At 35.9% G+C, this 72089-nt stretch overlaps 4 protein-coding genes across 6 annotated transcripts in view; 3 read left to right on the top strand and 1 right to left on the bottom strand.

Annotated features, from left to right (window-relative positions):
• LOC110450512 overlaps positions 1–7118 on the top strand; it is a 7446-nt gene extending 328 nt beyond the window's left edge. The window contains exons 1-5 of one of the 3 annotated variants that reach the window (XM_021498067.1): positions 3250–3361; positions 4571–5062; positions 5515–5621; positions 6191–6233; positions 6614–7118. In XM_021498067.1, the coding sequence (XP_021353742.1) occupies positions 4579–5062; positions 5515–5621; positions 6191–6233; positions 6614–6840 (861 nt within the window). In that variant the 5' untranslated portion in view covers positions 3250–3361; positions 4571–4578 and the 3' untranslated portion in view covers positions 6841–7118. Of the gene's footprint in view, positions 1–3249; positions 3380–4570; positions 5063–5514; positions 5622–6190; positions 6234–6613 lie in introns of those variants that run through there. The other 2 variants (XM_021498066.1, XM_021498065.1) reach the window with 2 other exon arrangements.
• Positions 7119–33560: 26442 nt separating this feature from the next.
• LOC110450492 (mediator of RNA polymerase II transcription subunit 29-like) lies at positions 33561–37175 on the top strand. Its single transcript, XM_021498045.1, has 4 exons — positions 33561–33699; positions 34189–34247; positions 34801–34885; positions 35963–37175. Exons 1-4 carry the CDS (start codon positions 33580–33582, stop codon positions 36170–36172), a joined length of 474 nt encoding a protein of 157 aa, XP_021353720.1. The 5' UTR covers positions 33561–33579; the 3' UTR covers positions 36173–37175.
• Positions 37176–41136: 3961 nt separating this feature from the next.
• Positions 41137–44789, bottom strand: LOC110450510. Its single transcript, XM_021498062.1, has 5 exons — positions 44677–44789; positions 42934–43425; positions 42402–42508; positions 41988–42030; positions 41137–41602 (listed from the first exon to the last, which is right to left on the bottom strand). The coding sequence occupies exons 2-5, from the start codon at positions 43415–43417 to the stop codon at positions 41469–41471; spliced, it is 768 nt and encodes a 255-aa protein (XP_021353737.1). The 5' UTR covers positions 43418–43425; positions 44677–44789; the 3' UTR covers positions 41137–41468.
• Positions 44790–49341: 4552 nt separating this feature from the next.
• On the top strand, positions 49342–63368 carry LOC110450464 (protein MEMO1-like). The gene is made up of 9 exons (XM_021498008.1): positions 49342–49449; positions 51417–51498; positions 52119–52187; positions 53762–53874; positions 54992–55103; positions 56873–57015; positions 57570–57646; positions 58678–58782; positions 59266–63368. The coding sequence occupies exons 1-9, from the start codon at positions 49398–49400 to the stop codon at positions 59416–59418; spliced, it is 906 nt and encodes a 301-aa protein (XP_021353683.1). The 5' UTR covers positions 49342–49397; the 3' UTR covers positions 59419–63368.
• Positions 63369–72089: the final 8721 nt, after the last annotated feature.

Raw genomic sequence — 72089 nt, 5'->3', positions numbered from 1 at the left:
CTACTGATTAACTTGTCAATTGTACCTGTCTAAAGCGAAGTTAATGCTATACTCATTAATCATACCTGTCTAAAGAGGATTTAATGTTTTACTTCTCACTGTTTAACTCATTAATCATACCTGTCTAAAGAAGAGTTACTGTTTATGCCATTACTCATACCTGTCTAAAGAAGAGTTACTGTTTATGCCATTACTCATACCTGTCTAAAGAAGAGTTACTGTTTATGCCATTACTCATACCTGTCTAAAGAAGAGTTACTGTTTATGCCATTACTCATACCTGTCTAAAGAAGAGTTACTGTTTATGCCATTACTCATACCTGTCTAAAGAAGAGTTACTGTTTATGCCATTACTCATACCTGTCTAAAGAAGAGTTACTGTTTAAGCCATTAATCATACCTGTCTAAAGAAGAGTTACTGTTTAACTCATTAATCATACCTGTCTAAAGAAGAGTTACTGTTTAACTCATTAATCATACCTGTCTAAAGTGGAGTTTATGGAACTACACGTTCCACTGTTGTTTTTTTTTTTTCAAAACTTGAATCTCAGAAATGATTAAAATCGTTCATAACATAATCTGACTGAATGGCCCCTGCCATATTTCTACATTATAATACACGAGCGAGATGAACTCCTTGAATCACACCATCCAGGTGACGGATTGACAAAAAAGACCTGTTTGCCTCCGGGTCATTTTAGCATATTTTGATAATATTGTAATTTGATTTGTCAGTGTGAAATGAAGGTTTGAACTTAACTAAATACACCATCGGGATTGTTTCAGGTTTAGTTTGCAATCTGTTGTAGCTTTGACAACTCGTCTGTCCGTCCGTTTATCTTATGTCCTTCTTTCCGTCTTTCAACATTTTTGCAGTGTTCTTCCTAAATTGATAGGTCATAATGTTCACTGATTTATTTGGCGTCCCACATGGGGTTATCGTTAAATAAAAATATCAATACAAATTTTACCTCATTGTCTTATATGCAATTAGCTTGTCGGCCTTTAGGAACGACTGAGTCGGCGTTTAATTCAAACCGTTGTTTTATGCATATGTATATAGATATATATATATATATATATATCATACACTGTAAANTCGACAATCTCTCCCTGTCAGACCATGTTTATCTAAATAAACCAAGCCTGCCANCGTGTAATCCACACTCGACAGTCTCTCCCTGTCAGACCATGTTTATCTAAATAAACCAAGCCTGCCACCCAACCAAAAAACCCATTTTAGGGAGATAGGAGGTGTACCAGCCCAATGCTTCAAATTTGCCTTGAACACGATCTTCATACATTCAGGAGTTTTACCCCTATACAAGCTATTATTTCCCTTATATTACATGAATTATTTTGAATTTAAACAGTCCATTCCTGAGCTGACCAAAAGCTAGAATGCCTAACAAACTAGCCCCATCACGTCTAACGCTTCCGAAACAACCTCATTGGATTGGTTGGCTATAAACCGCACGTGCTTCTCAGCCTATACGATTGACACGTACCTACAGGACAAATATTTCCCGCTATTCTACGAACCGCGGGAAATTTAAATTATAATCACCCTCTCAGACAGGTAATGAAGCCAAGTTTCCAAACAATCGGAACGCCTCTAATGTTCCAATATATCTTCGAGTTTCCCGTTATCCATCGAAATAACGAGGTTACATTGTATATCTATTGTAGGTCAGGACAACTTAACACTTAAAAGCATATCTAGCGTTCTGACCTCAAACCACGGTTACGTCCCTTTAATACTTGCCGTAGATAAGCGTGGCTAACGGGATTGCTTCGTCAAACCTTGACCGCGCATAGGTAAAAATCTATTGAGTCGCCTTATTACTAGTACCCTTTGCTCAATGATGCTCTTCACAAAACTTGGTTTGAATCCTTCCAATTGTACTGAAGGAAAAGTCTTTTAAACATTTATTGCTGCGTTTCCCCTATTTGGTTATGATCCCTCCGATGGTATAGAAGATGTATCTCAATCTCCCCTATCGTACTCCGCCCCTCTGCCCTTCGTTTATACAGAATTAAGTCCCTTGGCTTTTGCTCAGGGATGCTCCGAAATCCAATGAGTCGTTCATAACTAGTAGCGTTTTAAAGGAAAACTGACGGACGGACGATGGAGGCCACGTTACGACATAAGCTAACTTGAATACCTTTCTGGCAGGTGAGCTAAAAACCAGAACAAAGAAAAAAACATATATTTACATTCATTCGCATCAGCAAAATCAAATTACTACAGTCTCTTCACATCCGGTAAGCACAACACCCAAGCTTCCAAATGATGATGTCTTTCTCTGTATCTGTCCAAACATACGCGTGCGCGAACCTGAGAATTTATCAAATCCTCTGTGACTTTGCTTCTGAGCAAAGTAAATATTTACGAGTAAATAATTTGTACAAAAGTAAAAATTCCCTCCGATAACGAGGCTACCAATTACAATCACTTCCCCTACACATGCCTGACTGACTCTTCATGCTTGCCTGTGTTTACAATGACATCCTTCCAATAGTTGACCTTGACCCCGATGACCTAAATACGACGCTTAGTCGGTCCTGATGCTGCATTGCTGAAGACCTTGTGTGTCACATTTTTGCTGGATTTAAGAAGGGGTCTCAGTTGAAAATATAGAAAGGAACGTTCAAAATTATTGATTTAAGATGCGTGTTAAATTCTTTATAATTAAATACTGAGTTTACATATACAACTACCACGCGCCATACGCCGTTTCCGGGCCTCCGTAGATATTCCTTCTACGCGCACTCACACTAGCACTTCCATACATATTCTATCCGAACAAATTTACGGTTACTACGTGAATTCGACATGCTTCCAGCCATTAAATTGCTTCTAATCCTCTGACAACAGTTATGCAATTAATATACAGTTGTAGTAGCGTGAATTTATCACTTATCTATCAATTGTATACTCCTACATTGGTGGAGGAACTCGACTGGTAACAAGATGGCTCAGTTACTTAGATCGTCCCTTTTGATTTCGGAGGTCCCGGGTTCAAATCGCGTTCCTGCCGTTGCATTTTTTATAACCTGCTAAACTTCGCACCTAAATCATAGAAAAATTACCACGGCAGGTCATATACAACGAAGGTTCTCTCTGCCCTTTTCCCCGCCCCAAAATCCAGCAAAATTAAAAAACTATCATTTTCTGCGAAGTAAAATGTTGTTCGTGGGCTATTAATACTTCTTTCTATGACGTCACCATAGACAGTCGTCACGCGAGATTTCCTGTCGTCATTGTCACTGTTGCTAGCGACGAAGGAAGCTACAGCTTAACGAAGACGTGCGGATTCGAAGGAGATAAACAACTCTGTTTTGATAACTTTCAAATTAGGTACAGGACTTTTTATAGGTATGAACGTGATCCGTGTATTCTCCTTGAATATGAACATATAAAATTGTACCAATTGTTTGGAATACGTACTTGTTCCATCTCTATGTAATGTATTTTTCTACTTATCGATCATACAATACGTGCCTGTCTAAAGTGAAGTTACCGTTTGAAACATTGATCATACATGTTTTAAGTGGAATTACCATTTCTCTCATTAATAAGTCCTGTCTAAAGCGGAGCTTCTATTTTACTCAGCAATCAAACCTGAACAAAACGGACATACCGTTAAACTCGTCAATTATACCTGTCTAAAGCAGAGTTATAAATACATGTATAAAGCGGACTTACTGCTTAATTCATCAACCATACCTGTCTTAAGCGGGCTAACTGCTTACCCCATAAACCATACCTGTCTAAAGCGGGCTAACTGCTTACCCCATCAATCATACCTGTCTAAAGCGGGCTAACTGCTAACCCCATCAAACATACATGTCTAAAGCGGGCTAACTGCTTACCCCATCAACCATACATGTCTAAAGCGGGCTAACTGCTTACCCCATCAACCATACCCGTCTGAAGCGGGCTAACTGCGTACCCCATCAACCATAACTGTCTAAAGCGGGCTAACTGCTAATCCCATCAAACATACATGCCTACGCGGGCTAACTGCGTACCCCATCAACCATACCTGTCTAAAGCAGGCTAACTGCTTAACTCATCAATAATACCTGTCTTAAGAAGAGTTATAAATGTAGGTTGTTTAACACATCAATCATACTTGTCTAAAGCGGACTTACTGCTTAACTCATCAACCTTACCTTTTTAAAGCGGAATTTGTGTTTAAATCACTCACCTTACTTTCTAAAACTGAGGAACTTCTGAGCTCGATTGGTATAATGTAGCGTTTAATTTCATTTTGCGTTCCATTTTACAGGTTTTGGTTAATAATAAAACGTTCAAATAGGCCCAGCCAGGTACGAAAAATATCTCGAGTCCCCGTCACAACGAAATACGTGTCATGGGCTGAAAACTGTGATTGTAAACGTTGCACATACATGGTCTGTTAGAAAAAAAATCCTGCACGCAAAAGGTTTATCGTCCAATAGTACAAGATTATAAACCAACCAAAAGTGTTGTTGAATCACAGAAGTGGTAGAATGTTCCATGAACGTATAAATACAATTTTACAGACATGATTTTTTTTTTCAGAATCTACAATGGAAGATGAACAACTGCGACAGATTGCACAGCGTTTGGTTAATAACGTCATAGAGAAAGCCGTTGATAAAATAAAATCCGAGAAAAAGGAAATAGACGAAGGTTTTGACCAGGGGGTACATGATATTGTAGGGCTGGCCATTGGACGGTCAATCACTGCCATACGCGAAGGTCAAAGTTCGCCAACTGATGATAAGATGAAGGGATTTACTGGACAATTGGATAAGGAGGTAGACAGCATTGTAGGGCTGACAATTGGACGGTCAATTATGGCCATACGTGAAAGTCACAGTTCACCAACTGACAATAAGATGGAGGGAATGCTTGGCCTAAACAAGATCTTGGTTAACGCAACACCGGAAGTAACAATTGGCGCAACAGGAAGCAAGCCCGTGGAGGAAAGAGACACACAAATTAAGTCATATGTGAAAGGTAAAGAAAAGGATAATCAGCTTCAGATTGTCACCTCCGACCCCGTCAAAGGTAACTTTAAAAAGGAAATAACAATTTCCATGATACCGTATGTGCTATTTCTATCAAATTAGAACTACATAAGTTTTGTAAGAGCAAATGTCATCATCTTAAATTAATATGATAACAAAGTATCTTTATTTATGTTTCGAAATGAATCATTCAATACTGTTTTTGAATTCTCTAATGAACAAATAGGATCGTTTAAACTCAATTATGCTTTTTATGGATAAAAGCATCTCTTCAATCGTAATGGACCATCTAAACACATGTCGGTACATTTTCGTTCGAAACACATTTCTGTAAATTTTCGTTCTAAACACATGTCAGTTAATTTTCGTTCTAAATACATATCTGTAAATTTTCGTTCTAATTACATATCTGTACATTTTCGTTCTAAACACATGTCTGAAAATTTTCGTTCTAAACGCATGTCTGTACATTTTCGTTCTTTGTTGCTTAAGACGACAAACTGGCAGGACTCGAGACAGAGCAGGCGACTGAACATCAGATGAGCAAGACTTCCAGCACGAAGAATGTACTGAAACGATTGATAGACAGGACCCTCAAGGTAAGGTTGCTGTCTTGTTTCTGCAGACAAACAGTTTTATTAGAGTGTTGATCAGTGTCTCGTCATTCTAACAAAAGCTCAAATCTCTTAAGAATTACATTTATCATTTCTGAATAAACATCAAACTCTATCGCCACTACATGCAGTNCTCCAGCACAAAGAATGTACTGAAACGATTGATAGACAGGACCCTCAAGGTAAGTTTACTGTCTTGTTTCTGTAGACAAACAGTTTTATTAGATTGTTGATCAGTGTCTCGTCATTCTAACAAAAGCTCAAATCTCTTGAGAAATACATATATCATTTCTGAATAAACATCAAACTATATCGCCACTACATGCAGTAATTTCACATAAAATCGTCGTTCGATTACATGTGAAACGAAGTTAGAAAGGAGAGTTGAACTTGCTAGCTTCATGATACAAAATAAGTACTCGTAATCAATTCAAATCTTAATTTTCTTATTTTGTTTATGAAAAAGTACAGAGTAACAAAAACTTCCTCGAAAGGTCTACTTACTTTGTAACTTGACAGCATTTAGATTATTTTATTTTAACGTTTTGTTTTAGAGAGACAAGAAAGAGGCGAAGGGCATCAATGCCGCCACAGCTGGTGAGAATATTATTTACTCGACACTCATTTGAAAAAGACATCTTCATTAAAATTAATTGGAAAGATATTCGAGTCTTTCCGACTGATTAAATTCAATCGACAAACCACTCGACGTTTTCCGGCAAAAAAAATAAACTCCTCTGGAAAGGTTCGAATGATCTTCCTACTGACTTATATACAATTGGAAAATCAAAAAGTCCACTCTTGCCTTTTGGAATACAGATTTTTCTTAGCACTTCCTTCTTCTTGCATTGAAAGGTCCGAGTTCAATTTTGATTTAAGACATTTTTTTATCAGACCAACTAGCCGTTTTTGTACTGCCTTTCTTGATAAAACACTTATATTTTTGACGTAAATGTGTCATTTTCAATGTGCAATAGGTGGCAGCACCAGCACCTCAGTCGGGGGAAAGAAGCAGAGTGCATCCAAGGCCCATAACAAGAGAGACTGGATACGTAGAAATCTCCTGTGCTGCTTCGTCAGACAGACTGCCACAGTCGAGCCTCTATTTGAAGAAATACAGCCAGAGAAACAAGTCATAAACATAAATAAGAATAAAGTCTGTTTTGAACACTGTGCCGCAAAATCGGAACACGATGTGATTTGATTTATAATTATAGAAACAATAAGAAAAATAATAGTGAACGATATTGACATCTGCGACGTGACCTTTACCTCAGCTAGAAAGGTCAAGGTTGGGTCAACTACAGCATTTGGCTCAATGTTAAAAATAGCTTTCCTATTTTTGATGATGTCTTGTTTTCACTTTTTCATATTATTTCTTCTTCAAAACGTGTTGATTTTATGAAACGAGAACAACACAGAGTCACTAAGGAGATAACAACTATTTTATATCATTTGTTGGGATGTAAAAATAAATGTTATTCAATCCGTCCATCTGTTTATCTTTTCATTGCCATCAACACCATTGACAGCAAAAACAACAGCACTGGTTTACCAGACCGATGCAGACATCACTGGTTTACCAGACCGAGGCAGACATCACTGGTTAACCAGACCGAGGCAGACATCACTGGTTTACCAGACCGAGGCAGACATCACTCATTTCCGAACATAATGATGATCTGACTTTAATTCATTAAGACTCACCTTACTGAGAACCATTCTAGAGTCGTCATCATCAATGATTAGATATTTTGCAGACATGTTCCGGCTGTGACCATTTCCCCAAATCAAAGAAAAAAATAAAAAATAAATAAAAAAAAACCCCAAAAAACCCACCATATAAATAAATAAATAATAAAAAAAAACATTTCATGAAAAAAACAACTAAAATGATTTTTTATAATCATCAATGTAGATTGCGATTGGTGCAATTCATCTCAATGACTCTAAATAATATGTTTAAATAAAAATAAAAAATGGCATTAGATGATTTGTGATTTCCCGACTGTAACATACATAGACCTATTCATATGACTGATTACGTTATGTCATTGGTTCAAACTGTGATGGTGTCGTTGGTTCTCATCCCCAATACTGCAGGGAACACGCCTCCCTACGTTCTCTACACCGCCTGGAATCTGGTATAGCAAAATTGAAGGCACGCAGCTAGTTATTTGATTGGTTACGAGTAAAAAAACTGATCATTCGCTAGGCTGATTACTTTCCTTTGAAGGTTTCAGAAAAGCTACATCCGACTTAAAAGCCTGATAACGTTATCGCTACGCTGGCGCGCGATTCTTTCGATGTACAACTAGTATATATCATCCGCAAGGTGGCGCATATAGAGCCTCCGATTTTGTCATGTTATATTCAAGGGGTGCAGGGAACGTAAGTTAGCGCAACCAATGAAATTTTGAAGATGTGTTCCAAGAATATCGATGTTAAACAAACAAGTTATTGTCCATGGACCACAGTCCATCTGACTGTGTTACATATCCTATCTTCTTTTCACAGGGGCACATTGTTGTAATTGTACTGTGAAATCATATATGTTCGTGGGGCCCAAATTTCGTAGTTTCCCAAAAAATTACGACTCCTATCTTCTGCACTGCACATACTTGATCCATTATACACGTATTCACATATTTTCTCGTCCATTGAAAGGCCGAAAGGCCATAATAGCGGACGTAAAATCGTCGAAATTCAAACTACATTTTTGTCAGCTTAACGCCGAGTTTATACAACGTTTTGGTCACTCCCTGATGACGATCCCTCGTCTGTTTTATCCACATTGGGTTTGATATCTACCCGACCCAGATCTGCCAGATCACGTGTCCCAACCCATCGGGATGACCGTCATATACGGCTACGTCATCTACAAGACAGGTATCTGAAAGATCACAAGAACGATGTTTCTTGGTTGCCATGTAAGTGGCCAAACCATACGCATTTCGTTTAATATCAAGACATTTTCACGTGCGCGACAGTCTATATGGATTCCTTTCGTTTTAACACGACGTCATCGAGCCGATCAGATAGCTGTTAGAGATATACGTCTCAGTTTTGTTTGTTCCGTGGTGATGGGAGACAGAGTATGTTGCGACTTCGTGGAGAACGCTTCAGTTTGGTTGCGGTAGTAGGGTCATGATTTTTGATGGTATTTGTGTGGAAATCACACCAGTCCTGCAAAGTTGATTATAAACTGCAGCTTATCTTTGCCGGTATATAAAAAGGTCATGTTTAAGCTCTTTGTTTATTATATTTATTGGATGTTCATTTACATTATATGAAGTATATACAAATGAAACTAAATTTGAAGAAGTAAAAAAATATCATTATAAAGACGTGTTCTTACATATACATCTCCCAAATAATCAATGACATTACATTTCAATGATTATCAAATTCATTTTTTCCTTCTCATTTATTAACGAATATTCATTTTTGTGCTGATTTCCTCGTCGGATTTTAAACAATTTTTAAAATGGCAGCGATATTTGATGTAGTCAAGGGATGTATGTGTTTGAGCATGAACACATTTCTTGATCTTAGTAATTGGTTAAAATATCCGGACAGAGATAGTAATGTGATCTATATTGTTTTGAATGTCGATGACACATTCGAACACAATATTTTTGGTACATGTATATGTTTTTCCTTCCACTTTTTTCACATGATGCATACTTTATGCAGTTCAATTTATTTACCTGTGTAATATATTGATTAACCCGTTTACCAAGAAACTCAACAGAAGATAACTTATGACATCTTAAAAAGAAAACGAGTGAAATATTTATGACACTTAAAGTATACCTTTATTGATGTCACATGTATCAAGCGTGTTCACTCAGCTCAAAATATCAATATCACGTTTCGCTTAGGTGATTATATACTAGCGGAAAAAAGAAACTGTGCATGCGGAGAATTGTTATAGAACATGTATTACCAACTATATATACATAAAAAAAATCACACACATGACCGAGTATGACACATACACACTATCCGTGTCTCATTGACAGTTTTTCCCGTGCAGTTTGCTCTCTATAGGCGTTGACCAGTTTGCACGTTTTTCTCGTCCAGCCATCCAATTCGACAATGAAAGTTTATTTTTCAACTGTTGGTTCACTCTGTTGAGACCAGTGAACAGTAAAAACAGAATTATAACGTTTTAATTTGTGATTAATGCTATGCCGAGGCACAATGAAAATGACCCCCTCCGGATTGTTGGTATGCTTGAAGCTGGTATGGGCCAAGCCGTTGTCTCTACACGTTTTCATGTCCATCAAAACACAATCTGGGATTTGTAAAAACGACATCAACAGTTTGGCCACGTCGGCGATCGACCTCGTGCAGGACGTCCACGTGTGACGTCACGTCAACAGGACAACCATATTCGGCTTGTCCATTTGAGAAAACGCTTCCAAACGGCAAGTTTGACTGCACGGACAATCCCTGGGCTGCTACCAATAAGCCCGAGAACTGTACGGAACCGATTGCGTGAACGAGCTATACGTCCGCGACGTCCTGCAATCCGCCCAGTTCTTCTGCCACGTCATCGTGTAGCACGTCTGGACTAGTACAGAAGGCATCTGCGATTTACTCGACGGGATTGGGCAGGCATTTTGTTTACGGACGAATCGCGAGTCCACCTGGATAGTAGTGACGGCCGTTCCAGAGTGTATCGTCGCGTTGGAGAACGTTTCCGTGACGCGTGTGTGGTACAACGACGTTCTTTCGGCGGAGGCAGCGTTATGATTTGGGGCGGCATCACAGCCAACTGGAGAACGCCTCTGGTGGTTGTTAACGGGAATTTGAACGCGCTACCTTACCGTGACGAGATCCTCCGGACCCACGTCGTTCCATTCGTGCAAGGGCAGCAACGTCACATTACGCTACAGCAGGACAACGCCAGGCCACACACAGCTCGTGTCGCTATGGACTTTCTGGCCCAGCAGAACGTTGACGTGTTGCCCTGGCCTGCTGTATCCCCCGATCTGTCGCCCATTGAACACGTCTGGGATGAAATGAAGGGCAGATTACGGGCATTACCCAATCAACCATTGACGTTGGCTGATTTGGCTGCAGCGTTGGTACAGATCTGGAATGCCATCCCACAAGCATTTTTGAACCGTCTGATAGGCTCCATGCGTCGACGTTGCCAGGCTTGCATTCAGGCAAACGGTGGACATACGAGGTATTAACTTTGTGAACTCAGTATTGACCCCTGCTTTGTTTACGTCACTACCGAGCGGAACTTACTGATTCCATAACGTGGAAAATGGCATGCAACTGTTAATAAATAACAAATAAATTGTCCCTGAAAACTTTGTTGTTCTACGTCATACACATTTATTTTTATAACACCTTTAGACATGCACAGTTTCCTTTTTCCGCTAGTATATTATAGCGCAAAGAAATAATTAGGTTGTGATTATTAAGCTCAAGGCAATTATGAGTTGGTGAATATAAAACTCAAGGCAGTTAAGGGGTACGGAAGTCTAGTGGTAGAACGCCGGGTTCGTGACCGAATGGTTGCGGGTTCGAGTCACGGCACGGCACTGTATTGTATATTTGGGTAAGATACTGTGCTCCGCTTGTTCCAGTCTACTCGGCTGTAAATAAGTACGTGGTTGGGCGGTTGAGAAAGATATTGGCTGGTTGCAAAGGCCCTATAACCACGGATAATAAGTTGTGATCCGCTTTGAAACGTCCTTTGGTTTGGTTTAATTTTGTTAAACGTCATATTAACAGCTAAGGTCATTTAAGGACGTGCCTCCATGTGTGTAGTGTATGCGTGCTTGTGTGTGTGTATGAAGGAGACAGGATATGTTGGTGTGATTGAGACGACCCACAAACAAGGTTGTGATAAAGCGGTATATAAGAACCTCGAATTAGTATTATTATTACTCAAAAGAGATAATTGTTTGCTATGAAGATTAAAGCAAATACCGGAAATGATCTTGTGTATTTTGAATAAGACCGGTTTCCTTTATATATGGAAAGAAAAATTAACATTTTGAAGTTTTGGTTGAAGATAAAAAAATACAATAAATTGTGTCTTAAAAGCCTGCTTAGAACAAAGAATTCAGTCGATTGATGAATGGATAATTGATATCAAAACTTAATTAGAAAAATTAGGGTTAGCGTATTTATGGTATGATAGTGAGGGTGAAAATTGTACATTAAAAATAATAGAATATAGATTTAATGATGTGTACAAGCACGAATTGTTATTTAAAATTAGTCAAGTTACACGTGGTAACTTATATCAACATTTATTTGTTAACTTTTATTTACAGTATTATTTATGTAAACCAATTGATTCAGAGTACGAAAAAGTTTATCTAGTATTAGACTATCATCTCATGATCTTAACTTAGAGAAAGGTATACATAGTAGTATTGCGACACACAACAAAATGTGTACATATTGCAATTTAGCTGAAATTGAAGATGAGTTCCATTTTTTACTTAAATGTCCATTTTATTCAGATTTACGTAAACAAAAACTAGTGTATTCAAGCTAGTTCAGATATTAAGCGTAAACAATGTTAAAGAATAAAATAAAACGGGAATATTTCTACATTTGGCATTAAAAAAAAATAAAAAAAAAAGGGTTAATTAATGATATTGTTTAATTTAAGCATGTAAACACTATGTTATGACTCGCTCTTCGTTTGTTTGTATATATTGTACATATTTATTTGCAACTTATTGACCGCAAGGCCTAAGGAATAAAGAACATTGAGCATTAAACATTGACTAAAATCCACCAGCAGATACTAACACGTGTATCTTAAAAGATTGACGTAGCACGAACACAGGCGCTAGTACCTTTAACATTTGGTGAAAGTTTGGGTGTATAATATTTTCAGGAACCCAATATTAATGCTGCAATGCAATCATGAATATTCCATTCCCAAGCCGACGTGGCATATCATACTCGTGCTTAGTATGACGTAGCTTCATTGGGTTATGGTGTTACGTTGATAGGTGTCAGCGGTCCTATGCTAGTCTTAAACCACCAAGTAAAGATCAATATATCAGAGTCGATGTGACTGTGTTATACCATATGTTCACATTTTTTATGTAAATAATCGATGATTATCTAGATAATTTAAACAAACAAAGCTACCTCGTCAGGTAATATTTGAGAATTTCGTGTAGTTATTCAATTATTAAAATGTGCTGGTGTATGGTGTACATTGTGAAAGAGTTGACAGGCTTAATCTTTATGAACAACTCTTAGAGACAAGTCGTTTACTATTACGCGTATGTCTAATAACTTATCTAATAATAGCGAAATGAAAAACTCCGAAAAAACTGTTCATCTCGTACTTATGATCAATGTTTCTAGATAATTCAAATACCTTACCTGGTGTTGTTTGCCTCTGATTATTTTTATGAACTGATATGCTGGAAAAGGCAATTAATTGCAAGTCACGCTTTGTGTTCCGTTTTGTGACAATATAAACTGCCGTGGCACTTCCTTTTATTTACGTTGCTATGTATTTCTGAGTCTTTTGTCACTGATGCATGTTAGCGTTTCCAAACCTATCCATGAATGTTGATTACAGCGCTTTGCGAGGTCGACAAGAATAGACATGCTTATCACAGGGAAAATATACATCATCTTGGGTAAGTCATTCATTTCCTTTTCAGTAATCAGACCCCCCTCCCCCCAATGTTTTAAAAAAGTATCTCTGTTGACCAAGAACCTGTAAGAACATAAACATAAACTGGAAGGAATATTCAAAAGAGAAATATGTTAATTAAATGACATTTTATTCCTTAATTATTCCGTAGATAGTTTAATGCCGATTTTTAGCCAGTCTTCCTTCTAAATTGAATGCCATCAAAGCTGATTTAAGTTTAGGTTTTAACTAGTTTAAGTTTAAACCATATTTTATTCTTGTCAATTTACATGTACAATTACAAAGGCCCTTCAAGCCTCAAGCTGATTTTAAATCTATGTAGGTGCCTTAAAACGTTTATATTTTCTTTTTGAAAGTAACTGTTTTCGATATACCATGCTATGTACATTTATCGAAAATTTGCATTTGAATACCAAATTACGTCTAAAATGCCAGAAATACTCTTCGACTACTTTCACCCGTAATGTAACTGACTATGCATGGACCCCGACGTCCAGGCCATTCAATATTTTGAACACGGCGTTACAGTGAATCACTAACTGAACTTTATCCGAAAAGATTATATTGAATATTAGATACATACCAAAGAATCAAAATATCACTAAAAAAAAAACAAATAATAATTAACAAACACAATTTTTACATTTCTAAGCACTTAATGCTATATAAATATACTACTTGGGCAGCATCAAATAGTTTTATGACTTACCACCGAGTATTTATGTTACCTATATACGAATATTTATATGACTTATTACCGAATATTTATGTGACTTATATACGATGACTTAACACCGAATATTTGTAATATTAATAATAATATACAACATGTGTATAGCGCCCTATATGATTTGTAAAATTACTCTAAAGCGCTTTACAACATATGGATAATAGTAATGGTTATAATTGTGAAAACAAAAAACAAAGGCTTACAATCACTTTTATACATTTAAGCAAGCAATGTGCACATAATTGAACAAACCAAAAGGGTGGTATTTACATGACGTCTTTGCAAGGATTCTAAAATGCAGACGTGAAGAGGTGAGTTTTGATGTCCCTCTTGAACTTGGCCAAGGTATTTCATTTCTAATAGCAGATGGTAAGCAATTCCACAACGTAGCCGAAACCCTTCCAAAGCATCTGTTTCCGTAGGTCACAGTACGAGATTTTGGGACACGCAACAAAGATTCTGACTCCGACCGCAGTGATTGTGATGGCTGATACAGGGTAATAAGCGTATGTGGGTACTGAGGAGCTGTTCCATTCTTTTCCTGATTAAGCTTAAGCATGTTGGCGTTCATCCAGATACTGATATCTGTCAGACAAGCTTCCAGACCTTCTGAGACTATCGGTTTGGAGTACATACAGTATTTTCGTGGTCCTAACACCGACCCCTGAGGAACCCCTAGTACTTTGTCATGTGAGGTGGAAGATCCGATGGCAACACACTGTCGCCGTTCACTCAGATAAGACTGTATCCAGCATAGTGTGCTATCAGTCACCCCATAAGAGTTTCCAGACGTTTATAAAGTATGCTATGTTCGATGACGTCAAGTGCAGCTGACAAGTCCAGCATGACAAGCACCGCTCTGCCCTTGTTATCCAACGCAGAAGCTATATCATTATGTACACGTGGGAGGGCCGTCTCACTAGAGTGTCCCATGCGGTAGGCCGATTGCATGTTGTCATGGCGATTGTTTGCATGGAGATGAACCTCTAAACGCCGGGACACAACCTTCTCCAAGATCTTAGACAGAAAAGGCAGATTTGAAACTGGGAGGTAGTTTTTTTAACTCCTCCGTGTCCATTCCAGGCTTCTTTAACAATGGTCTGATATGTGCCTTCTTGAAACATAATGGAACCTTTGACTCAGCCAATGACTTGTACGTGATTCATATACGAATATTTATATGACTTACCACCGAATATTGGTATGACTTGGTAAGGAATATTAACATATTAATAAAGGATAGTCTTTGGATTGTACCATGTGGTACATAAATAACTAAACCTTTAAAATTAAGAAAAAAAAAAACTAAAAAAAAACGTTATATAAAAGACTTCATGGACTCCCTAAATGTTCTGTGGCAGATCCGGAAACTTTGCATGCCATTGTGTGTGGATCTTTTTATTGTTGTCTTTGAATTTAAAGGTTAGAGGAAATCCTGCTAATAAGAATAAACAAAAACTAAAAGAACCACACACATTGCGCAAACATTCATCGATATTTTAGGTCGATGTTCCACGCGATGACGATTATAAAGTAAACATACCAGTCAGAAAGCATAAGGCCATGTGATAATAAAATTAAAAACTATCGAACTTTTCTGCACTGTAATTGTCTTGCAAAATTGATTTGCTGTATACAGTTTGATCTCTATTTTATTTTGGCTCGGCAGTTTCAGTTTGATGAGGACTATATATTGTTCTTCTGTTGTGCCTGTAAAGCTTTTGTATTTCGTCTCATCTGGCTGCACATGTGCACTCTTATGCTTAACTGTTATCGATCGATGGCAATGACAGTGACTCACCTTAACACCGTTGAACACAACAGTGAAAAAAAAATGAAAACGTGAAACTTAACGTCTCCTTCAGATAAAATGTGAAAATGTATGACACCCTTAAATGAATATCTAGTGACACATTCACATGAAAACGTGAAAAAAACCGAGTGCGATTCAGATGAAAACGTGAAAATCTACTGGCACATTCAGAGGAAAAAGGTAAAAAACTAGTGACACATTCAGATGAAAACGTGCAAAAACTAGTGACACATTCAGATTAAAACCTGAAAAACATGTGACACATTCAGATGAAAACGTGAAAACCTAGTGACACATTCAGATGAAAACGTGAAAAACTGATTACACATTCAGATGAAAACGTGAAAACTAGTGACACATTCAGATGAAAACGTGAAAACTAGTGACACATTCAGGTGAAAACGTGTAAAAGCAATGTCACCTTAAGAAGAAAACACGAAACAATTATGTCACGTTCAGATGAAAACGTGAAATATTTATGACACATTCAGATGAAAACGTGAAAAACTAATTACACATTCAGATGAAAACGTGAAAAACTAGTTACAAATTCAGATGAATACGTGAAAAACTAGTGACACATTCAGATGAAAACGTGAAAAATTAGTTACACATTGAGATGAAAACGTGTAAAAGCAATGTCACCTTAAGAAGAAAACACGAAACATTTATGTCACGTTCAGATGAAAACGTGAAATATTTATGACAGTCATATGTGAAAACGGGAAAAAATAAGTATACTTTTAGATGAAAACATACATTCATCGACATATTATTATCAAGATGTTTACCATACTTAAAAAAAATATCTTACGTTTTGCTCAGTTGTTGGTTTTATAGTATACGTAATATTTGACTGAATTTCATTTTCGCTCATTGACGCCAAACGCCAAATAAACAAACAAAAAACCCCTACAAAAGATGCTATAATAATTGTAGATTAAAACTTTCATGTCTTTTTTTCTTGACTGAATGTAAAACCACTATTGATAAAGACACTTTACAGCAAATAATTCTACGAATTGAAAAGTTCAAATGTTGAAAATAGGCGAAGCAGGTGACTACAATTCAAAAGGTATAAAATAATAAGGAAATTTATCCAATATTCAGTGGAACCGATATCTAATTTGATGGAGTGAATACTAAGGTCGTCAGTAGCCATTCTTAGGAAGCTAATGTTTAACATTGTTTTCACCTATAAATAGTTTTACTGAGATTTTATAGAGCAGGGACAAACTGTTTGATCATCAGTTGACTTACTTGGGTCAATTAGTAAACAAGGAGAATACTTTACAGACCATAAGCAACTGTTCAGAAGGGAGCAAGGTGTCAACTAAATTTCTTTTGGCTAACTATCTAAACACATGTTCTGTGCTAAGGAGAAAGTATTAAGAGGACTTTAAGGCACAAAAAAACACCTTAACAATATATGGAAACTAGAAATTCAAACTTTTTGTGCTGTAAAACTTATTTCTTTGTTTGGCTCTTTTTTTTTCATCGAGCGACTCATCCTATTGTGCACCTTTACTCCGCTTATCTAATTATTGCCAAGCTCGTGAATAGAGTGACTTGATATAGAATATTGTTTTAAAACAGATATTAATAACTTGTTCACAATATTTTCTTAGTGCAGTGAGTTATACCATAGCTGCAACTCCGGATACAGCAGAAGAAGCTATGTCAGGTATGTCTGCATTGTCTAGTCACTTTTCTTGTATGGCTCAGCGGACACTTATATACATACCTACAATATATATATATACCGAATATTTCGTTTTAATGGATGCGTTCTCGCATAAACATTTTTTGTGGCTGTCATTTTAATTCCGTTGATACAGACCAAATTATTAAATGTTATTTTACATTGATAACGGTTATGGACAATTGTTATGCTAGCGACAGCTGAGGTAACAAATGGTTTATAAGTTCCAGAGTAATATCTATCCAATGACGACTAGGGTAGCATGCAGTCAGTGACAGCCAAGGTAACCTCTAGCAAATGACGGTATAGTTTACCTTACATTCATCCAAAATCGTCCATGATAACACTTACCCAATGATGGATGGGATAGCATCCAGTCAACGGAAGCCAAGGTAACATTCAAATCCATGACGATCTATGTGACATTCGACCAATAGCAACCAAGATAACAGCTGTCCAATGATGGCTGAGAAAACATCCAGTCAATGAAAGCCAAGGTAACATCCAAATCCATGACGATCTATCTGACCAATCGCAACCAAGATAACAGCTACCCAATGATATATGGGATAACATCCAGTCAATGAAAACCAAGATAGCATCCAAATCCATGACGATTTATGTGACATTCGACCAATAGCAACCAAGATAACAGCTACCCAATGATAGCTGAGAAAACATCCAGTCAATGAAAGCCAAGGTAACATCCAAATCTATGACGATCTATGTAACCAATAGCAACCAAGATAACAGCTACCCAATGATGGCAGAGAAAACATCCAGTCAGAGAAGGCCAAGGCACATGTAATACCAAATCCATGACGATCTAGGTGACATTCGACCAATAACAACCAAGATAACATCTATCCAATGACGACTGAGATAACATCCAGTCAGTAACGGTCATCTTATGTTCTTCTTTGTTACTCATCCGTGCATAAAACATTTCGTATCTATTAAGCATTTATAACATAAAACCAAATTTTCGACAATTCAATTTGATAGCATACTAGATACGTGTACAATAGTAATGTTTCAAAAAGTCTAATACATATTCTTGAACGCCACAAATGAAAAACATTCTGTCACTTGAATACAAATACCATCTCAACCATGTGTTTTACGAATGTATATGCAATTATTAGAAGAATACAAATTATATGAAAATACACGCTGAAACCCACTCTATAATATCTATTATACATTTAAGCAAAACTCATTGTTATGAATACCAAAAAAGAAAAAAAGTCCGTACTGCTGTGTAGGATCTCGTCGAATGCACGTGCGACTTACTGCACTACACAGGTACAATTTAGGAACTACGCTACAAACGAAACGAAATTCATTTATTACGGCCTCTGTAGTATCCGCCCAATAACGACCATTTCATTAAAACTTTGTTTTCATAGTTGTATATAAAAATGAATGACAGAAGCTTTAGAACTTATCATTTATGTTTTGTAAACGTAATTGTGTTTTTCGCTTTTAGCTTGCAGTCGCGCCGTAGCTTCTACATGAACTATCAGTTTGCTGTATGTATTCATGATGATGGCTGGTTCGCTGTATGTGAAAAATCGCAAACGGAAATATGTGATTGGGAGAGGAGGACGTCTTGGCCATTTTTCCTGTACAGCAGTGCATCTGGACGTGAAAGATCAATAAGTGGGTACATTGTTTCTAACGAGCATTTTTTAAAGTTAGTAGGTACGATTACAATTTCATACTTCCGTTTTTTAGCCATTTTATTCTTTGCATCCACATAGAAACGTCGAAATAAATACGTTTTTGAAAAGAAAATTTTGATTCATTTACGTGAAATTGTATATCTTCCATGACAGAAATAAGGAGTTTTAAAGATTCTATTTGACATTTCCCAATGTGGTGATTTGAGTCATAAAACGACGAAGCCCGATTAATTATGGTCTTAATCAAAATATGTTCCATGCTATTACAGATCAGAAGTTAGCAGACGTTTTTGCAATCTGGATTTGTAAGTATATATCTCGGTTACCCTCTGACCCCTGGGGTGATTCTAACGTCACAATGAGCCCTTTTTAATGCATTTAAAGGTATTAATATAATTAGGTTTTTTTACATTGTTTAGAAATAAAACTTATTTTAAACTATGTCAAATATTAATTGTATTAATACCTTTAATTGCATTAAAAAGGGCTCCATTGTGACGTTAGAATTACCTCTCCATTTGATAAAAACACATCTTCAATGCAGTGAAGATAAACGAAACGTTATATCTTCACAAGTAAAGAAGTCACTCTTAGTATTGTCCAATCAGAACGGTACATTATATTCTCTGCGTAGGTTTATCAGTTTCAAGTTTAGATGAAGTGACGGCAGAATAAGCGGTTGTGTCTGGAAATCTTACCAGATTATAGCAGCAGACGGCAAAATTGCAGTGAGAACCCATTCCAAAAGATGCTTTGTTTTGTTGTCAAGCGTGACGTCATTAGAAATTGGCGTAAAAACTGCGCTACACATTTCCGGGCTTTTCTGATCGTTGCGTGACGTGAAAAAAATGTAAGAAATAGATAATTCCATAGTTTTTCCTGTTGAATACGATGTATTTATTTCACTTGTATAACACGAATATATGTGATAACAAAAAACCCGGCGTTGTGGCAAAATGTATCTTCGTAGCAGTCTAGAGAAGTAATAACTATTATTCAAAGGGGCGGGGGGTCTACGATTGACGCTTTAACCTAGAAGACGGTTGATATTTTATCCTAAAATATTTAAATAGGTACATTATTAAAAGAAATATTTGCAAAAGTCGCTGAGGTTTTGGCAAAAGGTATAAATGATATTTTATGTAAATCATGTTATGTCCCTTCTCTCTTTTAGAAGATGACGTAATTATCAAATCGTTGAAAGTTAGGCCTAAACGTGCGATTCAAAATGTACATTTGCGTGCTGTGGGACAATTATTGCGTATAAATAGTGCAAAATAAAAAGATATTGAGCGTGAGCAGAATATTCTGAACAACAAAAATAATGCATTTATATAATTATAATGAAATAAATTCGAGTATACATGATTCGTTCCCTCATGGTTTTTGGACTGTCAGTAAGTCATTTGAATAAAAGATTTGGTGTCCAGCCGCTTTGCTGCATTTTCTTGTTTTAATTACAGTTCACTACGTATGTCAGTTAATGGCGGACTCTCCAGCTGGAGTCCATTTGGTACCTGCTCGACGACATGCGGAAGTGGAAATATGACCAGAACGAGGACCTGCCCCTTCCTTCCTGCTGTGAACAGACCTGAATGTCCTGGAATTACGTCAGAAACTGTTTCTTGTAACGACCAACATTGTCCAAGTATGTTTCTTATAAAAGTAAACAGACTTTGCATCGCTTGCTCTAAAATTATAGTTTCGCTTTTGTGCCCTCAATCTACTTTAGGAAAAAGACAATTTTTTAAGGAAAATATTAACGTTATCAGCAGTAATTTGTCTTTGTATTCATGCCAGTGCCATACAGTTGATTTATGCTCTAGTCGATGGTGGTTGTTTTTATGTTATAGTCGACGGTGGTTGTTTTTTGCTCTAGTCGATGGTGGTTGTTTTTATGCTATAGTCGACGGTGGTTGTTTTTATGCTCTAGTCGACGGTGGTTGTTTTATCCTATAGTCGATGGTGGTTGTTTTTTTGCTCTAGTCGATAGTAGTTGATTTATGCTCTAGTCGACGTTGGTTGTTTTTTGCTCTAGTCGACGGTGGTTGTTTTATGCTATAGTCGACGGTGGTTGTTTTATGCTATAGTCGACGATGGTTGTTTTATGCTATAGTCGACGGTGGTTGATTTTTGCTCTAGTCGACGGTGGTTGTTTTATGCTCTAGTCGACGGTGGTTGTTTTTATGCTATAGTCAATTATGGTTGTTTTTATGCTATAGTCAATGGTGGTTGATTTTTGCTCTAGTCGACGGTGGTTGTTTTATGCTCTAGTCAATGGTGGTTATTTTTATGCTTCAATCGATGGTGGTTATTCTTATGCTCTAGTCGATGGTGGTTGGTCCTCGTGGAGTGGCTGGGGATCTTGTACGACTACGTGCGGAGCTCTAGTCGACGGTGGTTGTTTTTATGCTGTAGTCAATTATGGTTGTTTTTATGCTATAGTCAATGGTGGTTAATTTTTGCTCTAGTCGACGGTGGTTTTTTTATGCTCTAGTCGACGGTGGGTGTTTTTATGCTATAGTCAATGGTGGTTATTTTTATGCTATAGTCAATGGTGGTTGTTTTTATGCTATAGTCGATGGTGGTTATTTTATGCTCTAGTCGATGGTGGTTGTTTTATGCTCTAGTCGACGGCGGTTGATTTCATGCTCTAGTCGATGGTGGTTGTTTTTTCGCTCTAGTCGATGGTGGTTATTTTTATGCTCTAGTCGATGGTGGTTGTTTGATCGCTCTAGTCGATGGTGGTTGTTTTATGCTCTAGTCGACGGTGGTTGATTTTATGCTCTAGTCGATGGTGGTTGTTTTTTCGCTCTAGTCGATGGTGGTTGTTTGATGCTCTAGTCGATGGTGGTGGTTTTATTCTCTAGTCGATGGTGGTGGTTTTTATGTTCTAGTCGATGGTGGTTGTTTTATGCTCTAGTCAATGGTGGTTATTTTTATGCTTCAATCGATGGTGGTTATTCTTATGCTCTAGTCGATGGTGGTTATTTTTATGCTCTAGTCAATGGTGGTTATTTTTATGCTCTAGTCGATGGTGGTGGTTTTATGCGCTAGTCGATGGTGGTTATTTTTTCGCTCTAGTCAATGGTGGTTATTTTTATGCTATAGTCAATGGTGGTTGTTTTTATGCTATAGTCGATGGTGGTTGTTTTTATGCTATAGTCAATGGTGGTTGTTTTATGCTCTTGTCAATGTTGGTTGTTTTATGCTCTAGTCGATGGTGGTTGTTTATTTGCTCTTGTCGACGGTGGTGGTTTTATGCTTTAGTCGATGGTGGTGGTTTCATGCTCTAGTCGATGTTGGTTGTTTTTATGCTATAGTCGATGGTGGTTGATTTATGCTCTAGTCGATGGTGGTTGTTTTTTTTGCTCTAGTCAATGGTGGTTATTTTATGCTCTAGTCGATGGTGGTGGTTTTATGCTTTAGTCGATGGTGGTTGTTTTTTTGCTCTAGTCAATGGTGGTTATTTTTATGCTCTAGTCAATGGTGGTTATTTTTATGCTCTAGTCGATGGTGGTGGTTTTATGCTCTAGTCGATGGTGTTTGTTTTTTCGCTCTAGTCAATGGTGGTTGTTTTATGCTATAGTCGATGGTGGTTGTTTTTTCGCTCTAGTCAATGGTGGTTGATTTTATGCTCCAGTCGATGGTGGTTGTTTTATGCTACAGTCTATGGTGGTTGTTTTTATGCTCTAGTCGATGGTGGTTGTTTTTATGCTCTAGTCAATGGTGGTTATTTTTATGCTATAGTCGATGGGGGTTGTTTTTTTGCTCTAGTCAATGGTGGTTGTTTTATGCTATAGTCGACGGTGTTTGTTTTATGCTATAGTCGATGGTGGTTGATTTTATGCTCCAGTCAATGGTGGTTGTTTTTTTGCTCTAGTCGACAGTGGTTGTTTTTTGCTCTAGTCGACGGTGGTTGTTTTATGCTATAGTCGACGGTGTTTGTTTTATGCTATAGTCGATGGTGGTTGATTTTATGCTATAGTCGATGGTGGTTATTTTATGCTATAGTCGATGGTGGTTGTTTTATGGTCTAGTCGATGGTGGTTGTTTTTATGCTCTAGTCAATGGTAGTTGGTTTTATGCTCTAGTCGATGGTGGTTGTTTTTTCGCTCTAGTCAATGGTGGTTGATTTTATGCTCCAGTCGATGGTGGTTGTTTTATGCTATAGTCGATGGTGGTTGTTTTTTCGCTCTAGTCAATGGTGGTTGTTTTTATGCTCTAGTCAATGGTGGTTAATTTTATGCTATAGTCGATGGTGGTTGTTTATGCTCTAGTCGATGGTGGTTGGTCCTCGTGGAGTGGCTGGGGATCTTGTACGACTACGTGCGGAGGCGGAACGCAACAGAAAACCAGAACTTGTAACAATCCTTCAAGACAACATGGCGGCGCTGACTGTCCCAACAACCCGTCTTCTGCAACAGCCACTCAGGCCTGTAACACGGCAAGTTGTCCATGTGAGTACTATATGTGGATTCATAACATTGTAAGGTTAACCCCAAAGAGGATTAAAAAGAAACTGATGTCTTAGTAAGCCGATGTCAGTAAATTTAGCTGTATGGAATCTGCGGTTTTGAGGCATTGTTTACCTTTATTGTTCTTATACACTTTGTAAGAACAAACGTAAATATTGTACTGGTATCTTTGATATCTACAAAATCCAAACCGTTGCCTTCAAAGTTCATCCCAACAACTTTAACTTTGATAAAGTATAAGTGTTAGAATGAAACTAACTTCTACGAACACCGGTCTTCCTATTTGATTACATTGTCATTAACAGGGATACAGCTTTAAGTCTACCTACGGTACTTGTGTTTTAATAAAGTAGGACACAGCCTTAAGTCTACCTACGACACTTGTGTTTTAGTAAAGTAGGATACAGCCTTAAGTTTACATACGGTACTTGTGTTTTAATGAAGTAGGATACAGCCTTAAGTCTACCTACGGTACGTGTGTTTTAGTAAAGTAGGATACAGCCTTAAGTTTACCTACGGTACTTGTGTTCTAGTAAAGTAGGATACAGTCTTAAGTCTGCCTACGGTACTTGTGTTTTAATAAAGTAGGATACAGCCTCAAGTCTACCTACGGTACTTGTGTTTTAGTAAAGTAGGATACAGCCTTAAGTCTACCTACGATACTTGTGTTTTAGTAAAGTAGGACACAGCCTTAAGTTTACCTACGGTACTTGTGTTTTAGTAAAGTAGGATACAGCCTTAAGTCTACCTGCGATACTTGTGTTTTAGTAAAGTAGGATACAGCCTTAAGTCTACCTACGGTACTTGTGTTTTAGTACCTTAAATTGAGTTTTTGTATAGAGATAGTCCATTTGCAAATTTCAACATCTTTTAATTGTATATATATATGTATGTATTCGTATATATTAGGTTAAGTGTCTATGCTATACTTGAATAAACTCAATGTGATAGATGCGTGTTTATGTAAATATAAACGTCTCTGGTATATCATAATAATAATGTAAGCAAGGAGAAGTGTTTAATTCACGTGATAGTTTCTATTAAAGAGAACCAACACCAGCTGAAAATATCAAATCATTTCAATAATGGGTTCATGAAATATGTTATATTTATCAAGTATCCGGATCCCATTAGTTCGCTTTATTTTCACGCCAGCTGATAAGCTCAACACGTCTGTATCCTGTTGGAATTGTGACTGCAAAAGTCACGTGAGTAACATGACGTCAGATGAACTTCAGGAAGTCATAGCTACGCTGGAGGAGGAACTAAGAGTCGATAAAACAAAAACAAGCAGTAAGTACACGATTTGATTTTCAATATTTATCAATTTCATTCGTAGCTTGATTTATTTATAAAAAAAAAACATTTAACATAATCTGCGCCTTTTCGTAGGTAAGGGTTTGTGGATCCATTTACTGTGAAATCACTGATTTTCGTGGTGTTCTAATTTCGTTGATCTCGTGAGTAATCTACAAATGTACAACCAAAATTTCGTAGGTCCACAAAGTAATTGCAAGTTTGATATGAGACAATTTTCTACTTGAGTTGGTACTCGTAATCCACGAATTAATGTACACATGAAATGGTGTTTTGTAGGGAAACCACGAAATTTATGACCAACGAAAATACCTGATATCACAGTATTTCATGAAATAGTGATCTATAATAGCACAACCTGGAACATGAATTGAAACCTGCAGTGGATAGTCGACTTTGGATAAAGGCATTTGATATATTTGAGTTATACGTTCACATAACCATCTGACTAAAATGACAAATGACGATATTTTTTCATATGTTTTGTTTTGGCTCGTATATTTTTATTTCAATTTTTTTATGATATTACCACTTGTTATGATAAATATACAAATATCATTGTAGTTATGTAGTTCTTTTAATGGAAACATATATAATTATTTTTTAATCATTAATTAAGAATAATCCCTTTGTCATAAATTTAGATGTAAATAACTTGAACCGAATCACGTTTTCTCGCAAAAAATAAATAAATCATCAAACTGAAATAAAGTCGAACAGCTGTACATATGATAACATATATCGTTTGCATGTCTTTTGTCACCGTATATGTAATGCTTTGATAGTGTTCTTGGAATAAGATTCACCAGATTGGTATGCACAATAAAGGCTAAGTTTGTTTTGAATACAAACAGACATTGAAAACTTCTTTTGCGAGCTTTCGAAAAGGTTGTAAGAGTAAAATGACCGATGACTCGACTCTAAACCGCTGAAAACAACTCACTTAGCCACAATATTCCGAATCAGTAATGTCAGTTGTCAAAAACCATCGAGACATTTCGCACAATTGCATTCTAATACTGCAGGCATTTAGGGGGACGGGTAACAAGGTTACCCATTCCGCAAAATACATTCTTTCAATTCCTGATTGTGTCCAAAACAAACTTAGCCTTTATTCTTTAGTAAAATGAATATCATAACACGTTGATACCATATGGTTGACTCATTTATCTTGTAACAGGATAGCTGCTATGGTCATAACCTCATTCAGAAGACAAAAATTAAAAAACATATATTGTGTTATTCACAAAAACAGATCGCCATTTAAGAATTCGGGGAAAAAAGGAAGGAAAAAAGAAAAGAAAAAAGAAAATTAAAAATGATGAAAAAAAAGTCACGTTACATACTGGCCTTAAATTACATATTAACAATGTATCATTTTGTGAATCATACATGTACATGAATGTAGAAATTAATTTATTAAACAAAACAAAAACATGGCAGCTAAAATGAACCGTATACGCGCATCTTTTTTTTGCGGTTACCATTTCGCACTGTCACATACATTGTCAGTATACGTTGTCAGTACACAGTATACGTACCATTCCATTCCTTCGATGTTGAAGCGAATGTGAAAGTGTGTGTCGACCAATCAGATAACAGGATTTTCACTAGAGGTACGATACTGCCAGTTTTATACAGATGTGTTTATGTCTTGCTTTACCAGTGAACATACGCAGAAAGACAAGTGCCAAAGACTCGAGGACTTCGGCGAAGATGATTGGGGCAGTTGGGGCCGTTCTGTTGGCTATTCCTTTCGTTATCATTATCCTGTCAGATCTTACTAGCTTATATCAGAAACAGGAGAGACGACGTACATCGCCCCAAGTGTAGATCGATGTTGACCTCGTTTTACATGACAGTATATTTGCCTCTGAAGAGGTGATATCTGTTCTCTTTTTACGCGAGAAATATGTAGTTGAGGGGATCACTCAACTTATAAGGATCCCTGTCCCACTGCGATGCGTTTTTTTATTTTTGTATATACAGTAATCTTCCTTTAAATTCCACTTGGATATATGGGCCAGGATACTTCCGGTGAGCAGGTAGCGCAGTCGGTTAGAACGATAGTACATGTCCGAAGTCTAGGGTTCGAATCCCTGTCTAGCCCCACTGAAATTTCACACTCCAAACCATACTGTTGATTTTATTTTGTTCATTTCATTTTTATTATGTCTCATAAAAGTCCTGCAATGTATGGTTATCTTTTCAGAAATTATTAAAACAGTTTTTAATAGGCCTACTAAGTTACCGGTATGGGCAGTGATACGGGTTCCTTAAGCCTGATATGTATGGTTATCTTATCAGAAATTATTACAACAGTTTCCAATAGGCCTACTAAGTAACCGGTATGGGCAGTGATACGGGTTCCTTAAGCCTGCTATGTATGGTTATCTTATCAGAAATTATTACAACAGTTTCCAATAGGCCTACTTAGTTACCGGTATGGGCAGTGATACGGGTTCCTTAAGCCTGCTATGTGTTGAGTTGATGAGCTGAAAGAGTTTAGCACGTGCTTCTTTGCCGTGTGTTCAATTTCACAGCTATCATCTACACCACATCCAGCGTTAGTTGACTATTCTCAAATGCTGACTTTGTCCGTTCACCAAGATATGTACAGGCACATGATTCATGCCCACGCTGGATCCTATATAGTCATACCCTCGGTCTAGATCTGAATGCAGTGTTTTTCGTCGAATGAAAAGGGGTTATTTTCTAAAACAACGTCGAACAATTTGAGCATTTTATCCTCGGTAAATAATATCCAATAAATATCCAACAGTAGATAAGTTTTATCCAAACATTCTTTACAACGATTGTTAATACATCGTTTCTGTATACAGAAGTTGATTTTATTACCATTTCAATACATTTTATACTCCCGCGGTTTCCTCGTTTAAATTAACTATATTTGTAAAACCTATTTAATCTATACAAGCTCACCAATCAGTCCTGATATCATTGTTTATCATTGTGCCTGTTGTGTTAGACATTGCACTATACCTGAATAATGTAGTGAACATACAAGCATGTCACTAGTTCTTTAAAACTCCTACTTCTTAAGTGAAGAACTGTCGATCAACTAGTTTATGTGAAGAACTGGATCAACTACGTAATGCAAGAGAGTACTGCTGCTATATATATATATATTTTAGGACATTACTAGAAGGAAGTAAGGACATCGAGACACGGGACATTCTATCATCGTTTTAACATACCTTTTATATCGAACCGCCATCGAGAACTTGTTGAATTGTTGCTTATATTTAGCGAGTGTGAAGCTGCTTGTAAACCGGAAGTGAGTTGCCGAATGGAATGTAATGTAAAGCTAGGCCTTGAAAAAGAGCTTCTGTGTCTACTTATAAGCTAGATGATAAATTCATAGGAATGTTGCTGATATTTAAATATTATCTATAAGTTTAGTTATACAAGAAATGTTATAGATTTATTATGATAGTAATAATCATTAGAACTATCTTTCTAGCCTTATCGCGCCATTTTTGTGTAACATTACGCATGTCGTCTGCTATTCTTGCGAGACAAACTGAGACCGAAAGTGTTTGTGCTTTTAATGAGTTTTGTGTTTTATCTTGTCCTTACTGATTTAATCACTTTTAATTATAATAATAAGGATAAGGACAGAAAGAGGACACATGTTAGGAAATTGTAACTTTGTAAATACTAGATTTATAATGCGAGAGGATGAGGAACTTTTTGTGAGAGTTGATGTGAGAAGCAATTTCATTGCTTGAGATGGATCAGGTGATCAAGTGATAAAGGTATAAAAGGGAGCGGGAAAGATGTTCATGTCAGACAATCTTGTAGCTTTGGCCACGAGAGTATTTATTCTTAGACTTGCACTACTATAGCTTTATCCAAGGGAGATAACTTCTACGGAGATAATTACTACTGTTAGGTATGCAGATAGTTGATTACTGACAATACTGTCAAAAATAGATTAGTAGTACTATACTGTAGTACTAGGCTAATACTGTACTACCGTTACCATAATGCTAGTGTAAAGTAACTGCTACAGATATTGTATCAAATGTTAAGTCTATTTTCTTGTTAAACGTCACAAGTTATTCTATAATCTGAAGTTATTAAGTACATTATTGTCTCCCACCACACTGACCTATGACAGTATGAGAGCATGATGCTAGGAAGAGAGAGTTGCAGCACCCCTGTACAAATGTATGATTGATGAAATTGATGTGTTATAAAAACAAGTGAACTGTTTTTATTGTGTTTGTGAACTCTAATTGATGACCACAGAAGACCAAAGCCAGGCCTGCTACAATAATATTCTGTACGCTAGTGTAAACTTGTACATCTTTTTTGTGGATATGTAACTTAATTAAGACGCTAGTCGGTCAAACAAATGGTGTATATTTTTCGTCATTAACGTAACGCTAATACAAATTCGATGCTTTCACAGTTTACTGTATGCATATTATGTCAAATGTTAATCCTTTACGTACACATGTATTCAAAACAATTGTTATCCTTAGAAGCAAAGTTTTCTGAAGAGGAGCAAACGGCTGTTAGATCCAAAACCATTCTATTTGACTTCCAACTACTGCAAATCAGTGTTTTTTTTAAACATTTTTGATAATTCAATAAATCAGCGTTTGTTATAACATTCTTTAAAATGGATACTGAGAGTGTCGAATTTGACTTAGGATATAGATATATGTATATATTATGTAAATATAAATATATATAGCAATGATTTCATTTTTAATATCTAGATCATATGATGTCATTAATAATGTTTTTCCTCAATGTCAATACCGTATCCTTCCTTCAGTTTCTTATAATGACTGTCTTATCTAACCTTACTTTTATCTTATGCGTTTCTCTTTGCACTATTTTCTTTCCTATATCTTACCTGTATCTACATATGATATAATTTCCAACTTATGTCATATTCTTGTATAATACATGTACACTGTATAGATGCACTGCTATATATATAGCTTTGAAGTTTACCTCCAACCCTGCCCGACAAACTCCGCCGATATGTGGTCGGACGGGATTGACTAGATATGCCGTTGTGATTAGTCCGTGTACGGATTGGCTTACACAGTCAGCATATCAATCAATAGCAGGGAGGCTGCCTATTTTTCTACTCCAGATGTTGTATGTATCAATTTATTCTTGACCATTGTACTTAACTCATTACCGATTGTCGTACTTTTTTCAATTTAATATTTTACACCTGGACAGATTCACCATGCCAGGCTGCGTATGAAATGCAGTTTACTAAATGACCACCTGTTCACAAACATCTAGTTGAGAGCCCACGCTGTTCTTTTCATGAGGCAAGCGAAACAAGTGAACGTATATTTATATATTACTTTGTCGAAATTGTGAACGTACTAGACAAGTAAGTTTTGCATCTATCCAAGATCAGCTTTCTGTTAAAGTGAAAGCTGTTTGGTGACAACAATCTATCTTAAATGTACAAAATAAAAATATATTTTAATATGGACAAGGTTTCATTATTAAAAGGATGCACGGTAGGCTTGTGGTAGGACGCCGGGCTCGTGACCAAAGGGTTTGTCGTATTTTGACTTATCGATTAGTTTGGCCTGTTAAGCCATTTAGTAATTATTGACTGTACTTACCTGGGGCAATCCGGGCATTGTAAAATGATGGCTGATTAAAACCTGACTTGAAGCAAAGGTCTTTAGTTTTCATTGGAGTATGAGAACACAACAGGGTTGCGAGTTCGAGTCACGGCATGCATGACACGGCACTGTGTTGTATCTTTGAGCAAGATATTTTACTCCGCTTGATCCAGTCTACTCAGCTGTAAATGAGTGCGTGGTTGGGCAGCGCTAGAATTGTTGAATGCTAGCTGTTAGCGCCGAAATGGCAGCACCGGCTGTATGCTCCCCAGGGAGTTGAGCAAGATATTGGCTTGTTGCAAAGGCCCTGTAACCACTGATAATAATTTTGAACCACTTTGAGACGACCTACGAACTAGGTTGTGATAAAGCGGTATATAAGAACCTCGAATTATTATTCTTATTAAATCGAAGCGATTTGTATTTATTTCACATGCAAACTCCTGTTTACGTGTTGCATTGTATTGTTTAAATAGCAAATGATTTAGCGTTGGTACCTCTCTAATTATGTAAATTGTACCTACTTTTGTTGTGGTACACTATTAGTTTATTTCCTTCTGAATATGACATCAGTCTCAAACCTTTCTTTTCCTCTTCCTCTCACCCCTATCTTTACATTCTTCTACTTCTACTCGTTATTGAAACATGTTTTGTTACCATTTGCTTGTTGTCCATATAATTTCTATTTAGGAAACAGATTATAATAATTTTTCAAAATTTGTTTCTGAATCCTTTTTCATTGTCAAATTAATAAAATACATGCAATACATTTGTATAAACATGCGATAAAATGAAGTTTATACTAAAATTGTGGGTGTGTTTCCCCTACTTTTGATGATTGTTCTAATCGGACGCGCCGGCCTATGTAATTTTGGATGAAAGGCCTTTGAGCATCCATTAGATATTGGGTGACCCGACAAACGTTTGTAATATTTTAGGAAATGTTTACCCCTGTAATCAGTTAAAATCGCGAAGCAAATGTTTCACTAAGATTGATTTTTTGTACTGTTTCTTCTACTTAGAAGATGACACAATAATTGTTTTTTTAAGCTTTAAGTAAGTTCCTCTCTTAAGATTTTCATGTGCTTTGTGGCCAATAGATTGGAAACCCATTTTGATGTTTTGGTGATGTGTAATTGTGTAGACTTTGTAAACGAGTTCAATCCCTGCCGTTTTCTCTCTCTCTTTTTTTTTATATCAATATTTAACAAAACATTCAATTTTTGAACAACCACAGTTCAGTCAAATGCATGATAACGTGTGATTTTCATTAAAAATTAAATATTTCGAAAGATTTTAAACGATTGTTTCGGAATAGTTACAGTGGCAAATTGTTGTTACCCTTTACCATTATCCATGTGTGAAACTTAGCTTTATGTTACCATATACTAACGTGTAAATATAAACAGCTTTTAGAGATTTGTTAAATACCCTGTCACAAACTCTTTTGAAATGAACACTCACATGGCTCACAATCTAGGTGGAAAGAAATTATATTATGCAATAAAACTTAAGTTAGCTGTGTCCAATATTTTTCGAAAAATATCTCGATCTCTTCTTTGTCCCATCTCTTACCTACAATTCTTTCTTGTCATATGTATATTTAAGTAGCTCTAACATTGCGTGATATGTATTGTAATCAATTAATTTGTGTCGAAGAGAACTTCAATAAGTTGGCAAAACTTGTGTCCAATTCGTTTGTAACATCTGTTATTTGCAATAAAATATGTTTAAATCTAATCACAAAATCTTTTACTCCAAAGGTAGACAAGCGTTAACGTTGGTCCTATAGCTTTGACCAATGGTCATTAAAATATAATAAAGAGAATATCTATATTTGCTTCTTTATTATGGGTTGAATACATTTGTATAAGCTCAACCTGTTGAGGATTTGTGAGATATCTAGAACGCAAGTGTTTTACTTCAAAATATGACATTCAATCATTTAAACCTGACCGATAAATATCGAACTCTCGTCAAGTGTAGAGCTTTATGATACTTTGTATGCTATGGCGTAAATATAAACTAAATCTGTTTGTGGAATTGTGATGTATCTGCAAAAATAAAAATAAATCTGAAATAAACATTACATATTCGGACCAATGGTAAAACATACATACATCATAATGATTCTTCCAGTACTTCTTCAAAAAAAATAGCAATAACAAAACCTGAACTGTCAAGATCAAAGATGGCAGCCTGAAAACTATATTTTGATTTTCGATCAGAATCGAAACATAACATGCATGAATCGGGACTTACAGTAACCCATGAATGAGCTTCGATAAATAACTGTTAAGATTTTTTTTCAGAAATAGTGATAACCCTCGACTGTCAAAATCTATATATGATGTCGAAAACTGTAAAAATAATTTCATTGGAAGATGTTATTAAAAAGCACTAAAATCAATCACAAAATGTTTATCAATATATCAATACACATTTCGAAAGTATTTCGAGGAATGGGCCAATGTTATGGTGAAACGTCTTGCCGCCGTCTAGTCCGAATTATTCTGACGTTTTATCGACTTTTTTCATATCGGTCTGTCGTTAATCGACGACAGACCGATGTGAAAAAGTCGATAAAACGTCAGAATAATTCGGACTAGCCGCCGTCATGCAATGCTTGTTAAATTCTGATTTGTCAAAAAAAAATCGATGTATCTATAAGTGTTAACCATTTCATTATATGCATGTGTCCAAATCAGTTGTAAGGAATTTATATGCAGAATTTAAAAAAATAATATTAAAAGGTTTTAAAACATCATAAACATTTTATAAACTCCTTTAATGTACATGACATCAGTGTGCACGTGCGAGACACGTCAAGGGGAGACAATTATGTCAAAACTTTTCACATGTAATGTGTTCTTACTCGAACTCACCTTACAAGCGTTTGTGTGATCACAATTGCGGCAAATTAAAATGGCAGCATCCGCCGATCACAGGAACCCCCCATCACAACAACAGCAGCAGCAATTAACAGATTCGGATCCGGTTCATCGAGTAAAATTCCTCATGCCACGGTTAAAGGAATCACTTGCGGTAGGCCTAATACATAATGGATCTGTATTTAGCAGATGGGGGTGGGGTGGGGGGGTGGGGTGCAGGATTGTCGGTCGCCAAAAGTAATGTCTTGATATGTAAACGCAAATAGGAACAATCAAGTTAATAATAATTGTAATAATAAAAGTATCTCACTGTTATTGTTAATTATTGACAGAATTCCAGATTCCTGTAGTTATTAATTACTTAAACATTGCTGTCCCGAAAACCAATGATATTATAAACATTGAGACCTGAGTAGGATTTGATAAATTTCAAAGTCTTCTAAAATATGGATACATCTGCATTGTATTGCTATACAATGTAATAAGCATGCAATTATATATACATATATTTGAGTAATAATGTTCCATAAATATGAATCTGATGCTTTCTATTTTTCTTGAGGTGTTGAAAGATAATATTTTATTTATTAATGTATTATTCTACAATTATGATTTGAATAATACAAAACTCTTTTCTTTACAGAATTTAATCAAAGTAGCAGGCCAGTCTCTACGTCAGAATGCTTTGACAGATGATGGATTGTAAGTGTGTCTTTATGGTACTAGAGACAATACAAAATGTCCAAGATACTTTTTTCTCTTTGTGTAATTAATTAACCAGGTTTTCAGACAGTCCATGCAAATTTTCTTACCAGACTTTCGGTCAGGTAACTGTCCCAAGCTTGCCGAACCGGAACAACTTTTAAAGTGCATTTCGATCAGGTTAGCTTGAAATACTTACTAGTCCAAAGAAAATGAAAAAATAGACTAACAAAAATTAAATGAAAATGATAAACAGGTTTTGGTTTTTGCAGTGGTTTGCCGGGTTTTGCCCCAGTCATGTAACAAAGCATTATTCTTCACTCCATCAATGTCATTTAACAGAGGCATTTAAAATGCTCAAGTGACATGACTTTGAGGTAGAAAACATTTGCCGGACATTTGGTCCGGAATTACAATAGTGATCGTCGGACCGGCAGTAATTTTTACCGGAGATATCCATCGGACCGCCATCTTTCCCATGGACTGGTATCCTCTATATATAATTCTTCTTCTTTTGCGTTATTGGTTTATTTCATTCCATGTCTTTTTCCAGACGTCCTGCTGACAGTCAACAACTAAAGTTTGAGAAAAGCCTTGAGGAGTTTTATTCCCTTTGTGACCAGATAGAGTCAAACTTGGTATGTAGTTATATACCTTTAAGTATTAATGAATGTGTTTGTAGTGTTATTCTTTACCTGGAAATGGAAAAGACAGATATAGATTTTAAGGTTAATGGTAGAATATAACAATATGGTGGCAGATTTAAAGGGGAGTCTATATCTGCAATTTTTCCTTGGGTGGTGGGATGGCGCAGTGGATATAGCACACTTGCCTTTCACCAAGGCGGTCTGGGTTCGATTCCCCGATAAGAGGTGAAAAGGTATGGGGTCACCTGCCTGACCAGTGCACTCCGGTTTCCTCACACATAAAGACCCACCGTGCGCTAACATACGGGCCGACGAGTGATTTATATAAGTTGAAATAACTTGTTTCATAGTTGTTGTTAAATGAATAAAGATTATATTTACATAATCATTCATAGATTCAATCAGCTTAAAACGTATAGGTGTGTACTTCCTATTATCGAATACACTTCCAGGATTAAAGTGTAGGTTAGTTTGAAGTAGTTGTTTTACTGCTCAGAAAAGAAATTGTTAATGGATGTCCTTAGATATTTTTGTGTGTCTGTCCTCCATGATGATAGTTTCCAGGTAAGAGGTCCTTCAAGGTTGTTTTTTCTTGCAGATTTATTAAACTTTAATTTTTGATTTTATAACTAGTTCTTAGTTCCTTACATTGGTCACACTGCACTATTAAAATTTCAAAAAGTTTATGTTCAACATTTTCCGCACAAATGCCATAATTAGGTCATAATCAATGTCATGAGTTGTTTACACAGCTTTCTGTTACAAACTTGGATTTAACAATAGTGAAAAGAAGAAAATGGTATGAGTGATTTCTCTGAAGGATTCAAGCTTTCGTGTTTTTATATATATATTTTTTAATTGAAAGAAAAGGATCTATCAGGCTTTCTCAGTGTTAGGTCTAGCTGTCTCTAAAAATTAATGGTTTAACGTGCAAAACATCTCCAAACAAAAATAAATTTATCTACAGCATATATATCCATAAAACAATTAGTATGAATTCTAAATTGCAAGTTAAAAATAGGAGCCAGCTTGTTAATATGTTGTGCATATATTTGATATTGGTTTCAGAGACTTGCCTTGGAAATTCATCAGCAGAACACTGACAGCCAGAAGTTTATCCCGTTCACAGTTAATGTGCCGAAGGAAAACAACCAGTGGCCGGAAACCCCCAGTGCCGTCCCGTACACACAGTTCATCTCTATGGTCAGACAACAAATCAGCTGTGCTAAGGAAATTCACGATCTCCTCATGGAATGCTCAAAGAAAATTTCTGATTGAATGCAGGCCACTATTCTGGCTGGTATTCCAGAAGAAGAATATGGGAATCTCAAGGCCTGGTTTTAGCATAAAACTAAAACAAAAAGCTTGTATGTTAGATGCTAAAGATACTGATCTTTGAAAGAAGTTAAGCAAAAGTGCGAAATGATTGACTGTCTTGAAACCAATCATGCGCAATAACTTTCAAGTGATCATGAAGGTCAAAGACCTCGGCCTTTGCTCAAGATTAGATCAAATGTAATACATCAAATGATGCTGGTGTTTTCTTGTTGTCTACAGTATTTACATATATATACATGTATTCGGTTTTCTGAAACAAAATTTAGATGTTGTAACAATTGCTAGGTGGTGACTAGAAGAAAGCAGAACACTTTTGTGATTTGTTTAAGTGAGATCTAGAGTTTAAACAATGATAATAATGTGTTCCAATCATCCGAGCATTTAAAGTAACAAGTCACTAAAAATATTAATGTTGAACAGTAGTGAATGTAAATTGTTCAGTTAGCTCCCTTCCATCACCTTTATTTTGGGGGAAAGTTGAGGGAAAACATACTGAAGCTTGGATTAACTCATTCACCCCTGAAAACACGTTTGAACTCTCCCATTACAAAGGTTGGAATAATAGTTCATTGTGAAGTTTCAGGGTTGAATGAGTTAATATAAGCAATGAAGGCAGAGTGGGGTGGGAGTTACATGTTGATGTTATGATCAAAATCTTTAGTACATGAGCTATAGATTTATAATGTGTAAGTGATAATTGAATATGAGGGTGTCTTTTTCTTTAAACTGATTATGTGTGATGGTGTGTGTAATTGAACATTGACTGATTATGTGTGATGGTGTGTGTAATTGTATATTGACTGATTATGTGTGATTGTGTATGTAACCTATAATGTGTTAGGGTGTATGTAAAATGACGTGTGAGGGTGTATACAATTGTATGTATGTAATCAATTCATGAATGTTTATTAAACTGATATAAACTTAACAAGAATAAGTTATGTTTTGTTTCCCACTGGGACTGAATACTAGAGGTGAATATTTATCAATTATGGACTTCTGTTGAAGTAAATATGAGGTTATATGGACCTGAAAAGGGATATTGACTGAAACAATGTTTGATACTCATTGGTCAAAGTTAAAGGGTCAAATACAATGTATGGCACATGGACAACTTTGAAGTTGATATTTGTGTACACATGTCTCAAAAAATACTCTGTAACAGATATAATTTATACTGAATTTAATTCAAAGTATAAAGAAAGTATACAATTAAATTTAAGTTGTCATTGTTCAATATTTTAGGGTCAAAGTTCACACTAGAACATTTTTAACAAAAGTTCATTACATAATCACACCATAATATGCTAACATTGTCTTCTAAACCTGTTGGATATTTTAAGAGTGAGTTTGATATGCCGTCGCATGTCATCTGGTATCAACTTGTTTTTCTTTAGCAGACCCTCTCAGTAACCAATAGGCCTAGAGTCTTTATATTGGACTAATATATCATGTTGGAATGAAGGGCTACCAAGTTTTTTCAAATGACATAGTCTTGATTCAGACATACATACTTAATTGATAGTGTATAAGTATATAGATAGCGTATAAGTATATAGATAGTGTATAAGTATATAGATAGCGTATAAGTATATAGATAGTGTATAAGTATATAGATAGTGTATAAGTATAGGTGCACAATATGATTAGTCACTCAATGCAAAATAAAAGCCAAACAAAGAACTAAGTTTTACAGCACTAAAATTTTAAATTTCTAGTTTCCACATATTATTGAGGTGTTTTTTTTATGCCGCTAAGTCCTCTTAATACTTTCTCAAATTGACACCTTGCTCCCTTCTGAACAGTTGCTTATGGTCTGTAACGTATTCTTCTTGTTTACTAATTGATCCCAGTATGTCGACTGATGATCAGACAGTTTGTCCCTACTCCATAACATCTCAGTAAAACTATTTATAGGTGAAAACAATGTTAAACAATCAGCTTCCTAAGAATGGGTACTGACGACCTTAGTAGTCACTCCATCAAATTAGATATCGGTTCCACTGAATATTGGATCAAATTCCTTATTATTTTATACCTTGTACCTTCTTAATTGTAGTCACGTGATTTGCCTATTTTCAACATTTGAACTTTTCAATTCGCAGAATTATTTGCTGTAAAGTGTCTTTATCAATAGTGGTTTTACATTCAGTCAAGAAAAAAAGACAAAACGTTTTTGTCTACAATTATTATAGAATCTTTTGTAGGTTTTTGTTTGTTTGTTTATTTGGCGTTTGGCGTCAATGAGCGAAAATGAAATTCAGTCAAATATTACGTGTGCTATAAAACCAACAACTGAGCAAAACGTAAGATATTTGTTTAAGTATGGTAAACATCTTGATAATAATATATCGATGAATGTATGTTTTCATCTAAAAGTATACTTATTTTTTTCCCGTTTTCACATATGACTGTCATAAATATTTCACGTTTCGTGTTTTCTTAAGGTGACATTGCTTTTACACGTTTTCATCTGAATGTGTATCTAATTTTTCACGTTTTCATCTGAATGTGTCACTAGTTTTCCACGTTTTCATCTGAATTTGTAACTAGTTTTTCACGTTTTCATCTGAATGTGTCACTAGTTTTCACGTTTTCATCTGAATGTGCAATTAGTTTTTCACGTTTTCATCTGAATGTGTCACTAGTTTTTCACGTTTTCATCTGAATGTGTCACTAGTTTTTTTACCTTTTTTTTCTGAATGTGTCACTGTATTTTCACATTTTCATCTGAATCGCACTCGGGTTTTTTCACGTTTTCATGTGAATGTGTCACTAGTTTTTCATTTGAGGGTGTCATACATTTTCACGATTTATCTGAAGGAGACGTTAAGTTTCACGTTTTCATCTTTTTTTTCACTGTTGTGTTCAACGGTGTTAAGGTGAGTCACTGTCATTGCCATCGATCGATAACAGTTAAGCATACGAGTGCACATGTGCAGCCAGATGAGACGAAATACAAAAGCTTTACAGGCACAACAGAAGAACAATATATAGTCCTCATCAAACTGAAACTACCGAGCCAAAATAAAATAGAGATCAAACTGTATACAGCAAATCAATTTTGCAAGACAATTACAGTGCAGAAAAGTTCGATAGTTTTTAATTTTATTATCACATGGCCTTTCCGACTGGTATGTTTACTTTATAATTGTCACCGCGTGGAACATCGACCTAAAATATCGATGAACGTTTGCGCAATGTGTGTGGTTATTTTAGTTTTTGTTTATTCTTATTAGCAGGATTTCCTCTAACCTTTAAATTCAAAGACAACAATAAAAGGATCCACACACAATGGCATGCAAAGTTTCCGGATCTGCCACAGAACATTAAGGGTGTCCATGAAGTCTTTTATATAACGTTTTTTTTTTTAGTTCGTTTTTCTTAATTTTTAAAGGTTTAGTTATTTATGTACCACAGGGTACAATCCAAAGACTATCCTATATTAATATGTTTATATTCCGTACCAAGTCATATCAATATTCGGTGGTAAGTCATATAAATATTCGTATATAAGTCACATACAAGTCAATCACGAACAAATCATTGGCTGAGTCAAAGGTTCCATTATATTTCAAGAAGGCACATGTCAGACCATTGTTAAAGAAGCCTGGAATGGACAAGGAGGAGTTGAAGAACTACCGCCCAGTTTCAAATCTGCCTTTTCTGTCTAAGATCTTGGAAAAGGTTGTGTCCCGGCGTTTAGAGGTTCATCTCCGTGCAAACAATAGCCATGACAACATGCAATCGGCCTACCGCATGGGACACTCTACTGAGACGGCCCTCCTACGTGTACATAATGATATAGCTTCTGCATTGGATAACAAGTGCAGAGCGGTGCTTGTCATGCTGGACTTGTCAGCTGCATTGCTATGCCGATGACACACACATTTAAATGGTCATAAAACCACGGGACAGTTGGAATACAGTCTCAGAAAGTCTGGAAGCTTGTCTGACAGATATCAGTATCTGGATGAACGCCAACATGCTTAAGCTTAATCAGGAAAAGAATGGACCATCCTCAGTACCTACATGAGCGTGTTACCCTGTATCAGCCGTCACAATCACTGCGGTCGGAGTCAGAATCTTTGTTGCGTGTCCCAAAATCTCGTACTGTGACCTACGGAAACAGATGCTTTGGAAGGGTTTCGGCTACGTTGTGGAAAAGCTTACCATCTGCGATTAGAAAGTCAAATACCCTGACCAAGTTCAAGAGGGACATCAAAACTCACCTCTTCACGTCTGCATTTTAGAATCCTTGCAAAGACGTCATGTAAAAAAACACCCTTTTGTTTGTTCAATTATGTGCACATTGCTTGCTTAAATGTATAAAAGTGCATGAAATGAGTGGGTTTTTTTTTATTTATTTATCTTTTTTTTTTCTTTTTCTTTATTGTTGGTGGTTTTTTTCATTTTTTTTCATTTGGCGAAATGGTCACAGCCGGGATATGTCTGCAAAATATCTAATCATTGATGATGACGACTCTAGAATGGTTCTCAGTAAGGTGAGTCTTAATGAATTAAAGGCAGATCATCATTATGTTCGGAGATGAGTGATGTCTGCCTCGGTCTGGTAAACCAGTGATGTCTTCCTCGGTCTGGTAAACCAGTGATGTCTGCCTCGGTCTGGTAAACCAGTGCTGTTGCTATTGCTGTCAATGTTGTTGATGGCAATGAAAAGATAAACAGATGGACGGATTGAATAACATTTATTTTTACATTCCAACAAATGATATAAAATAGATGTTATCTCCTTTGATTTAAACATATTTTATTGCAAATAAATACTTACAAAAGAATTGGACACAGGTTTTCACAACTTATCACAGTCCTTTTCTTCAAACACATGAATGTAAACAATAACTTGATAAGTAAAATTACGTAATATATATAAATTATGTTTTTATATGGAAATGTTATCTCCATGGTGACACTGTGTTGTTTTCGTTTCATAAAATCAACACTATTTGAAGAAGAAAATAATAAGAAAAAGAAAACAAGACATCATCGAAAATGGGAAAGCTATTTTTAACATTGCGCCAAATGCTGTGGTTGACTCTACCTTGACCTTTCTAGCTGACATAAAGGTCACGTCGCAGGTGTCAATATAATTCAAAATTATTTTTCTTATTGTTTCTATAACTATTATTCAAGTCATGTTCCAATTTTCCGGCATATTGTACAAAACAGACTTTTTTTTCTTATTTTTGTTCATGACTTGTTTCTCTGGCTGTATTTATTCAAATAGAGGCTCAACTGTGGCAGTCTGTCTGACGAAGCAGCACAGGAGATTTCTACGTATCCAGTCTCTCTTGTTATTGGCTTTGGATGAACTCTTCTTTCCCCCGACTGAGGTGCTGGTGCTGCCACCTATTGGACATTGAAAATGACACATTTACGTCAAAAATATAAGTGTACTATCAAGAAAGGAAGTACAAAAACGGCTAGTTGGTCTGATAAAAAAATGTCTTAAATCAAAATTGAACTCGGGCCTTTCAATGCAAGAAAAAGGAAGTGCTAAGAAAAATCTGTATTACAAAAGGCAAGAGTGGACTTTTTGATTTTCCAATTGTATAGAAGTCAGTAGGAAAACATTCGGACCTTTCCAGAGGAGTTTATTTTTAATTTTTTTGCCGGAAAACGCCGAGTGGTTTGCCGATTGAATTTAATCAGTCGGAAAGACTCGAATATCTTTCCAATTAATTTTAATGAAGATGTCTTTTTCAAATGAGTGTCGAGTAAATAATATTCTCACCAGCTGTGGCGGCATTGATGCCCTTCGCCTCTTTCTTGTCTCTCTAAAACAAAACGTTAAAATGTAATAATTAAATGCATTCAAGTTACAAAGTAAGTAGACCTTTCGAGGAAATTTTTGTTACTCTGAACTATTTCATAAACAAAATAACAAAATTTAGATTTGAATTGATTACGAGTCCTTATTTTGTATTATGAAGCTAACAAGTTCAACTTTCCTTTCCAACTTCGTTTCACATGTAATCGAACAAGCATTTTATGTGAAATTACTGCATCTAGTGGCGATAGGGTTTGATGGTCATTCAGAAATGATATATGTATTTTTCAAGAGATTTGAGCTTTTGTTAGAATAACGAGACACTGATCAAGAATCTAATAATACTGTTTGTCTACAGAAACCAGACAGCAACCTTACCTTGAGGATCCTGTCTATCAATCGTTTCAGTACATTCTTTGTGCTGGAAGTCTTGCTCATCTGATGTTCAGTCGCCTGCTCTGTCTCGAGTCCTGCCAGTTTGTCGTCTTAAGCAACAGAGAACGAAAATGTACAGACATACGTTTAGAACGAAAATGTACAGACATGTAACTAGAACGAAAATTTGCAGATATGTATAAAGAACGAAAATTTACTGACATGTGTTTAGAACGAAATTGTACTGACATGTGTTTAGAAAGTAAATTTACAGACATGTGTTTAGAGGGTCCATTAAGATTGAAGTGATGCTTTTATCCATATAAAGCCTTATTGAGTTTAGACGATCCTATTTGTTCATAAGAGAATGCAAAAACAGTAATGAATGATTCATTTCGAAACATAAATAAAAATACTTTGTTATCATATTAATTTAAGATTATGACATTTACTCTTACAAAACCTATTTAGTTATAACTTTATAGAAATAGCACAAGCGGTATTATGGAAATTGTTATTTCTTTTTTAAAGTTACCTTTGACGGGGTCGGAGGTGACAATCTGAAGCTGATTATCCTTTCCTTTACCTTTCACACATGACTTAATTTGTGTGTCTCTTTCCTCCACGGGCTTGCTTCCTGTTGCGCCAATTGTTACTTCCGGTGTTGCGTTAACCAAGGTCTTGTTTAGGCCAAGCATTCCCTCCATCTTATTGTCAGTTGGTGAACTGTGACCTTCACGTATGGCCTCAATTGACCGTCCAATTGTCAGCCCTACAATGCTGTCTACCTCCTTATCCAATTGTCGAGTAAATCCCTTCATCTTATCATCAGTTGGCGAACTTTGACCTTCGCGTATGGCAGTGATTGACCGTCCAATGGCCAGCCCTACAATATCATGTACCCCCTGGTCAAAACCTTCGTCTATTTCCTTTTTCTCGGATTTGATTTTATCAACGGCTTTCTCTATGACGTTATTCACCAAAAGTTGTGCAATCTGTCGCAGCTGTTCATCTTCCATTGTAGAATCTGAAAAAAAAAATCATGTCTGTAAAACTTGATTCTACCACTTCTATGATTCAACAACACTTTTAGTTGGTTTATAATCTTGTACTATTGGACGATAAACCTTTTGCGTGCAGGAATTATTTTCTGACAGACCATGTATGTGCAACGTTTACAATCACAGTTTTCGGCCCATGACACGTATTTCGTTGTGATGGGGACTCGAGATATTTTCGTACCTGGCTCGGCCTATTTGAACGTTTTATTATTAACCAAAACCTGTAAAATGGAATGCAAAATGGAATTATACATTATACCCATCGAGCTCAGAAGTACCTCAGTTTTAGAAAGTAAGGTGAGTGATTTAAACACAAATTCCGTTTAAAAAAGATATGGTTGATGTGTTAAACGACCTACATTTATAACTCTGCTTAAGACAGGTATTATTGATGAGTTAAGCAGTTAGCCTGCTTTAGATAGGTATGGTTGATGGGGTAAGCAGTTAGCCCGCTTTAGACATGTATGTTTGATGCGGTTAGCAGTTAGCCCGATTAGACAGGTATGGTTGATGGCGTAAGCAGTTAGCACGCTTTAGATAGGTATGGTTGATGGGGTAAGCAGTTAGCCCGCTTTAGACAGGTATGTTTGATGGGGTTAGCAGTTAGCCCGCTTTAGATAGGTATGGTTGATGGGGTAAGCAGTTAGCCTGCTTTAGACAGGTATGTTTGATGGGGTTAGCAGTTAGCCCGCTTTAGACAGGAATGGTTGATGGTGTAAGCAGTTAGCCCGCTTTAGACAGGTATGGTTGATGAGTTAAGCAGTTAGCCCGCTTTAGACAGGTATGGTTGATGGGGTAAGCAGTTACCCCGCTTTAGACAGGTATTGTTGATGAGTTAAGCAGTAAGTCCGCTTTAGACAGGTATGGTTGATGATTTAAGCAGTAAGTAGTAAGTACGCTTTAGACAAGTATGATTGATGAGTAAACAACCTGCATTTATAACTCTGCTTTAGGCAGGTATAATTGACGAGTTTAACAGTATGTCCGTTTTATTCAGGTTTGATTGCTGAGTAAAATAAAAGCTCCGCTTTAGACAGGAATTATTAATGAGAGGAATGGTAATTCACTTAAAACATGTATGATCAATGTGTCAAACGGTAACTTCACTTTAGACAGGTACGTATCGTATGATCGATAAGTAGAAAAATACATTGCATAGAGATGGAACAAATACGTATTCCAAACAATTGGTACAAATACACGGATCATGTACATACCTATAAAAAGTCCTGTACCTAATTTGAAAGTTATCAAAACAGAGTTGTTTATCTCCTTCGATTTCGCACGTCTTCGTTAAGCTGTAGCTTCCTTCGTCGCTAGCAACAGTGACAATGACGACAGGAAATCTCGCGTGACGACTGTCTATAGTGACGTCATAGAAAGAAGTATTAATAGCGCGCGAACGATATATGCATTTTTCTAACGCGTTGCTGTGTATCTTGCTTAGAAAGTGAAGGAGTTGATGCAGTATTTTTGGAAAAGGGGTTTTGTTGTAAATTTCGAGAGAGTTGCCTCCTTTAAACTGTAGACCGCGCCTACAATATCGATGTGACATCTCGGCGCGGTCTCTTTTCATCAGACCGACAACACGTGAGTGATTTCCTCCACATTGGTACTGATTTTGGGACCTAAGAGCAATCCCCTTCTCCATGTAGAGATGGTTTTGTACAGTGTACACCACATTTCTCTACAGTTTTCAACCTCATTTATTTTAAGTGTGTCCTATATGTATATTTTGACATTGTGGAAGCTTATCATCTCATAGAGACTTGTGGAGGAATCACCCCAGGAAGTTCTGCCCTTCCTTTTATCATTAATGATTCACATGGGATCTCTAACATTAAAAGAAACGAACTAGTAATAAACATATTACCATTAAAATGTAAGTTACTCCCTATAGTATAATTGAGGGTATATACATAACTTTTTTAAATCATACATAAATTATTATTATTATAATAAACAAGTCTTCACAATAAAATATAGTGTAAAAGCTTGATACATTGTAAATAGTTGTAATCCCTGCGCAACCGCAGTCCGTTGATGGCAGGCTATTCTGCTCGCAACAAATCAAGTGAGAAGAGGAGATTTAGACGTCTTCACAAGCTCAAGCTTCCGATCGACGTTAAACAACAACATAGAAATAATTGTGTAAATAAATGAAAATGAAATAAGTAGGAGAGGACTAAGAGAACAATAACTGAGAAATAGTCGTTAAAACTTCAGTTTACATGTTTCGGGCCACTAGGCGTACTGACTACTGCTACAAACTGACATGTACGCTTGATGATATCTTTAGTATTTCCAAGGAAGTGAATACGTGTCGATTAACTTCTGGTCTCCTGTATTGAGTGCTGTTCTATGTATGTTTTCGTTTTATATGAATCTTTAGCACGCATATTGTAAATAGAGGATCTTTAGGCTGGTGTCATATCAAATTATTGAACTCGTTTAATAAATTCTATATGACATGGACATGAATGTGAGATTCTTTTTATCACATAACATTCAATATTTGAAGATTTTTTTTTCTAACACAATTATGTGTTATCGGCTGACTATATATAGGTCAAAACCAAAGAACTCCAGTCATACAAGTAGTGTTGTCGTTCCGCGCAGTACAAAGTATTTCCTTTTTAATAATGACCAGTTTTAAATGCAATCAATGAAAATAATAATGACAAAGCAAAATTAACATTTGAAATTCGTTTGATAGCAAAAACATTAAAATCTATTAGAATAAATGCAGTTACTAAAGTTTACAATTACAATACAAGGTTACAGAGGTCAAATCTGTCAAAACACTTTAACAGTTTCTTCTCAAGAACCAAGATTAACACACCAATGTTTGTGAAAAGAAATGACCTTGACCTATATTTAAGGACACAAAGGGTTTTGTTAAGACACTTAAACCGCTTCCTCCTACGAACCAAACGCTAGCTGTAAGTATGAAGCTTGCTGGCGTTGAGCACTACATACTATGGGAAATGAAACGACTGTTTATACACAAATATATATCACATTATGGATTCACAGAACAAAATATCACACAACATGAAAACACACGTGACAAAATATATCACAACGTAAAAACACACGTTACAAAAATATCTCACAGCGTTAAAAACACGTCACAAAATATATCACATGGTAAAAACACATGTGACAAAATATATATCAGCGTTAAAAACACGTAACAAAATATATCTCGGCGTAAAAACACACGTGACAAAATATTTCACAGCGTGAAAAACACGTCCCAAAACATATCACAACGTAAAAACACACGTTACAAAAATATATCACAGCGTTAAAAACACATCACATAATATATCACATGGTAAAAACACATGTGACAAAATATATATCACAGCGTTCCAGGATAGGAGTCGAAACGCCCCTTGAGAGATACCTGTGGTCCGGGCTAATGACGTCGGTGGAAATCAAGCGATTGTATAAAGGAACTTATGAAACTCGTCACGAATTTTTCATAAATCTCATATGAAATGGATCCTTTATTTATACAACTGTTAGTGATATATTGTAAACGTTTCTTTCGTCATTTAACGGATTTTTGAACGTGAGACGTTGTTTTGAGAGATGTTTATTTATATGAACCAATTAACCTCTTCGTCTGTTTCAAATGGGATATTTCAGGGATAATGCCGGACGGAACTGCAACTATTTATGCAAACATTGAAAGTCTATGCAAAGCTCACCAGAAAGCAACATCGAATCACTGAGTCTGTCCATATTTAATAAACTGCCAACCCTGGTCCAACCGATCTGACCATTTGGGTATATTGCCCCCCCCCCCCCCCTCCCCCGTTTTTGTTTTGTTTTCGAACCTTCGTAATGATCTCAATAATGACTGTATCACTGTATCATACAATGACATTTACAACAAAAGTAGACGAAGAAGTCAATCATATTATTTTTCCATTTTATGTAAGAATAGTATACATGATATATTACTTGACAAGAGACATATATGTTATCAAAATATTGTTTGAATTTTAAGTTTTTGAGTTTGATAAGCTATTATTTCGAGAATATCAATTTCTTCGGCCAGCTAAATTAGGGAATAAATACCCTCTCGAATTTCCGCAAAAACGAAAAACTGGGGAAAGCAAAAGCATTTACAATAGCTATTTCTAATAAATTATATGATTTGAAATTAATAACTTTTATCATAATAAGCAGCGATGGAAATTTACATCAAAACCATTTGTTACTGTAATTAGAAGGCAATTATGCAGGTTTTTCGCCAAAACATAAATGCTTAAGAATTAATATCGACTATTAGCTGTGGGTTCCTTTTTACACTGCACCACAGGGACCTTAGAATTTGTTACAGTTATATTTGGACCTAAACTAATCAGAGTAATATTTCAATACTTTGAACACCTTAGTTTAGATCCGAATATATAGCTGTAACAATAAAAACTGCCATTTTGCTACAGACATCTGGTACATATATCACAGGGACTGAGGATTTAGAAATTTGATTGGGAAATAAATCAATTGTACACAGAGTATTGGACATCTACAGAACAAGAACATGCTACCACATTTCACACAAAGCACACTCACCCAGACGTTTTTACATATCCAACAGTATCATAATCACTAAACATCAATATAACAACACTTATACACACACTATACCTACACATATAAATACGTACATGTAGCTAGCATCTTCGATACTCCAGTGCTGGAATATGTCATGTTCTCAGGTAAAATAAACTTGATCACTCGCTAAGATGATTCATGTCCTTTGAAGATAACAGAAGAGCATGCAACGTCCGACTTTAAAGCCAGTCAATCTTTTGATGTACATTAAATGATCAAACTTGTTTTCTCGTTTCATCCTCAAGGTGGTGCACACTGAGCCTTCGATTTTGATATGACACATTCCAGAGATGCAGAGAGCAAAGATGAGCGTAACCTCTGGAGTTTTATTTGAAAATAAAATACGTCATCAAAGTTTATCACTGGATAGAGATGTAACCCTGATGACTGGTAACCCTGGTGACTAGTAACCCTGGTGACTGGTAACCCTGTTGACTGGTCACCCTGGTGACTAGTAACCCTGGTGACTGGTAACCCTGATGACTGGTAACCTTGGTGACTGGTAACCTTGGTGACTAGTAACCCTGGTGACTGGTAACCCTGATGATATTGACTAGTAACCCTGGTGACTGGTAACCTTGGTGACTAGTAACCCTGGTGACTATAGTAACCATGGTGACTGGTAACCCTGGAATAGAAGAGAGGACTTTGACTTTAAACATATTTTATTGTCCAAATATTGGCACAAAAGGATCAGGCACAAGTTATTTCAACTTATGAAGCCGTCTCCTATTAACATAACAAATTTACAGACAAATGATGGCACAAATAATTATAAATTCAATTTTTAAAACAAGTCAATTTTTCACGGGAATAAACATATATAAGCATAAAGTTCAAAATCTTCCGCTGGATTTAATGAATTTTTGCACATGATCAAATAAGTAATAATTTTCCTCCAAAGCCAACAACTCATTTCCAAATAATAGTAGTTTTAAACTTATTTGTGTATTTAAATTACTTAAAACTTGAAACATGTCAGTACGAACAGTTGCATAACGTTGGCACTCAAAAAAGAAGTGATATGCGTTTTCACAATGATGTAAACAATTTGGACAGTGTGAGTCAGTAACTAAGTTTGCAAGGAATAGGTCATCTTTAAGAGAACTGCATTTATGTCTTAACCTGGTATGTATAATATTTAGTTTTCTTTCGCCATACTTATAATAGCAAGGTTGACTAGTAGGAATATTTTGGGATAGAGCGAATTTAAAGGAGGGAAGAGGTAGAGACTTTATACNTTGACAAATAGACTTCTGAATCCCCAAGTTCCTGTCAAAATATCACCAAAATAGGTTCGAATATGGCCAAGGTTCGCCAGGCAACACATGCTGGAAGTTGGTATTCTGGTGATGGTAAGTTTACGATGGTTAACGTATTGTAAGGACAGTGAGATATGCCTGGCTGAAAAAAAGAGACCTTTTTGCACGATTGTTATTATGAACAGCTGATCCATCTGGAGTCCGAAGGGAATCTCGTGAACAGAACACAACAAACAAATGCTTGTAATAGCTTTGTAGCTATACCTTTTTTCTGTATGAGTGGAAAGTCTGTCTTCTCAGTATATTTACGTATTTCTTTAACGAATGCAATTAAAATATAGATCTACTTGGTAATAAAACAAAATAACTGCATCCAGTCCACTAGCATGAGTCATGATCCTTTCATGAAGATGTAAATCTATAAATAGAAACACACATACTATATATTTATCTATATATCTTTTGTTAATACAACTTTGTAGAAATGGACACTATTGTAAATACTATTCATCTATGGTATAGAAAGGAAATTGAATGAGTAGTTTGATAGTTACATAATATGAATGAAAGAAAGATAAATGGTCACATTGTCCAGGTCAGCTGCAATTAGATGTGATCTTAAGTATATCATTATTGGTCCAGTTTATATATTTATTGAATCCAGTTTTGGTAATATTTGATCTCATAATTATGGGAATTGTTGTATGTATATACCAAAGTTTCTTGACACCATCAGTTTTTGGGTATACGTTTATAAACACTTTTACTTGTGTCTCTGAACAGTATTCAAGTAATGAGACAAAAGTAACTAAGTTTAACAGCATTCACATGGTTATGGGCTTGTATTGTTTTGGTTGCTATATTCTGCAGCACCATAAAATGCCTTAAAGTATGATATCCTTTCTTTGGATCTGCTGCTAACCTTACTGAGTGCCCAGATAGTGCATGGGATGTTTTCGCAATTTGTTAAAAGATTTTTTCTTCTGATACATTATGTACCCTTTCAACTAATTATAACACCATACAAAATTTCAAGTACAAAGTACAGAAATAAGTCTATCTAGTTATGCAATTCAAGGGAAGTAACTCATGAAAAAATCAGTAGAAATAATGTTATCAGGATCTGTGATGATTATGAGGACGCAATTCTTCTTAAGAGCTATTTATCATTCTCAATTGTCATGAATTTAATGTTCAATTCTTATATCGGTCATTAGGCAGATGGTAATTCAGGTTTGTTCTGTGTCTTTGAGGAGGGTGGATTTGTTTTTCTCGCACCTCAGACAGAGATATCCCACGTCATACCCCATGTTAGATTTTCTATCTCGTCCGATCTGTCTTGTACCTTTATGTACATTTCGTGGAATTCTAACACTGCAATGTATTCATCTGCGTCAACTGCTTGAAATTGACAATTTGCATTATATATGTTCTGTTTTGTCGTTCTATGTATTGTTTTAATGTTGTTAGATATTTGATGTTGTAGATAAGATATAATCTACACTGAAATACGTTGTCATCTATGTAAGGACAGACTACAGTTTTACTCGGAAGCGTTGAAATGTAGCTTAAGTAGTGAACAGGTCATTATCATTTAAGGCCCAAGGCAGGATACTTGTAGATTTTAGTAAAATTTACTAGTTTTTTTCAAATTAAAAGGTGCCAGATAAAAAACCAATTACCTGTAACTGAGCAAGATCGGATTATCTCGGGCTAAGATTCTGTAACATCCCAACCTCGGTTGGGATTTTGTTACATAATCTTAACCCTTAGAATATTAATTAACACATCAGCGCCGGCGGTATGTTCCCCAGGGAGTGGAGAAAGATATTGACTAGAGAAAGATATTGACTGGTTGCAAAAGGCCCTATAACCATGGATAATAATTTGTGAACCACTTTGAGACGACCTAGGTAAAGCAGTTTATAAGAACCTCAAACTATTATTATTATTGAATACCCAGTCTATGTTATAGCCTGAAAATATTTCAATATGTCAAAAATGCAGCTACGTGATAAAATATCTTGTAACTAATTTATCTGGTATCTTTTTATTTACAGGAGGAGAATTAAACTCTCAACTCACAAAGTGGCTGTCAAAGGCTCCTGTGTGCCAAGCTCCTGCCCGAGCCATCATAGCCCCGTAAGTACAATCAACACTGTCAAATTCATTAGAATAGTCTCTTTAACCTATAGAAGCCTCTTATCCTGTTTATGATAACTGTAACTGTAACTAGGTAATGTAAATGAAAGGCCATAATATTAAAAAGTCGAGCAGAGCTTTCATTTGACTCATAGTATTTCGCAATTTCAGAAGTCAATTAACTTTTTATAATTACCTAAACTTTGGAGAGTCAAAACACACGTCATATAGCTATGTAGACAGGTCCTTTGGAGAGTCAAAACACACGTCATATAGCTATGTAGACAGGTCCTTTCAAACTCAAGAGTCAAATTGTAGTCAATTTTGGAGAATCGGAAACAAAATTTCAAGGGTCTACTTTCTAGGGCCCTGAATATAGTCTGAATTTATATTTCATCAGTTAATATAACTCATTCACCCCTTAAGACACATTTGAACTCTTCCAATTCAAAGGTTGGAATAGTTCGTTATGAAATTTCAGGGGTGAATGAGTTAAAAAAAATATATGGTGACACGGGTACTGTTTAACTTGGGGTAAATCAACCTCAGGAAGTTTAATCACATATGAACTGGCTCAATGTTATTAAAATAAAGTTTAAATTAATTGTGTGTATTTACAGCCATGCTGGTTACTACTACTGTGGAGCGTGTGGTGCCCATGCCTACAAACAGATGGATCCATCCCGTGTGTAAGTAGATATATCGCTCACTGTTCATCTTTTTTTGATTGTACTACATATAGAGGTTATCAGTTTGTGAGAACTTGGTGTTCCAGTCATATTTGTGTTGTTATATACCTCTCAATAATAATCAGTCAAATGCATGCGTATATAGTAAAATGGTGATGCGTAGCGGCTCAAAATTCATGCGTAATGACGCTGAAACAGCATGGGGATCCGGAGAACACTGGGATATTTCGGCAGGGATGAAATTTTTGTGATTTCGCAGGTCAACAACATCATCACGCAAAATATGGTCCACAGATTAATATGACAAGGGTTAAAATGAGCCACGATAATAAACTTCATAACAATAATGTCGTCATGAAATAGCGCGCATGTGATTGTGATGATTCATATTATTAAGAGTAATTATGTTTGAAGATAGGTTGTATCACACGTCTCATAGTTTATTGATGTTTTATTGAAAAATAGATTTTCTTGTTGTCGGTAAATATGCTGCAATAAAGCGTGTTTATTTGTTTATTTGACACTTAATATGCCGAGGGCCCAGTCTCTGTACTAAGACACTGCAAAAATTGAGTTCCTTCACATGTCTAGATAGCGAAATTATAATCCAGGTAAATTAAATTTTCTAAGTTTGAGTGAAAATTGTGAAAATTTAAGCCTGCATAAATAACCCATTATATGATATTATAAATATGTGTTGCTATTCATCAGAATGAAGAGTTGCAGAGGAATATTTTCGCTATATTCGCACTTTGACTAATATTCACAAATTCTAAACACCAGCAAAAATTATCGAAAATTTAAACCACTTTTACTGACCTTATCACAACATGGTGAAAATATTTATAACCCAACGCTGTTATGCAAGCTTAAATGAACTCAAATCAGATTATCACCGGACAACTGGACAGGACAGTCCCTGTAAAAAACAACACGTGCATATAAATGGCCACATTATATTTATGTGTGCACAGTAACTGATTACAGTTAATTACTCCTACAAAGGTACATACTCATAAACATTTGATTTTCTTTCGAGTGAAGTCACTGGCGGATGATGACGCCCGGGATCAGTGTTTTCAAACGGTTTATCTGTATTTCACAGGTTTTAAAAATTTAACCCCCACGAATATGCACTGAATACGAAATCGCAAAATATTGACCCTGCATATTTATAGCGCTATACAGTACCTGTATATCTTTTGCTATACTCAGAAATAGTCCTGTTAGGATTTACAATTAGTGTGAACACGCTGTAAGTAGCTATCGTAAAACTAAGATTTCAGTTAAACAACTTTGAATATTCCAACTAATTAATGTATAATTCCTTTGATTATGGCAACTTAAACTCTGTTGATTAACCTGTGTATATTTGTCTCTGTATATATACAGGTAAAACCTATTTCACCTTGATGTTAAAGTAGAGTCATCTTGTATCTATGCATAGAAACCTGATGGCCCTGATACAGCTTGTGAGATTTTGTCCAATTTGATGTAAAATTTGATGAAAAATTCAGCAGCATTGACCGTTGATATATAAAGTTACATGTTTGTTCTGCTTTTTGATCTCCCAGGCGTCGTGTGTTTATTCTCGGGCCGTCCCATCATGTGCGTCTGTCTGGATGTGCGCTGACAGCCACAGAGATTTATTCAACCCCTCTGTACGACCTCACAGTGGACCAGCAAAGTATGTTGTGCTTATTAATTGTACGTCATGAGTTTTTTGTTGCATTTGCGAAAAGAAAAAAACATCAGTAGAATATTTTATTTATGTAGAAATATCAACAAATAGAAATGATTTCAGCATTTACTGTACACATGCTGTAATTAATCAATTCATTTATGAACTGTGCTTCCATTCAGCATGATTCAAAGTGCTATCTGTTTAGTAGTCATTTACAGACCTCATTTGAAATATATCCGTGTGCTTTTTTAGTCAATCCTTGGCTATTTGAAAAAGACCATCCAGCATTATTTTTTAATGCCATTATAGAAGAACAATGTAGAGAAAAGATCTGATAAAGGAGTATTCTAAATAAAGAGACCTAATAATTGTGTAAACTCATTTTCCATCACCCTTGAATTAATGATGACTTCAGCCTTCTACGAACATGTTTATATACAATGTAGTTATAGCAGTGCTGCTTTAAGGCTTGTACCATTGCCAAAAACTGAAACTTTGTATTTGAAACATTTTTTTTTCTGGCACGACTATAGCTTTGATAAATAACTTCTCGAAGAAACTTATAGTTTGTGGGACTTTTATGAAAAGGTGATGAAATTAACAAAATATTGTTGAAAACTTTCACCCATGAAATTTCATAATGAAGTATTCCAACCTTTGATTTGGAAGAGTTCAATAGTGTCTTCAGGGGTGAATGAGTTAACATTGATCTAAGTGTAAAAAAAAGATGTGGGGCTAGACCTGGATTAGAACACGGAATATCAGACTGCTAAACTATCGCTCTAACGTACCTAATCAAGCTTTTTGATCGATGGAAGTGTGCTTGATTGACGGAAGTGTCCTTGCCCAATTGTTCTATAATTGTATCTGAAAAAAGTTAGGGGAATGTAATTGCATATAGGAAAAACCACAACGCAGCAAGACATGGATCCTAAATGTATGTGGAAAAATCTATCACTGAGCACGTTTTAACCCTTTCACCACTGTGGACCATAATGGACTCACCCAGATCAATGTATGGTAGATTCTACTAAAGTCACATAGGGGTGAAAGGGTTAAAGCCAGAAACCAAAACAACTACGGTTTACGTTGTCATTGTTTCCATATTTGTATCTTTCAGTTAACCAAGAACTCAACGCAACTGGGAAATTTGAAACCATGAAGATTTCTACAGATGAGGATGAACACAGTATAGAAATGCATTTACCTTACATAGCCAAAGTTATGGAAGCGTAAGTACTGAAAAGCACCTATTGAGATTTACAAAATGTTTAAAGTCATTGAAACTAAACCGTTTTTAGCCCGCTCATCTGGAGAATAACCCCAGGAGGGGGGTTCTCATGTTGTCACCTTGGCGTTTTTAATGTCATCTTTTTGTTCCTACTGCTGTCAGAATTGATGGTCTGGGATGTTTTTTATATGAGAAGTTGATGTGTTTGTGTGTTTGTGTTATTACATTTCAAAACAGCTAAGTTTAGGATGTAATGATTTCATTTTCATTGATCTTTAAGCAAATCATGTACAGTAGTAGCCTTAGTTTTCTCTGGCCCTGTCACCAGACTTAGATATTTTGACATATAGATGTCTGGTGTGGGGCCAGAGCGCACTGCTATATGAAAACGTGGAATTCTCCGACACCGCTTGGTATCCAGGAGTGACTAATCAACAAAAAGATGAGGTCTGGAAATCTGCTAAACAAGAATTACATATCCTGTTTTCTGGATCAGTATGGTTTGTTGATTAGTCACTCCATGACCTACAAAAATGATGTTCGCTCAGGTGGGAAATTTAAAACGATTGAAAATCGAGGACTCTAGTGATGGAATTTCGGCAGCTTTTTCGTGATAGTAAGAGCTGATTTGGATCAATAAATAATTCATTTAACGATATATGTGAGGTATGTGTTGTGTGTCATAGTAGATTTTTGTTGTCAGCACCTCATAACTCTCTGATACCAAACGATGTCGGACAATTCCACGTTTTCATATAGCAGTGCGCTCTGGCTCCACACCTAACATCTATGTCAAAATGTCTAAGTCTGGTGTCAGGGCCAGAGAAAACTCAGGCTAGTACAACAGCATTACCGGTATATTTGTAGAAAGTAGCAGGGAGTTTTAAACAGGGTTTGAAATACAGTAAAACCTTGTTATACTACCACCATTTGTCCAGGGAAGTTTTGGCATTATGAAGGATGTGGCAATAGATTGAAGGAAGTGTATAAAGAAATTATTAAGAATAAAAGAGAAACAGAAATATGATGGCGGTAAACGAGGTGGCAAATGAAACGAGGGGCATTATATTGAGGTTTTACTTTAATATAATTTTCTGCAAAAAAGGTGATATTTGAAACGATCAGCAGTCATGTTTTGTAAAATAGCTGAAAGGTTTGATTAGTGTCATTTGCCAATTAAAATGACTTTTGTTAATACTTTTAATGTATTTTTATATGCCCGTCAAATTTCACGGAAGTATTATGCATGGTATGGGGTTGTCTGGCCGGCTGGCGTAAACTTTCGTTTGTCTGGCAAACTTCTCCTACATTTTTCGACCAATCTCTTTGAAACTTGGTATACATTATAATCATGATATGAAGTTGTGTCTCCCTTAAAAGAATTTTGATTCAACAGTTTTTCCAAAAGTTATTGCCCTTTGTTTATTTCAGTCTTTGATTTTTGTCTGGCAATCTCCTCCTAAATTTTTCAACGGATCTCTTTGAAACTTGGTATACATTATAATCATGATATGAAGATTGTCTCCCTTAAAAGAATTTTGATAGGACGATTTTTGCAAAAGTTATTGCCCTTTGTTCATTTCAGTATTTGTCCGGAGATTTTCTCCTACATTTCTTATATAGCATGTTAGAATGATGCAGATCTTATTTCCATTTAAGAAAGTAAATAACTCTATATGGCATTCGACGGGCGTATATTGTTGCGCCCCACGGTACGTATACTCTTATTTCATTTGAAGCGTGACAGATATTGTAAATTGGTATTTTCAGCCGACAAGGACAGTTCACTATCATTCCGGTTCTGGTTGGATCTCTGACGACAGAGAAAGAACAGGAATATGGGGCCCTGTTCAGCAGATATCTGGCAGATCCAACCAATTTCTTTGTGATATCTTCAGACTTTTGTCATTGGGGTAAATAATTGTGATATATATACAATATTTTGTTTTTGAATTTCAGTAACAAACACTTAACATAAATTAGCAGTAACTTAAATGAAATGTATGTGTGTTGATTGATAATTGTGACATTACACATGTGACATACAAAACATCAGAATATTGCTGCCGTAAGTAATTTTAGCTTTACAAAAATCCACAATGTTCATTTACATGTACATTGAAAGTAACTGTAAATTTTCTATAGACAATAAAATACAGAAAAAAAGAAATTCCTTTGCCATGTCAGTTTTCCATAGACCCATTCTGTAGTCCAGTACATGGATATGTATGACTCTGGTTGATGAAAATAAAGTGACAAAAAAGAAAATATGATTAATTTTTGAAAAGCACTTCTCTGTATGAAGTTGTATGACACTTTCAATATACAAATGTTTTTCAAAAAAATAATGTTATTTTTGTCAATAACAATGGCAATTGCTAGCAAAACCGTTCAATACTTTACTATGTTTGCAAATTGTTTAGTTAATATTTTTTTAGGTTGAATTGCATATGATGTACTTTTGCAGGTCAGAGGTTCCATTTTGTTTCGTACGACCAGCAACACGGGGAAATTTGGGAATCCATCAAGGCTTTAGATAGCATGGTAAGAACCTTTTGTAAGGTATACAGCTAGTAGCTTGATTGAGACATGATGGCGCTGAAGAATATTTTTGACAAGATTCTTCTTTGGAGCATTTATAATTAGCTTCCTTTGTTTCATAATGCACAAAAGCCCAGTAGTTTAGGCTGTGACCATCTTAGATCACGAGTTGTCCATCACTGGGTCGCGGGTTCGAGGCCTGCATGGGGCAGTCACAACCTACAGGCTGTAGGTAGGTTAATGTTTTCTCCAGGCAATAAGGTTTTCCTCCACCACCTAAACCTGGCACGTCCTTAATGACAATAGCTAGCGCTGTTAACAAGATGTAAAGCACAAACTAACTTAACCATCTAAATGCAATATTTAGGTCAAATTAATTGTGAATTTTGTTTCATACCCCGATACTTATATTTTAAAGCCTTGATGAGTCGCCATCTATAGTTTAAAAAATGGTAAGTCTTTGTCAGAAGACCTGTTTTGGTTATACCAGAAATAACCAGATGACGTCATGGTCGAGGCTTTTATGCCCTAGCAACCCATATAGCTAATGTTATTTTCTTCCCTGTGGCTGTTTCATTCTGTACTGGAATGACTGCTCTTGTGTGCAAGGCAGTTACAGAGGAAGCTGAGATGAATATTAATAACAATGTCAAACTCATTTCAATTACCAAAACAAGTCTACAGTATCACATTATTATGGATCATGATAAGTGCTGACATTACACATGTAGAACACACAGTCACTCTACTTCCGCTTTACATTAGAAATACATTATAGATTGTAACAGTAGATTATGTAAGAAATTGTTTACACTTATTAAACTTTAGAAGACACCACCACCGCCTTCCTGTCCCACCCATATGTCTGAATTAGCTCGTAGTCAAAATAGCATACAACTGAAGCAGAACATACTGTTCCATGAAATGGAATTTGTTTTCTTCAAAATTACTAAATACACAACTTACTTGTAAGTATTGCTTTGCAAGTCAGTACTGAAATTGTGTTTTTTTCAGAACTGTCTTTGTAATTACAGGGTATGGAGGTAATAGAAAAGATGGATGCTGAAAAGTTCACAGACTATCTCAAGAAATACCAGAATACTATATGTGGGCGCTTCCCCATAGGTGTACTACTAAATGTAAGTTGCAAGGTCCAATCATTTTCTGATTAAGAATCCCTGTACCATTGCCAAAAAATGAAACAAACGCATTTGAAACTTATTTTTCCGACTTTGATAATTCATTTTTGAAAAGAAAAGTATACATTGTGGGATTTTAATAAAGACGTAATGGAGATAAAATAAACAAAATAGAATCAACAATCGTGTTCCAAGTATAAAATATTCTGCAGAGCCAGACCAGAATTTGACACTGCACTGCAGATTATTATATGTACCATTGCTGAAACCTTGAATTAAGGTACCTGGGCAATGGCAGTGTGCAATCCCAAATCTGCTACAGTTATATCCAAATGAAAGTTAAAGGGAGGTTACTGTATATACAGTGGGACTGGGATCCTTAAGGGAAGATTGAATTTCCTGTGGCCTACATCTGCAATTATTGATTATACCTAATGTTGTAATTTGGTTTTTTAATCTGTATTATATTTTTTTTCATTCCAGGCTATGAATGCTATTCAAAGGAATGGAAATGGATTTAAAATGTCTTTCAAGTTTGTCAAGTACGAGCAGTCGAGCAAGTGTAAAACCATGCGCGATTCGTCCGTTAGTTACGCCTCTGGTGCTCTGGTTATACAGGATTCAAATCATCATTAATGTATGATTAGGAGGATGTAGCTGGATCTTAGGAGCATTTGCGATGTACTATGTACGACCTGTTGTGAGGATAATAGTGATGACTTATATATATATATATAAATCAAGTTCATAGCTAGATAATTATAAATGTGTAGTTGTGCTAATTTTTGCAAGGCATTTATTTGTGTGATTTTTCAAACACATAACAGCTCTGAAATACATGTAATAAAGGACCTATCTGATAGTTTTGCATTTATGGGGAAATTAAACAATTTTCCAATATTAGAGACAAGGTTTATTGCTGATGTCCAATTGTCATAGTTCCCAATCTTAAAAGTATCAAATAGATATACTAAAAATTACTCATTCACTTCTGAAATTGTATCATGAACTTTTCCAACCTTTGCATTTGAAGAGTTCAAATGTGTCTTGGGGGGNGAGTTAATTGTCTAGGCTTTCACCCCTTATGCATCTAATGGGTGTACTTATTGACAAGACCAGTATAAAAATTGCAAAAAAGAATTAAATTGATTGAATAACAACGAAACACAATCTAAATTTAAAGTCTGTTTAACAAGCTGTACCTAACTCCTATGTTACCTTTTTGGTGGTTCACAAAATTAAACCCTTGCAATTATATGCCAGGTACAAATTTGTAAATATTGATATCCGCAAAAATGAGCAGATATACAGCAGATATACAGATATACAGCAGATATACAGCAGATAGCATGATGACTTATACATTAGAAAAGCTGTTTATTGATAAGGTCAAGTTGTTTTCTGTCCTGTATCTTTAATTCTGAGATATACATTTTCAGAATTTTGACAACTGAACTTAATTATTAGCTGGTGTGAGAACTGACACTGAAAGAATGCTTATTAAAGTTCGCCACTTGAGAATAACAGGAGTGAACCTTGATACTTGTGATAACTATATATGAATTGTCCAGTTACTAAGGCTTAAACCTCTTGTGATTGACTCTTACTCTGTTTGCACAATTATTTAAATGGTATTCGGTGTGGATGGAAACTACTGCAAGGTTATGGCTGATGATGAATATATCCACCAGATGTCAAGCTTCTGAAGCAAAGATACTTGTGATAGCTGACTAGTGTGAACAGATGCTGGGGACCGACTTTCAGGTGGACCGACGCTGCATTACCAAGTCTTGTGATAAACAATGATGACCTACAATGAAGGACATCTGCGACCACCAATACTACGAAGTGATGTGTAGATATCGTGCTTTTCTTGAACTACTCAATAAGCAAAGTTTAAACGATCAGATTGTGATGGATCTAAATTCAACCATATTGACGATGTGATAGTATCATACCTTCATACTTAAGACCCTTTATACCTGTTAAAAAGAGATTCACGAATAGTTTTTAGTTGAAAAAGCAAGGTTTTTAATAATTTTGAGACAATCTTAATTGGCTTATGCTGTATGTTAGAGTTGCTAATGGTCGTTGGTAAAAAGTTCATGAAGAAGCGTCCAGATATATGTGTGAACGAAACAAAAACAGGCGTAATTTTGAAATCATGATATAAATGAAATTTGCTGAAAAGTAAACATCTTTCATAGAAACAAGGCCTATGAATATGTAGGAGAAGATATATTGGACCCCATTATCAATTTTTTAAAATTTTCCCCCCTCACTGCTTTCCTCATATTCGTGTAATGATTTTCGACACAACCACCAGTATATTGTGAATGAAAATGCCATCCAATACATTATGTCTTGATAAGCTCAACGACAAATATTGAAGTAGATACACTTGACTGCCGAAAATGACCAACAACGCAGTGTTTTGTTGTCACAGACATCTATACTGTGAAATCAGATTTTTTTGTGGAGCCTAAATTTGGTGGTTTCCAACAAAACTACAATTTCGTTGGGACATAAATTTGTTGATTACGAGTACCAACTCACATGGAGAATCGGTTTGAGTCAAATTTATAATGAGTTTATGGGCCTATGTATTCCTGGATGAAGATGAAATCAACAAAATTAAAAACCTCACGAAAATTAGTGATTTTACAGTAGAGTATATGCATGTTACAAAGAGACTCTATCATTCTTTATGTTCTATATTTAATATAGCTACTACAGACTTTTGTGATCTGTGATTCATTAATGACGTTTGTTGTTATGGTGAGATGTATTGTTCAAGCTTTTTGTGAGAAACCTAATGTGATCCTAAAAAATTATATATATATATATATTGAAAATGTAAGATGCTTCTCTCATTCCTGTGCATGTATGACAACTATCCCGGGTAAGAAACGAGTGTAAGAAATGTCTTTCACTGAATGTAATGTGCGTGACATCACAATTTGACAATCACACGATGAAGTGAAATCAGGAACGTTCTGATGTCGCGATATGGAAGTTACAACGCGTATCTGTGGTTTCTGTGATTGGAATGTTAGAGAAAAATACTCTTTAGTGCCCAGGAGTGTAGGATAGGGAAATTCCACCCTGACGAACCTAAAATTGGTGCAAAAACCTTTTGTAAGCCTTCGCCGCCCCCCCCCCATCACTGTGATTATAAAATTGTGAAATTTTTTCTGAAAGATTTCACAAAAAGAAACATACTTATTCTTACTTGCATTCGCATAAACATTTAAAAAAAATACAAGAAACAACTATCACAGTTCATCAAATAGAAAGATATGTACTGATTTTTTTTCTACCTTTTTTCTGTTTTAACCGATGTAAGAAACAGCATAAAAACCTGATGGTATGATTCAGACTAGTTACATGGCTTGGATAAAGGACTTCTTTTGTTAAATAAACTGTTATAATTATAGACATCTGCTTATGCAATGCCATTTTTTAATATAAGAAAATTGCAAAAATTGGCTGCTGAAAGCTTTTGATTACTTAATTAAATGATAATTTTAGCCAGTTACTTGTGAAAACTTAATGAACTTTAGTAGTTCCTTTTGATATTTTGGCAGTCTGCCTCAGGAACATCCATATTTGTGATTCTTTTTTCGGTATGGTATAAATATATGTGTGTATTTTGCCAAGTATGATATTACATACATGATCTACCACAATTTAGTTCAGATGAATAATGCTAATAATGTCTTTTCTAAAGTGAAGTTAAGTTAGTCACTGTGACCTATATTTTGATCTTTGACCTAAATTAAAATTACAAAATATGTGAGATACAGCTTATCCAAAGCCTTCCCCCACATACTTTGACACGCTACATATGTATCATCAAACTTGATATGCTGAATTCCTTAGGAAAACAGTGTCACCTAGGTCGGTTATGATCTTAACGTCCTGCATTTCCTTGTTAATGGAGTCAATATTTAAGCGATGGGAGATGTTCGAAACATGTTGCAATCTTGGTACCTTTGTTTTTTTGACAGTTAACAGATTGCTGAAAATGGCAGACATAAACAGACATATTTTCGTGCACCAGTACAAAGTTATATAATTACTCTTAACAAAAATTAGCGCTATAGCTTGTGTATAACGTATAGGAATACAGCGATTTTATCATAATTTAGCGTTTTTCTAATTAGCGAAAGAAGCATTAAAATATTGTAACAGCAAAAGTACAGGAAATTTAACAATAACTCAGAGCAGCTTTGCAAGTACGTAATATTAGTGAAACGTTGTTCTTAGTTTATTATACTAAAGTAGATCAATGTTTATAATAAAGTATATCATTGTTTATACCAAAGTATATCATTGTTTATACTAAAGTATATCATTGTTTATACTAAAGTAGATCATTGTTAATACTAAAGTATATCATTGTTTATACCAAAGTATATCATTGTTTATACTAAAGTATATCATTGTTTATACTAAAGTATATCATTGTTTATACAAAAGTCTATCATTGTTTATACTAAAGTAGATCATTGATTATACTAAAGTATATCATTGTTTATACCAAAGTATTTCATTGTTTATAATAAAGTATATCATTGTTTATACCGAAGTATATCATTGTTTATCCTAAAGTATATCATTGTTTATACTATAGTATAAACAATTATATTCTTTATTATAAACAATGATCTACTTTAGTATAAACAATGATCTACTTTAGTATAAACAATGATGTACTTTAGTATAAACAATGATCTACTTTAGTATAAACAATGATATACTAAAGTAGATCATTGTTTATAATAAAGTATATCATTGTTTATACTAAAGTAGATCATTGTTTATAATAAAGTATATCATTGTTTATACTAAAGTATATCATTGTTTAAAATTAAACTAAATACATTTCAAGAGGTTTTAGGTCGACTGTAACTGGTACAATGTAGATGTAGATAATTGACATCATTGTTATGGTTTGTGTTTGCGCGTGTGTGTGTAAGAGTCCGCTTACCACTCTTATAGCACAGCCTGTGTGAAAGACAATACTTTCCTCACTATGGACTCAATGCTGTGTACTTTTGTAAAATCTCATTTTGACGTATTGTTTACGTTTTTAATTGACGCATTTAATGCACGTTACTATGCCATCCCATGTGACATTTGATTCATAGATAGTTTATCTTACGATTTAATATGTTGTCTAAAATTTGAATGATATATTTAGTCTGAACAACTTTTGTTTTTAAAACAACGCTTGCATTTTCTCTAAATGCTTATTACATGCGTTATTGTATGCCATATTTGGTAAATGAATCGATTGAGACATGCATATGTCATATCTATTTTAATGAGGGAGTGTTTGATGCCATCCATGAGTATTTCGCCTAATGTTCGGTAAATGAGTTCAATAATTTGACAAATACTACACTCTGATGATTGAATAACTTATTTTTTTTATTTTTTTTCGTGAGTGAGAGGTGATGTAATTGTTCCCTAATCACATAAATCATGCTATTGGAGAAAGCCTACAAAATACATTTCTGAAGAAGATCAGGATTACAGTTGTTCTATGCAATTGACTCTTGCTCAAAGTTTGTATGTTCTATGAAAATTCTTCTATAATAAGTATTCCTCTGAACAATTTGTAGAAGTATAAATAATACCAAACTAATTTCTCTTTTCCTTGGTATTCAACGTTTGCTTTCGATTGATTAAAATGGTGATCTTCCTAGCGACGATTCAATATTTGGATGATAATTAATTTTTCATTATCCAGAAAAATTTTCAGCTTGGAAATCAATGAGTTTTATTCATAGTATGAATTAATCTTATTAACTATACGTGTAGCGGTGTGATAACAATATGTGATTTTAACATCTGTTTAAACACCGTACTCCTTCCTCATATATAGACGCTATATGTGTTACTTCCTCAACTTGAACTAAAATACCACTTCCTGATCATTTAGAAATGCAATATTACTTCCTCATCTGAGAACATTATACTACTTGCATCTTATCAGTTAAGATTATTTTGGATTGGACGTTTTCTCTTGTGGATAATTTGTTTACTCTTATAGCCTTTTTGCGCTTAATTAGGTAAAAGCAAAATAAGTGAAAATATTCGTATTTTAAATGTGTCAATTTAGTGTCCGAATTGGATTCACATTCATTTCACTTTGTGATTAGTGGTAAGCTTTTCAGAAATTCGTTAGGTCATCTGCAAACATTACGTATAGTTGCATGTCCAAGTATTACATCCGTTCATTTTAAATATTGAATGTGATTTTATTGTCACCATGTTCTTGGTAACAACATGTTGTCAAGCTATCGGTCTCTCGGTCGTCTGGAAAGAATCTCTTAACGCCATAAAAGGAATGGTCTGTGTTGGTGTTATAAAGGTGATATAGCTATACGACTGCAGTTTAAAGAATACACATCATTCCCGTATAAGGACTCGCATGACGTTATAAGTTTTCCTTCAGGTACAGCCATTCCTCTGTCATCCTCACTTTCTGGCTCGGATATTCATTGAACTGCAGAGTAGAATAGAAATGTTCTTCCGATTTCTTAGCCAACTACATCAACTTACCATGTGCACTTTTCCATTTAACTTAGAGTAGTTTGTTATTTTTTGCATTATCTGTAGCTAGTTTGTTATTTTTTTTCTGCATTATCTGTAGTTACCATCCTCAGCCTTAGTTTTTTTTCTCTCCTAGTTAATTTTTCACTATGCTAGAGACTTTGTATGGTATGGTATTGTATACATGTATTGTAATGATATTATTAGATACTTCAAATATTTGACTTCCCACGTGATTTACGTATTTACAGTGTACGTAACTTTATGTCGAGAATTGATCACGACGGAGAGACTTACTATAGTATTTAGTCAGTTAGATAAACACTAGATGTCCCCGCCAATAACTTGTATGAGCAAAATAGGGAAAATAGAGTGTTCAATAGATGTCGGACAGTAATTGATCTATACACAATGATGTAAACTCTTGCTAAACGGCTGGTTGGTGAAGTATCCTGCTTCATACTATGAATTTGAACATTTCTCCGCCCAAGCTAAATGTACGTGTTTGTATGCCGTTTGCTACGTCGTGGAAAAGTGAATATATTGCTTAAATGTAGTTTGACAACAGGAAGTGACGTATGATCTTTAAACCATTGTTTGGTGTCAGCAAGAAGTGACGTTAATATTCTTATCGCACTGATTTGGCGATAAGAATAAGTGACGTAGATTATATACAGCTGTTTCACAACAGAAAATGACGTAAATGATTAGTACACAGTTTCTAAGCGGCAACGGGAAATGACGTAACTGTTTATTGTATATATTTAGCAATTGGATATTGAATGGTTTACATTGGGATTGATGATTGACTGATTACCTTAATAAAATCAATGGTGATAAATGAGAAACAGGTAGTATACTTCTGAAAAAACCAAATTCGGTAATATTAAATTTGATCTGTTGGAAAATCTTAATAGCAAAACGAATCCGAAATACGTTTTTGTAAAGAATATTTGAAACTGAAAGTAATTTGAACTCCTGTCATTTGGCATAGGTATATATGTGTTGATATGAGGAATGTATACTAGTAGATAAGCTGCATGTGTAGACGAATTCACCGTCTGTTGTGTTCATCGGAAATATGTTATCATAATAGGACTGTGTATCTGCATTTCCACGTTTCGTGTTAAATTTTTTCTTTCCAATAAAATATTGTTAAAATAAAATAGAGTGTTATCGTTTTGTTAGCTCACCTGGTCCGAAGGACCAGGTGAGCTGTCCTGAACGGCCAAGTATATTTTCACAAAATTTGATCTGGAGCATCCTTAGGCCAAGGGGACTCAATTTTGTTTAAATGGTGTGTGTGGCCCCCTTGGGGGCAGATGGGCGGGTCCCAATAGGGGAAATGTAGAGGTAAAACCTTTAAATCCTTCTTCTACCGTAGGGATTAAGGGACTTTATCCTAATTTAGTCTGGAGAAACCTTTGGCCAAGGGGACTCAATTTTGTATAAACCGTGGGTCTGCCCCCCCCCCCCCCCAGGGGCCTGAGGGGCGGGGCCCAATAGGGGAAACATAGCAAATTATTCTTTAAAATCCTTCTTCTGTAAGAATGAAAGGATTTGTTCCATATTTGATCTGAAGCATCATTGGGTAAAGGGGAACCAATTTTTTTATAAACGGAGGGTCTGGCCCCCCGGGGGCCTGAGGGGCGGGGGCCAATAGGGGAAACATAGCAGATTATTCTTTAAAATCCTTCTTCTGGAGGTATGAAAGGATTTGGTCCATATTTGGTGTGGAGCATCCTTGGGTAAAGGGAAACCAATTTTGTATAAAAGGTGGGTGTGGCCCTCTCTGGGACCTGAGGGGCGGGGCCCAATAGGGGAAATAGAGGTAAAACCTTTATAATCCTTCTACCATAGGGATTAAGGGGTTTTATCCTAATTTAGTCTGGAGCATCCTTGGGCAAAAGGGACTCAATTTCGTATAAACAGCGAGTGTGGCCCCCCTGGGGGAAGAAGGGTGTGACCCAATAAGGGAAACATGGCAAATTTTTCAAATACCCTTTTCTGTAAAAATGACAGGATTTTGTCCAAATTTGGTATGAAGCATCCTTCGGTGAAGGGGAACCAATTTTGTATAAACGGTGTGTCTAACCCCCTGGAGGCAGAGAGGCGGGGCCCTATAGGGGAAATAGAGGTAAAAACTTTAAAATTCTTCTTCGACCATAGGGATTTAGGGATTTTATCCTTATTCAGTCTAGGGACATAGGGGTGGGACTCTGTTTGAAGTTTGTTCTCGTTATATCTCAAGTTCTGGATGGATCTTTCTGAAATTTCATATGTACTTACAGCACCTGCCATGGAGTGCTATATCTTTACTTTATACCGTTTATTTTAAACATATTCAGGTGAGCGATACAGGCCCTCTGTGCCTCTTGTTTTATCTGTGGTGAAGTAACTATTCTTGATGCTTTTCCCGACATTATTTTACTGATTATATATATACGACGCTCTGGTTTGTTTTCGTGTGTTAAAGAAGTTCCGAACTTTTCATAAACATCATATTAATAATAAGATTTCAATTATACGTCCCAGAGTAAGAAAAAACACCAGGGCCGGTATTGGTCAAACTGCTTTCGTGCTCAGTCTGATTCTGTGTTCAAGCAAACCTTCTCGTTTCTGTGATCAATTTAAAAAAAAAGAAGACATTTCGTTATTGATTTGGAAGGATTTTTTGAGAGACTAAAAATGTACATGTCTCAATGTTCAAACTATTTCGACCATGTCACATGATGCGAGCGAGTTACAAGTTCGTTTGAATATAGAAGCCATGCTGTAGCATGGAAACGGTTTTAGGAATGAAGGCCCAGATTTGAACATCTTTTCCTGTAACGCCACTTGTTGAATTACTTATCGGTTACGTATGCATCGTAATGTATTATTTGAATACACAACGAGTTTCTGATTCCAAAAATCGCCATGTGGCTTCTTCAATAATATATTTGGCCCTGGTCGAGCTAAAAAAGCATCAAGAAGGGACAGCAGAACAACAGCTGTATGATGCAGTGTAATTAATTTTGGCATGCTGTATCTATTATCATAGTTAAAGGTGCAATCACCTCTGTGTATGTGTGTGTGTGTGTGTGTGTGTGTGTGTGTGTGTGTGTGTNTGTCGTGTGTGTAGTGTATATGTGTTTGTGTGTGTGAGTCTGTGTGTATGTGTGAATGTGTGAGTGTGTGTGTGTGTGTGTAGTGGGTGTGGGTGCGTGTGTGTGTTGTGTGTGTGTGTGTGTAATGTGTGTGTGTGTGTGTAGTGTGTGTGTATAGTGTGTGTGTGTGTAGTGTGTGTGTGTGTGTGTAGTGTATATGGTTTGTGTGTGTGAGTCTGTGTGTATGTTTGTATGTGTATGTGTGAATGTGTGAGTGTGTGTGTGTGTAGTGGGTGTGTGTGTGTGTGTGTGTGTGTGTAGTGTGTGTAGTGTGTGTGTGTGTGTAATGTGTGTGTAATGTGTGTGTGTTGTGTGTGTGTGTAGTGTATGTGTGTATGTGTGCATGTGTATGTGTGAATGTGTGAGTGTATGTGTAGTGTGTGTGTATGTGTGTGTGTGTAGTGTGTGTTGTGTGTGTGTGTAATGTGTGTGTGTGTGTGTGGTGTGTGTGTGTGGTGTGTGTATGTGTATGTGTGTGAGTGAGTGTGTGTGTGTGTGTGTGTAGTGTGTGTATGTGTGTAGTGTTGTCTGTGTGTGTGTGTGTGTGTGTGTGTGTGTGTGTGTGTGTGTGTGTGTGTGTGTGTGNTGTGTGTGTAGTGTGTATGTGTGAGTGTGTATGTGTATGTGTGTATGTGTGAGTGTGTATGTGTGTGTGTGTGTGTGTGTGGTGTGTGTGTCACGTTCTTCTTTCTAGATACAAGGTGGTAGACTCTGTTTGTGGACTTTTAGTCCTCAATGTTTGCTGGGGTGATACGCACCTGTCCCCCTGTTTCAACAGTAGCCTAGGCGATTTGGATTTCCAACTTTTAGGCCCCCTAGCATCACTGATGAGTCCTAGAGGGCCGAACAATTGTATGATGCAGTGTTGTTCTTTTTGGCATACTCTATTAGTAAATTGTAAATATGCAATCATCTGTGTGTGTTTTGCGTTCATCTTTCTTGTAAATATGGGTCCTTGCAAATCTTTCCTTTGATCATATTTTGCCCAGTTTTATCTTTGTTGTATTCAACGGACGGTTTTGTTGACGCTTCGGAAATCACTTCTTGTCCTTCTTCTTTGTCTTTGATGTCACCTTTGTTCATATGTGAAGAGTCCAGTCCTGATGTGGTCACTTTGCCTTCCTTGTAATAATACAAATAATAATAATTCGAGGTTCTTATATACCGCTTTATCACAACCTAGTTCGTATGTCGTCTCAAAGCGGTTCACAAATTAGTATCCGTGGTTATAGGGCCTTTGCAACCAGCCAATACCTTTCTCAACTCCCTGGGGAGCATACAGCCGGAGCTGCCATTTCGGCGCTAACAGCTAGCATTCAACATTTCTAGCACTGCTCAACCACGTATTCATTTACAACTGAGTAGACTGGAACAAGTGGAGTAAAGTACGTGTATCTTGCTCAAAGATACAACACAGTGCCGTGCATTAACTCGAACTCGCAACCCTTAAGTCATAAGCCCGGCGTCCTACCACTAGACTACCGTGCCTCCGTAATAGAACACATTTGACCATGTTAACCTTTCAATAAATCATGCATCAGGTATTTCAGGCGTTAGGAAGATTTAATGGTGGAGTATTTGAAACAATGTTATCGGCCAACTCTTATCTATTTTACCGCCCTATAATGTAACAGGGATAGATACTCACAAATATGTCTCCCTTCTACTGATATGCTTGGTCCTTATTGTTAAAAGTGATGTTGACAGAAGATACTAACCAAGGGCGATATATCGGTGTATAGTGCGGGACGCAATCATATCTTGCAAGAATTTATTGCGGTCTAGACACGGTCGTCAGAATCTTAGTTGTCTTAAGATATTCTTAAACCCAAATTTTCTTTTGCCAAAAAAGTGTATTCATTGTGCTTACTTAAGGATTTATACTGTATAGCACGATCTTTATTTTGTTAACAAAGTGAGTAATTTTTTTTTGTATTGGCTGCTTAATGGTTCCTAAATCACACAGCCAAATTTGTAATATCAACACAATTGGATATGTGAAAATACCTCTTGTGGGATCACACCACGTCGCTTTTATTACCCGTCCCACGAAGTTGACGTGTGTGTTTGTATGTGAGTGTGAGTGTGTGTGTGTATGTGTGTGTGGGAGGTCGGGTAGGTTTGGTGGTATACAAACGGATTCCGTACGTCCCTCTGTCCAGTAGCGTTTATGAGCTATAATTCAACAACTGTTCACGATAATTTCGTGAAACGCTTATCCGTCCGGACCACCTTGTCAAATTCTCATCAGTAATACTTTTTCAAGGGTCTCCATTTTTGTCTTTTCTTCGTTCATATGTTGCCCTATAGTCTTATCGATTTTGAGTTCGAAATATGGTTTTGTTGACTTTTCGTTATTCTCTTGTTATTTTTTCTATGAATATTACTCTTGTGTTATAAAGAAATATCTCTTTTGGTATAACGTTGTTTTTTTTTACCATGGAAACAAATATGCAATAATAAAAACAACTAATGTTTATAGAGCATATCTCTAGAACCATTGAGAAGAATCTCAGTGAATTGGATATGCAAATATAAAATACAAAAAAAAAACCATATCATGAAGAAAAGATAATATTATAACGGATCGTTATAAGGTAAAGTGACTTCACATCGTACCTTGGTGTAGGTCTGCCGTTATAAAATATCACACTGCTAACTACATCCTTTTACTTACATTAAACTAGTCAGGTGATTCTATAGTCTATCTTTGTTTATTACTTAGCTTTCACCCATGTTTAAGAAAACTACAGAAAAAATAAAATTAAAAAAATAACACAATTGTCCACATATAATTACAGAATCGGATCACAGTGACAGTATACATTACAACAACAGGAGCTGAATTGGACCAAAATATCATCGAGATCCTCAAAAATTCGACTGAAGAAACCAGATACTCAAAATTAAGGTAAACGACTCATTTTTCACGGCTGTAAAGGATGTACCCTGTCTAATCTAAAAAGGTATATTATCAACGAAAAATATACTTATTTTTAGCTTTCAGCTGGTACAAAAATAGAGGTCGATTCAAACATTTCACAAATCTCTTGACAAACAATCACAAATAACTGTAAACAAATGAGGTTTAACAGAATCTAATTTGCTTATTATATCTATATAATGCTTTCATATAGTTATAATAGGGCAGTATGCTATATCATCTATATCTATTGTTGTTCAGATATTGTAAATATGCTGTACAGCTAGTATCCGATGTTGACAATAAGTAGAGTATGAAATATTTATCACTGTTATTATAATGATGATTTAGGATGATCACTGGCCAAGCGTCTCTCTTGAATAAATTATGACGTTTCATTCAATAGGAGTTCCATCAGGTATGCTACTGTTGACTAGGGGCCAAGTATGTTAGCCAGACCCACACATAGCTATGTAGTATTTGATACGGACATTTTGTTAATAAATGAAAATTACTTAACGAAGATTTTTCCAGGAATGCATTCCTCAAGCTTAAAGCAATTTCCTTAAGTTAAGACGTTGCATGAATTTCTGTAATGATTTCCTATGGAAAAACAGATTTGTCTGAATTTAAGAAACGTTTCGGGTCTGGCCGGATGTAAGGAATTGTAT

Source organism: Mizuhopecten yessoensis, unplaced genomic scaffold, assembly GCF_002113885.1.
Source record: "Mizuhopecten yessoensis strain PY_sf001 unplaced genomic scaffold, ASM211388v2 scaffold5229, whole genome shotgun sequence".
Classification (NCBI taxonomy): Eukaryota; Metazoa; Mollusca; class Bivalvia; order Pectinida; family Pectinidae; genus Mizuhopecten; species Mizuhopecten yessoensis.
The sequence above is the reverse complement of the archived record's forward strand: the minus strand, read 5'-3'. Positions and strand labels throughout refer to the sequence as shown.

Bases quoted from the DNA above. Each gene is read 5' to 3' on its own strand.
- LOC110450492 (XM_021498045.1), top strand. From the start codon at position 33,580: ATGGCAGCATCCGCCGATCACAGGAACCCCCCATCACAACAACAGCAG. The intron at 33,700-34,188 runs GTAGGCCTAATA...TTTTCTTTACAG, and splicing joins GGTTAAAGGAATCACTTGCG to AATTTAATCAAAGTAGCAGG. The intron at 34,248-34,800 runs GTAAGTGTGTCT...GTCTTTTTCCAG, and splicing joins GCTTTGACAGATGATGGATT to ACGTCCTGCTGACAGTCAAC.
- LOC110450510 (XM_021498062.1), bottom strand. From the start codon at position 43,417: ATGGAAGATGAACAGCTGCGACAGATTGCACAACTTTTGGTGAATAAC. The intron at 42,509-42,933 runs GTAACTTTAAAA...CTGTTGCTTAAG, and splicing joins CACCTCCGACCCCGTCAAAG to ACGACAAACTGGCAGGACTC. The intron at 41,603-41,987 runs GTGAGAATATTA...AATGTCCAATAG, and splicing joins CATCAATGCCGCCACAGCTG to GTGGCAGCACCAGCACCTCA.
- LOC110450464 (XM_021498008.1), top strand. From the start codon at position 49,398: ATGGCCAAGGTTCGCCAGGCAACACATGCTGGAAGTTGGTATTCTGGT. The intron at 57,016-57,569 runs GTAAATAATTGT...GTACTTTTGCAG, and splicing joins TTCAGACTTTTGTCATTGGG to GTCAGAGGTTCCATTTTGTT. The intron at 58,783-59,265 runs GTAAGTTGCAAG...TTTTCATTCCAG, and splicing joins CCATAGGTGTACTACTAAAT to GCTATGAATGCTATTCAAAG.